This window comes from Aegilops tauschii, chromosome 2 (genome assembly GCF_002575655.3).
Source record: "Aegilops tauschii subsp. strangulata cultivar AL8/78 chromosome 2, Aet v6.0, whole genome shotgun sequence".
Lineage (NCBI taxonomy): Eukaryota > Viridiplantae > Streptophyta > Magnoliopsida > Poales > Poaceae > Aegilops > Aegilops tauschii.
Window position 1 is genome coordinate 189649819 of NC_053036.3, and position 72089 is coordinate 189721907.

General features: G+C 45.3%; 1 long non-coding RNA gene and 1 pseudogene across 1 annotated transcript; one reads left to right on the forward strand and one right to left on the reverse strand.

Moving 5' to 3' along the window:
• Window positions 1-17546: 17546 nt before the first annotated feature.
• Window positions 17547-22270, forward strand: LOC109770315 (uncharacterized). Its single transcript, XR_002234555.4, has 4 exons — window positions 17547-18003; window positions 21274-21387; window positions 21506-21594; window positions 21930-22270. It is a non-coding gene; the product is annotated as an uncharacterized lncRNA (long non-coding RNA).
• Window positions 22271-71965: 49695 nt separating this feature from the next.
• LOC109770317 (uncharacterized) overlaps window positions 71966-72089 on the reverse strand; it is a 1016-nt pseudogene continuing 892 nt past the window's right edge.

Consider the following 72089-nt stretch of genomic DNA (forward strand, 5'->3'; position numbering starts at 1 on the left):
CCATCAGGCCCTCCGACTGGACCATCACCTGCAGGCGGGCGATGGCGGCGTTTCCTCCCTGCGACAGCGTCACGGCCCGGAAGGACCACTGGGGCAGCCTGCCCGCCGGTGGGCCGGCCACGTAGGCCGGCAGGTTGAGGTAGTCGCCCCGGGGAGCGATGCTCCGCACGTAGAAGTATGACTTCTGCCACTTCTTCACCGATTGGATCAGGGTGATGATGGGGAAGGGGTTGTCGGCGCCTGATCTCCGCGACGCGATGAAGGCGCCGGTCTGAGCCGGCACGCCCCGCACGCGCGTGCCTAGCTTCGACTGGAAGAACTCCCCCCAGAGCTCGAGGGTGGGGAGGACGCCAAGATAGCCCTCGCACAGGGTGACGAAGGCCGACAGCAGCACCACCGCGTTGGGGGTGAGGTGGTGCGGCTGGAGCTGATAGAATTCCAGCCAGGAGCGGAAGAAGGCGCTCACTGGCAGGCCGAAGCCGCGCAGGAAGTGCGAGCGGAAGACCACCCGCTCGCCCTCCCGCGGCGCCGGCCTGACTTCCTTCTCCGGCGCGAGGCGGACCTCCACTTTGTCCGCGCTGGGCAGACACCGGGTGTCGCGGAGGAAGTCGATGTGGTCGTTGTGGACGATGGAGCCATCCCAATCCCCACCGAGCTGCTCTACGTGGGGAGGCATAGCGGAAGCTAGCACGGCGGCGGAGGCGCGTGCGGAGGAAGAGCGCGGCGGCAAGGCGCTGTCGCGAGAACGAGCAAGGCAAGAAGACGGTGGAAGTAGGAGGGGCGTGCGAGGACCTGCCGCCCTCCACCTCCACCTACTTATAGCCTCACGCGGCCGAAGAGGCCGGACGTGGGGGGAGACGTGGGATTAACTGCGCCCACTCCCCCCACGTCTCGCGTTTATTACGCATAAGTGCGAGCCGAAACTGCCGCACGGAACGTGCGGGCGGTCGGGATACAAAGGATCCGCGCCTGGGCCGGGGCGCGGACGTGGCGGGCCCCCTCCCTGCGGCGACGTCCCGTCACGCGTGCGGGCTGGCAGGCTTTCCGGCCACGTGGCACGCCAACGGCCCGAGGCCGGCCCGCGGCCCGGTGCACGTACCTGCGGGTTCCCCCCCCCCGACTCCAGAAGAATTCGACTAAGGCGGCGCGCCTGACCAAGGCCGGCTCCCAGCTGCTGGCTCGTCACGATAGGAAGCTGATCGAGCTTCTTGAGCCCCACTCCACCTCGAAGCCCAATCAGCTTCGGGGACTACTGTCGGAGGAAATGGCCACGGGTAGCCAAACCGACTACCCCTGGCTCTTCAGAAAATTATCAGGCCTTTGGGCCTTCAAGCACTCCAAGCACTTGGGCCGCCTTCCCTGGCCGGCTACCACTAAAGCCGACTCCCGGAAGGTGACCCAGCCTCACCGACTCCTCCCTAGGACGACTGCGGGGTGGCCGACTCCAAGAAGCCGGCCAAGAAGGACGCCGACTCCTAGAAGCCGGCCAAGACCACAACCACTCCTACATAACGGCGACGTGACGGGGTGTGGCCACAGTGCGGCCCACGACCCCCGAAGCCCGAGGCGAGCATGGCTACAGGAGGCCGTACGGAAGGGACGTCTCCCGTGCGGCTCGGCACTGTAGCCACGCTAGCCTCGATGTCGTCCACGACCCACTCCTATACGGCCCAAGGACTGCGGGCCCCTTCAGCCAGAGAGAGGCGTGAAGGCGGCCCGGCTTTTCCTAGTCGGCCAAGAGTATAGCCGGCCTCCAGAAGCCGGCTACTCCCTTCCTCGAAGCAGGAGCCCCATTAAGGAGACAAGACGAGGTGAGGCTACAGTGATAGCCCCCGAGGCGGCCCACTGTAGCCACGCTCACCTCGACAAAGCCCTCATCATCAGAGGCGCGGCTACAGTAAGCAGCCGCCGACAAGACCCTAGGCGGTGGGACCGGCCTGTCGATCAAGTAGCCGGCAGCCGGCGGGACCCACCAGCCGGCGAAGAAGCCGGCGAGCGTAGACACTGACGGCTGGGACCAGTTCCCAGTCGGATTACCATTGTACCCCCCGGGGGGGTAGGCCTATATAAACCCCCCGGAGCACCCATGCAAAGGGTTCGCTTCTAGTTTGGCCACTGAGCATAGTTGGCTTCTAGGTTAACACCCACGCATAGCACGCACACCATAGATAGAGAGAAGCAAGAGCTAGCCTTGTTCTTCTTCTCCCTTGATCTCAACAGCTCTAGGAGCGATTGTAGCTACCCCTTATCGATCTAGTGATCATGCGGAGACCCCGCAGAGCAGGACTAGGGGTGTTATCTCCTCGGAGAGCCCCGAACCTGGGTAAGATTCGCTGGCGTGCATGTCTTCGCCTCATCCCGTTTCCGGGCACCGGCGACGTTTTATTGGCTCCCACAATGATAAGCCATCCCTTGGCATATGTCGCACCAACCACCCGACAAATATATCTTAATGCTATGGTTGGGTTTTACCTTAATGAACATTAGAAGTTGCGAATGCTTGCTAATAGTTCCAATCATAAGTGCATAGAATTCCAAGTCGGGGATGACATGCTAGCAGTGGCCTCTCTGAAGGAAATATGCCCTAGAGGCAATAATAAAGTTATTATTTATTTCCTCATATCATGATAAATGTTTATTATTCATGCTAGAATTGTTTTAACCGAAAACTTCGTACATGTATGAATACATAGACAAAACAGAGTGTCCCTAGTATGCCTCTACTTGACTAGCTCGTTATTCAAAGATGGTTAAGTTTCCTGACCATAGACATGTGTTGTCATTTGATGAACGGGATCACATCATTAGGAGAATGATGTTACGGACAAGACCCATCCATTAGCTTAGCATAATGATCGTTTAGGTTTTATTGCTATTGCTTTCTTCATGACTTATACATGTTTCTCTGACTATGAGATTATGCAACTCCTAAATACCGGAGGAACACCTTGTGTGCTATCAAACGTCACAACGTAACTGGGTGATTATGAAGATGCTCTACAGGTTTCTCCGAAGGTGTTTGTTGAGTTGGCATAGATCGAGATTAGGATTTGTCACTCCGATTGTCGGAGAGGTATCTCTGGGCCCTCTCGGTAATGCACATCACTATAAGCCTTGCAAGCAATGTGACTAATGAGTTGGTTACAGGACGATGCATTACAGAACGAATAAAGAGACTTACCGGTGACGAGATTGAACTAGGTATGGTGATACCGACGATCGAATCTCGGGCAAGTAACATACCGATGACAAAGGGAACAACGTATGTTGTTATGCGGTTTGGCCGATAAAGATCTTCGTAGAATATGTAGGAGCCAATATGAGCATCTAGGTTTCGCTATTGGTTATTGACCGGAGATGTGTCTCGGTCATGTCTACATAGTTCTCGAACCCGTAGGGTCCGCACGCTTAACATTCGATGACGATTTGTATTATGAGTTATGTGATTTGACGACCGAAGTCTTTTCGAAGTCCCGGATGAGATCACGGACATGACGAGGAGTCTTGAAATGGTCGAGACGTAAATATCGATATATTGGAAGGCTATATTCGGACATCAGAAAGGTTCTGAGTAGTTCGGGTATTTTTCGGAGTACCGGAGAGTTACGGGAATTCGTCAGGGGAAGTATTGGGCCTTAATGGGCCTTAGTGGAAAGGAGAGAAAGGCCACAAGGGGAGGCAGCGCGCCCCTCATGGGCTGGTCCGAATTGGACTAGGAGGGGGCGGCGCCCCCCTCTTTCCTTCTCCCCTCTTCCTCCTTCCCTCCTCTCCTAGTTGGAATAGGAAAGAGGAGGGGAATCCTACTTGGACTAGGGAGTCCTAGTAGGATTCCCCACACCTGGCGCGCCCCCTTGGGCCGGCCACCTCTTCCCTCCCCTCCTTTATATACGTGGCCAGGGGGCACCCCAATAGCACATCAATTGTTCCTAGCCGTGTGCGGTGCCCCCCTCCACAGTTACACACCTCGGTCATATCGTTGTAGTGCTTAGGCGAAGCCCTGCGCTGGTAACTTCATCATCACCATCGCCACGCCGTCGTGCTCACGGAACTCTCCCTCGGCCTCAACTTGATCAAGAGTACGAGGGACGTCATCGAGCTGAACGTGTGCTGAACACGGAGGTGCCGTACGTTCGGTGCTAGGATCGGTCGGATTGTGAAGACGTACGACTACATCAACCGCGTTGATAAACGCTTCCGCTTTCGGTCTACGAGGGTACATGGACACACTCTCCCGTCTCGTTGCTATGCATCTCCTAGATAGATCTTGCGTGATCGTAGGAATTTTTTTGAAATACTGTGTTCCCCAACACTCTCATTGTAGGTCTATGCGTAGATGTTATATGCATGAGTAGAACACAAAGAGTTGTGGGCGATAATAGTCATACTGCTTACCAGCATGTCATACTTTGATACGGCGGTATTGTTGGATGAAGCGGCCCAGACCGGCATTACATGACCGCGTTCACGAGACTGGTTCTACCGCCGTGCTTTGCACACAGGTGGCTAGTGGGTGTCTGTTTCTCCAACTTTAGTTGAATCGAGTGTGACTACGCCCGGTCCTTATTGAAGGTTAAAACAGCACACTTGACGAAAAATCGTTGTGGTTTTGATGCATAGGAACGGTTCTTGCTAGAAGCCCGTAGCAGCCACGTAAAACTTGCAACAACAAAGTAGAGGACGTCTAACTTGTTTTTGCAGGGCTTGCTGTGATGTGATATGATCAAGACGTGATGATATATAAATTGTTATATGAGATGATCATGTTTTGTAACAGTTATCGGCAACTGGCAGGAGTCATATGGTTGTCGCTTTATTGTATGAAATGCAATCGCCATGTAATTGCTTTACTTTATCACTAAGCGGTAGCGATAGTCGTAGTAGCAATAGTTGGTGAGGCGACAACGATGCTTCAATGGAGATCAAGGTGTCAAGCCGACGACGATGGTGATCATGACAGTGCTTTGGAGATGGAGATCAAAGGCACAAGATAATGATGACCATATCATATCACTTATATTTATTGCATGTGGTGTTTATCCTTTATGCATCTTATTTTGCTTATTACGGCGGTAGCATTATAAGATGATCTCTCACTAAATTTCAAGGGACAAGTGTTCTCCCTGAGTATGGACCGTTGCGACAGTTCTTTGTGCTGAGACACCACGTGATGATCGGGTGTGATAAGCTCTACGTTCACATACAACGGGTGCAAGCCAGTTTTGCACACGCAGAATACTCGGGTTAAACTTGACGAGCCTAGCATATGCAGATATGGCCTCGGAACACTGAGACCGAAAGGTCGAGCGTGAATCATATAGTAGATATGATCAACATAGTGATGTTCATTGAAAACTACTCCATCTCACGTGATGCTCGGACATGGTTTAGTTGATATGGATCATGTGATCATTTAGATGACTAGAGGGATGTCTATCTAAGTGGGAGTTCTTAAGTAATATGATTAATTGAACTTTAATTTATCATGAACTTAGTCATGATAGTTTTTTTCATATCTATGTTGTAGAACAATAGCTCGCGTATAGCTCCCCTGTTTTATTTTTGATATGTTCTTAGAGAAAAATAAGTTGAAAGATGATAGTAACAATGATGCGGACTGGGTCCATGATCTGAGGATTATCCTCATTGCTGCACAGAAGAATTATGTTCTTGATGCACCGCTAGGTGACGGACCTATTGCAGGAGCACATGCAGACGTTATGAACGTTTGACAAGCTCGGTATGATAACTACTTGATAGTTTAGTGCACCATGCTTTACGGCTTAGAACCGAGACTTCAAAAACGTCATTACACCACAACGCATGATTCAGGACAATTAACTGCCAGAAGAAATACTGGAATAATGGCACACCTTCTGCCGGGAACCATGTTACTGCCGGGAGAAGCACTTAAGGGCAGTGTAACTACCGGCAGAAGTTGATTAAAGAGGGCAAACAAACTGCCGGAAATGACGCACACATGTCAGGTCAGAGTAACTGCCGGGAGAACCAAGGCACGGCCCATTAACTGCCGGCGACTGTATGGCGCGAGACATTGGGACCAAACACACGGGAGATATCGAAAATTTTGGCTCCAAAGAAAATACTCCGGCCCAAGCAGTTCTTCCCCAAATCGACAATCCCTCCGGCCTTACCAAAGCCCCTTCCAAACCCTAGCTCTGGGTCGTCCGTGCTTCCCCTTCCCCTTCCCCGTGCGCCTCCGCCCCTAATATGAGTGTCTGCATTTTATGAAGAGAAACAGGTCAAAAAATAATAGCTTTTGTGCTCTTAAGCTTGATATGATGAAAGCATATGACAGGTTGGAGTGGCCATATTTGAAAGCTATTATGCAAAAATAGGGGTTTGCACAGGTATGGATTGACACAGTCATGAACATGGTCTCATCAGTTTCATTCTCAGTCTTGTTCAATGGAGAAAGGCTTGAAGCATTTAAACCGACCAGAGGAATTCGGCAGGGAGATCCAATCTCCCCTTATCTCTTCTTGATTGCAGCAGAGGGCCTCTCGTGCCTCCTGAAAACTAGTTCTCAGTCATCACTTCTTGCAGGTGTTAAGGTGGCTCCCACGGCTCCGGCTGTTAACCATCTTTTATTTGCAGATGATAGCCTGTTGCTTTTCAAGTCGAGTGTGGAGGGAGCAGAACTTGTATCAAACCTACTGAACATGTATTGTAATGCTTCGGGCCAGAGAGTAAATCATGCAAAATCATCCATCTTCTTCAGTAGAGGATGCCCACAAGCAACCAGAGAGGGGGTAAAAAACAGCCTTCAAGTCGAGAATGAAACTTTGAGCGAATGCTATTTGGGCATGCCCACTGATGTTGGACACTCCAAGAACGAAACATTCAAATATCTACGGGATAGAGTGTGGGAGAAAATAAGGGGATGGATGGAAAAATTGCTGTCATCTGCGGGCAAGGAGGTCTTGATAAAGTCAATTGCTCAAGCAATACCAGTTTATTCTATGTCATGCTTCAGGTTGCCAAGGGGTGTGTGCCAGGATATCACATCCCTTATTCGTCAATTTTGGTGGGGCAGCAAAAGAGGAAAGAGGAAACCATCATGGGTTGCGTGGGATGTGATGATCAGACCCAAGTATATGGTGTTGGGGATCGTAGCAGAATTTTAAAATTTCCTACGCATCACCAAGATCCATCTATGGAGTATACTAGCAACGAGGGGAAAGGAGTGCATCTACATACCCTTGTAGATCGCGAGCGGAAGCGTTCTAATGAACGGGGTTGATGGAGTCGTACTCGCCGTGATCCAAATCACCGATGACCGAGTGCCGAACGGACGGCACCTCCGCGTTCAACACACGTACGGAGCAGCGACGTCTCCTCCTTCTTGATCCAGCAAGGGGGAAGGAGAGGTTGATGGAGATCCAGCAGCACGACGGCGTGGTGGTGGAAGTAGCGGGATCCCGGCAGGGCTTTGCCAAGCGCAAGCGGGAGGGAGAGGTGTTGCAGGGGGAGAGGGAGGCGCCAGGGGCTGTGGTGTTCCTGCCCTCCCTCCCCCCCACTATATATAGGCCCCCTGGGGGGGCGCCGGCCCTGGGGATCCCATCTATGGGGGGCGGCGGCCAAGGGGGAAGGGGGGGCGGCTTCCCCCCCCCCCCAAGCCAAGTGGGGCGCCCCCCACCCCTAGGGTTTCCAACCCTAGGCGCAGGGGGAGGCCCAAGGGGGGCGCCCCAGCCCACTAAGGGCTGGTTCCCTTCCCACTTTAGCCCATGGGGCCCTCCGGGATAGGTGGCCCCACCCGGTGGACCCCCGGGACCCTTCCGGTGGTCCCGGTACAATACCGATAACCCCCGAAACTTTCCCGGTGGCCGAAACTGGACTTCCTATATATAATTCTTCACCTCCGGACCATTCCGGAACTCCTCGTGACGTCCGGGATCTCATCCGGGACTCCGAACAACTTTCGGGTTTCCGCATACTAATATCTCTACAACCCTAGCGTCACCGAACCTTAAGTGTGTAGACCCTACGGGTTCGGGAGACATGCAGACATGACCGAGACGCCTCTCCGGTCAATAACCAACAACGGGATCTGGATACCCATGTTGGCTCCCACATGTTCTACGATGATCTCATCGGATGAACCACGATGTCGAGGATTCAATCAATCCCGTATAGAATTCCCTTTGTCAATCGATATGTTACTTGCCCGAGATTCGATCGTCGGTATCCCAATACCTTGTTCAATCTCGTTACCGGCAAGTCTCTTTACTCGTACCATAATGCATGATCCCGTGGCTAACTCCTTAGTCACATTGAGCTCATTATGATGATGCATTACCGAGTGGGCCCAGAGATACCTCTCCGTCATACGGAGTGACAAATCCCAGTCTCGATCTGTGCCAACCCAACAGACACTTTCGGAGATACCCGTAGTGCACCTTTATAGTCACCCAGTTACGTTGTGATGTTTGGCACACCCAAAGCACTCCTACGGCATCCGGGAGTTGCACGATCTCATGGTCTAAGGAAAAGATACTTGACATTGGAAAAGCTCTAGCAAACGAACTACACGATCTTTTGTGCTATGCTTAGGATTGGGTCTTGTCCATCACATCATTCTCCTAATGATGTGATCCCGTTATCAATGACATCCAATGTCCATAGTCAGGAAACCATGACTATCTGTTGATCAACGAGCTAGTCAACTAGAGGCTTACTAGGGACACGTTGTGGTCTATGTATTCACACATGTATTACGATTTCCGGATAACACAATTATAGCATGAACAATAGACAATTATCATGAACAAAGAAATATAATAATAACCATTTATTATTGCCTCTAGGGCATATTTCCAACAGTCTCCCACTTGCACTAGAGTCAATAATCTAGTTACATTGTGATGAATCGAACACCCATAGCGTTCTGGTGTTGATCATGTTTTGCTCTAGGGAGAGGTTTAGTCAACGGATCTGCTACATTCAGGTCCGTATGTACTTTACAAATATCTATGTCTCCATTTTGAACACTTTCACGAATGGAGTTGAAGCGACGCTTGATATGCCTGGTCTTCCTGTGAAACCTGGGCTCCTTGGCAAGGGCAATAGCTCCAGTGTTGTCACAGAAGAGAATCATCGGGCCCGACGCATTGGGAATCACCCCTAGGTCGGCAATGAACTCCTTCATCCAGACTGCTTCTTGCGCTGCCTCAGGCTGCCATGTACTCCGCTTCACATGTAGATCCCGCCACGACGCTTTGTTTGCAACTGCACCAGCTTATTGCCCCTCCATTCAAAATATACATGTATCCGGTTTGTGACTTCGAGTCATCCAGATCTGTGTCGAAGCTAGCGTCGACGTAACCCTTTACGACGAGCTCTTCATCACCTCCATAAACGAGAAACATATCCTTAGTCCTCTTCAGGTACTTCAGGATATTCTTGACCGCTGTCCAGTGTTCCATGCCGGGATTACTTTGGTACCTTCCTACCAAACTTACGACAAGGTTTACATCAGGTCTGGTACACAGCATGGCATACATAATAGACCCTATGGCTGAGGCATAGGGGATGACACTCATCTTTTTTCTATCTTCTGCCGTGGTCGGGCATTGAGCCGTGCTCAATTGCACACCTTGCAATACAGGCAAGAACCCCTTCTTGGACTGATCCATATTGAACTTCTTCAATATCTTGTCAAGGTACGTACTCTGCGAAAGACCAATGAGGCGTCTTGATCTATCTCTATAGATCTTGATGCCCAATATATTAGCAGCTTCTCCAAGGTCCTTCATTGAAAAACACTTATTCAAATAGGCCTTTATACTTTCCAAGAATTCTATATCATTTCCCATCAATAGTATGTCATCCACATATAATAAGAGAAATGCTACAGAGCTCCCACTCACTTTCTTGTAAACACAGGCTTCTCCATAAGTCTGTGTAAACCCAAACGCTTTGATCATCTCATCAAAGCGAATGTTCCAACTCCGAGATGCTTGCACCAGTCCATAGATGGAGCGCTGGAGCTTGCATACCTTGTTAGCATTCTTAGGATCGACAAAACCTTCCGGCTGCATCATATACAATTCTTCCTTAAGGAAGCCGTTAAGGAATGCCGTTTTGACGTCCATCTGCCATATCTCATAATCATAGTATGCGACAATTGCTAACATGATTCGGACGGACTTCAGCTTCACTACGGGTGAGAAAGTCTCATCGTAGTCAACCCCTTGAACTTGTCGATAACCCTTAGCGACAAGTCGAGCCTTATAGATGGTCACATTACCATCCGCGTCTGTCTTCTTCTTAAAGATCCATTTGTTTTCTATGGCTCGCCGATCATCGGGCAAGTCAGTCAAAGTCCATACTTCGTTTTCATACATGGATCCTATCTCGGATTTCATGGCTTCTAGCCATTTCTCGGAATCCGTGCCCGCCATCGCTTCTTCATAGTTCGAAGGTTCACCGTTGTCTAACAACATGATTTCCAGGATAGGGTTGCCGTACCACTCTGGTGCGGAACGTGTCCTTGTGGACCTACGAAGTTCAGCAGTAACTTGATCCGAAGCTTCATGATCATCATCATTAACTTCCTCCCCAGTCGGTGTAGGCACCACAGGAACATCTTCCCGCGCTGCGCTACTTTCCGGTTCGGAAGGGGCGACTATCACCTCATCAAGTTCCACTTTCCTCCCACTTACTTCCTTCGAGAGAAACTCTTTCTCCAGAAAGGACCCGTTCTTGGCAACAAAGATCTTGCCTTCGGATCTGAGGTAGAAGGTATACCCAATGGTTTCCTTAGGGTATCCTATGAAGACGCATTTTTCCGACTTGGGTTCGAGCTTTTCAGGTTGAAGTTTCTTGACATAAGCATCGCATCCCCAAACTTTTAGAAACGACAGCTTAGGTTTCTTCCCAAACCATAATTCATACGGTGTCGTCTCAACGGATTTCGACGGAGCCCTATTTAAAGTGAATGCGGCAGTCTCTAAAGCATAGCCCCAAAATGAGAGCGGTAGATCGGTAAGAGACATCATAGATCGCACCATATCCAATAGAGTGCGATTACGACGTTCGGACACACCGTTTCGTTGAGGTGTTCCAGGCGGCGTGAGTTGTGAAACGATTCCACATTTCTTTAAGTGTGTACCAAATTCGTGACTTAAATATTCTCCACCACGATCTGATCGTAAGAACTTTATTTTCCTGTCACGTTGATTCTCAACCTCACTCTGAAATTCCTTGAACTTTTCAAAGGTTTCAGACTTGTGTTTCATTAGGTAGACATACCCATATCTACTTAAGTCATCAGTGAGAGTGAGAACATAACGATATCCTCCGCGAGCCTCAACACTCATTGGACCGCACACATCGGTATGTATGATTTCCAATAAGTTGGTTGCTCGCTCCATTGTTCTGGAGAACGGAGTCTTGGTCATCTTACCCATGAGGCATGGTTCGCACGTGTCAAATGATTCGTAATCAAGAGAATCCAAAAGTCCATCTGCATGGAGCTTCTTCATGCGCTTGACACCAATGTGACCAAGGCGGCAGTGCCACAAGTATGTGGGACTATCGTTATCAACTTTACATCTTTTGGTATTCACACTATGAATATGTGTAACATCACGTTCGAGATTCATCAAGAATAAACCATTGACCAGCGGGGCATGACCATAAAACATATCTCTCATATAAATTGAACAACCATTATTCTCGGATTTAAATGAGTAGCCATCTCGAATTAAACGAGATCCAGATACAATGTTCATGCTCAAAGCTGGCACTAAATAACAATTATTGAGGTTTAAAACTAATCCCGTAGGTAAATGCAGAGGCAGCGTGCCGACGGCGATCACATCGACCTTGGAACCATTCTCGACGCGCATCGTCACCTCGTCCTTCGCCAGTCTCCGCTTATTCCGCAGCTCCTGTTTTGAGTTACAAATATGAGCAACCGCACCGGTATCAAATACCCAGGAGCTACTACGAGTACTGGTAAGGTACACATCAATTACATGTATATCACATATACCTTTGGTGTTGCCGGCCTTCTTGTCCGCTAAGTATTTGGGGCAGTTCCGCTTCCAGTGACCACTTCCCTTGCAATAAAAGCACTCAGTCTCAGGCTTGGGTCCATTCTTTGACTTATTCCCGGCAACTGGCTTACCGGGCGCGGCAACTCCCTTGCCGTCCTTCTTGAAGTTCTTCTTACCCTTGCCCTTATTGAACTTAGTGGTTTTATTCACCATCAACACTTGATGTTCCTTTCTGATCTCCACCTCCGCTGATTTCAGCATTGAATATACCTCAGGAATGGTCTTTTCCATCCCTTGCATATTGAAGTTCATCACAAAGCTCTTGTAGCTCGGTGGAAGCGACTGAAGGATTCTGTCAATGACCGCGTCATCCGGGAGATTAACTCCCAGCTGAGACAAGCGGTTGTGTAACCCAGACATTCTGAGTATGTGCTCACTAACAGAACTATTTTCCTCCATTTTACAGCTGAAGAACTTGTCGGAGACTTCATATCTCTCGACCCGGGCATGAGCTTGGAAAACCATTTTCAGCTCTTCGAACATCTCATATGCTCCATGCTTCTCAAAACGCTTTTGGAGCCCCGGTTCTAAGCTGTAAAGCATGCCGCACTGAACGAGGGAGTAATCATCAGCACGTGATTGCCAAGCGTTCATAACGTCTTGGTTCTCTGGGATGGGTGCTTCACCTAGCGGTGCTTCTAGGACATAATCTTTCTTGGCAGCTATGAGGATGATCCTCAGGTTCCGGACCCAGTCCGTATAGTTGCTGCCATCATCTTTCAGCTTGGTTTTCTCTAGGAACGCGTTGAAGTTGAGGGCAACGTGGGCCATTTGATCTACAAGACATATTGTAAAGATTTTAGACTAAGTTCATGATAATTAAGTTCATCTAATCAAATTATTCAATGAACTCCCACTCAGATAGACATCCCTCTAGTCATCTAAGTGAAACATGATCCGAGTTAACTAGGCCGTGTCCGATCATCACGTGAGACGGACTAGTCAAGATCGGTGAACATCTCCATGTTGATCGTATCTTCTATACGACTCATGCTCGACCTTTCGGTCCTCCGTGTTCCGAGGCCATGTCTGTACATGCTAGGCTCGTCAAGTCAACCTAAGTATTGCGTGTGTTCCGAGGCCATGTCTGTACATGCTAGGCTCGTCAACACCCGTTGTATGCGAACGTTAGAATCTATCACACCCGATCATCACGTGGTGCTTCGAAACAACGAACCTTCGCAACGGTGCACAGTTAGGGGGAACACTTTCTTGAAATTATTATAAGGGATCATCTTACTTACTACCGTCGTTCTAAGCAAATAAGATGCAAAACATGATAAACATCACATGCAATCAAATAGTGACATGATATGGACATTATCATTTTGCTCCTTTGATCTCCATCTTCGGGGCGCCATGATCATCTTCGTCACCGGCATGACACCATGATCTCCATCATCATGATCTCCATCATTGTGTCTTCATGAAGTTGTCACGCCAACGATTACTACTACTTCTATGGCTAACGCGTTTAGCAATAAAGTAAAGTAATTTACATGGCATTATTCAATGACACGCAGGTCATACAAAAAATAAAGACAACTCCTATGGCTCCTGCCGGTTGTCATACTCATCGACATGCAAGTTGTGATTCCTATTACAAGAATATGATCAATCTCATACATCACATATATCATTCATCACATCTTCTGGCCATATCACATCACATAGCACATGCTGCAAAAACAAGTTAGACGTCCTCTAATTGTTGTTGCAAGTTTTTACGTGGCTTGTATAGGTTTCTAGCAAGAACGTTTCTTACCTACATAAAACCACAACGTGATATGCCAATTTCTATTTACCCTTCATAAGGACCCTTTTCATCGAATCCGTTTCGACTAAAGTGGGAGAGACAGACACCCGCTAGCCACCTTATGCAACTAGTGCATGTCAGTCGGTGGAACCTGTCTCACGTAAGCGTACGTGTAAGGTCGGTCCGGGCCGCTTCATCCCACAATACCGCCGAAACAAGATAAGACTAGTAGTGGCAAGAAAAATTGACAACATCTACGCCCACAACTGCTTTGTGTTCTACTCGTGCATAGTAACTACGCATAGGCCTGGCTCATGATGCCACTGTTGGGGATCGTAGCAGAATTTTAAAATTTCCTACGCATCACCAAGATCCATCTATGGAGTATACTAGCAACGAGGGAAAAGGAGTGCATCTACATACCCTTGTAGATCGCGAGCGGAAGCGTTCTAATGAACGGGGTTGATGGAGTCGTACTCGCCGTGATCCAAATCACCGATGACCGAGTGCCGAACGGACGACACCTCCGCGTTCAACACACGTACGGAGCAGCGACGTCTCCTCCTTCTTGATCCAGCAAGGGGGAAGGAGAGGTTGATGGAGATCCAGCAGCACGACGGCGTGGTGGTGGAAGTAGCGGGATCCCGGCAGGGCTTTGCCAAGCGCAAGCGGGAGGGAGAGGTGTTGCAGGGGGAGAGGGAGGCGCCAGGGGCTGTGGTGTTCCTGCCCTCCCTCCCCCCACTATATATAGGCCCCCTGGGGGGCGCCGGCCCAAGGGATCCCATCTATGGGGGGGGGGGGGCGGCGGCCAAGGGGGAAGGGGGGTGGCTTCCCCCCCAAGCCAAGTGGGGCGCCCCCCACCCCTAGGGTTTCCAACCCTAGGCGCAGGGGGAGGCCCAAGGGGGGCGCCCCAGCCCACTAAGGGCTGGTTCCCTTCCCACGTCAGCTCATGGGGCCCTCCGGGATAGGTGGCCCCACCCGGTGGACCCCCGGGACCCTTCCGGTGGTCCCGGTACAATACCGATAACCCCCGAAACTTTCCCGGTGGTCGAAACTGGACTTCCTATATATAATTCTTCACCTCCGGACCATTCCGGAACTCCTCGTGACGTCCGGGATCTCATCCGGGACTCCGAACAACTTTCGGGTTTCCGCATACTAATATCTCTACAACCCTAGCGTCACCAAACCTTAAGTGTGTAGACCCTACGGGTTCGGGAGATATGCAGACATGACCGAGACGCCTCTCCGGTCAATAACCAACAGCGGGATCTGGATACCCATGTTGGCTCCCACATGTTCCACGATGATCTCATCGGATGAACCACGATGTCGAGGATTCAATCAATCCCGTATACAATTCCCTTTGTCAATCGGTATGTTACTTGCCCGAGATTCGATCGTCGGTATCCCAATACCTTGTTCAATCTCGTTACTGGCAAGTCTCTTTACTCGTACCATAATGCATGATCCCGTGGCTAACTCCTTAGTCACATTGAGCTCATTATGATGATGCATTACCGAGTGGGCCCAGAGATACCTCTCCATCATACGGAGTGACAAATCCCAGTCTCGATCCGTGCCAACCCAACAGACACTTTCGGAGATACCCGTAGTGCACCTTTATAGTCACCCAGTTACGTTGTGACGTTTGGCACACCCAAAGCACTCCTACGACATCCGGGAGTTGCACGATCTCATGGTCTAAGGAAAAGATACTTGACATTGGAAAAGCTCTAGCAAACGAACTACACGATCTTTTGTGCTATGCTTAGGATTGGGTCTTGTCCATCACATCATTCTCCTAATGATGTGATCCCGTTATCAATGACATCCAATGTCCATAGTCAGGAAACCATGACTATCTGTTAATCAACGAGCTAGTCAACTAGAGGCTTACTAGGGACACGTTGTGGTCTATGTATTCACACATGTATTACGATTTCCGGATAACACAATTATAGCATGAACAATAGACAATTATCACAAACAAAGAAATATAATAATAACCATTTATTATTGCCTCTAGGGCATATTTCCAACATATGAGGGGTATGGGATTCAGAGATCTCGAGTTGTTCAACCTGGCGTTATTAGCAAGACAGGCATGGAGAGTTTTGATTGATGATGAGTCTTTGAGTGCTCAACTACTCAAAGCAGCTTATTATCCTAATTGCTCTTTACTAGATGCAACCCTTGGGCCGCATCCTTCCCAGATTTGGAGGGCCATACTTGATGGCAGAGATGTGCTTGCTCAGGGAGTCATACGTCGGATTGGAGACGGAGAGACTACTAGCATTTGGGACCACAACTGGATACCGAGACCAAGCTTCAAGCGACCAATTACCTCGCTGGTACCGGCTCCACCGGAGAGAGTAGCGGAGCTCATTGATGAAACCACAGCTTCATGGAAAGAGGGACCGGTGAGAGCAGTATTCACCCCCTTTGATGCCGAAGAAATTTTGAAAATCCCACTGTGCACCAGACGGATAGATGATTTTTGGGCTTGGAGCGAGACCCCGAGGGGCATTTTTACAGTTGCGTCGGCATATCGCATGCTTGTGACAACAAAAATCAGCAGAGAAAGTTGGTTGGAAGGAAGAGAGGAGTCATCGCTTATAAACAGGGAGAGTGGGGAATGGAACAAGTTGTGGAAATTGCATGTACCTTCTAAGATCAAAGTGTTCGCATGGCGGCTGGCGAGGCACTCAATCCCTTCCGGTGAGGTGCTACAACACCGCCATATGGCAACGACTACGGCGTGCCCTCTATGCGGAGCTCAGGATACATGGAAGCACGCGTTACTCGAGTGTCCGATGTCTTGCTGCACTTGGGCATTGTCTTCGGAAGTAGTGTTGGATCATCTCTGCATCGTTCAACACGACAGTGCGAAAAGATGGTTATTTGCCCTTCAAGAGAGCCTCAATGCTGATGATTTTATCAGGCTGGTGGTCACTCTTTGGGCAATCTGGGGAGCTAGAAGAAAAGCAATACATGAAGGAGTATTCCGTAGCCCTCAGTCCATCGATGACTCCATAAGATCCTACTTGTCGGAGATCAATATGATCTATCCCCAGAAAGTCGCAGTGGCCAATGCAACTACAACAAGGCCACGACGGTGGTTGCCGCCTGTGGAGAACCATGCCAAGATAAACACGGATGCAGCAGTCGGAGGCCGTGGACGTTTTGGTGCAGTTGCAGCAATCTGCCGAGATGGAGAGGGAACATTTGAAGGTGCGTCGGCAGTCGTATACTGGACAATTGGAGACCCAGCTACGCTTGAAGCCTTAGCCATCAGAGAGGCCCTCTCCCTTACTGATGATCTATACCTCCAGAGAATTCACATGGCTTCGGATTGCAGGGAAGCAGTGGAGGAGATTTTCAGCGATGGTGCATCGATCTATGGTGCAGTTATACAAAAGATTAAGTTGCATGCATTGTCTTTTATTTCTTGTAAGATACTTCATGAGTTTAGGAGCTCAAACTTTGATGCTCACAACCTTGCGAAATATGCGTTGGGTCTTGGGTCTCAGGCCTGGCCGCCATGTTTAGTTAGGCCAGCCCGAGGGTATTCCCTTCGTCCATGTAAACATTGTGATGAATGAATAAAAGTTTCGCTGCCTAAAAAATAAAATCTATTCCTCTCCCTCTCCCTCTCCCTCTCCGATCCACACACTCCCTGCTACGGCCCCACCTCGCTAATCTGCCTTTGGATGGAACCGTCCCGGCCTAGTCATTGCCGGATCTGGCCGCACCGGTCGTCGGTGCTGCTGGATCTGGCCGCTCCGGGCCTCATCACCACCACCTCGAGTGTGCACCTCTCCACCGCCACTTTCCCATCGTCTTCACATCCGCCTCGCCCATATCCAGAGTATTCGTGTGTCTCCCGAGGAGCCCGACCCGGGCGGCCTCTCCGTGGACTCCCTCCACCATAGCTAGGGCAGCGCCACTGCGTCCAGAACATGGTTCAACCTCCAGAGCGCTTGTGGCAAGCACCAGATTGTGAGTTCGAGTAGGTCGACCGCGAGCTGCATCGACATCGACCGATTCTCTTCTTCTTTGGCGGTCTGCACCTTCCGTGCGGGCTGTGGAGGACGGATGACGCGGTGCTGTTAGGGCGCTGACAGGCAGCGGTTCTACGTCCCCTCTCCGAGCAGCTCTTTCATGGTACTAGTTCCTGGGAGCCATCACTATACATCTTGTATATCTTAATTACTTCCTATTTACAAGTAGGTATTTGGCTAATTGGCTTGCAGAAGGCGCTGTATACTCATACTTGTTGGGTAAAGCAGTGGAAGCATATCGATACTCACTGACAAACTTAATTAGCAAAGTGATTTTTTTTTCAAAATTCTGAACTGATACAATTTATCGTACATGCTTTTACATGTCCTGGAACTGAGCATTTGCAGACCTTGTGACTTGTGTATTCTGAAGCTTAGTCTTTTGTTATTGGGCTGTTCATGAAACAGAGTTGTTGGCCTGTCTGCCATAGAACCATTTATGAAGAGCATAGGTGCTGCCTTCTTTTGTTTCCTATGCATGGTCCAGTACCTATTTTTCAGTTGTAAAAAGTGGTTGACCTGGCATTACAGTGTTTAGTATTTTGTACAAAATAGGAATCTTGCCATTTATACACACTGAAAGTCGAAAATGATGCTAGTAGAAATAGGTGTTCTGTTAGTTTTGGGGGGAAAAGGAAGCATATCATGTTTACAAATTGTTTGACCTTGCATTTTATTGCTTACTATTTACTATACATCAGAATTGTACTTGGAAGTGTCAAAATCTGTCATTATAATCAGCCGTAGTAATATGGCTATAGATATATACACACTGAAAGTCTGAAAGATTTCTAGTAGAAGTACATGTCAGCTGCCATATCCTTTCCTGTGTCCTGTTCATTTTTTTATCTTCTCTTGGTTTGATGTTATTAATTTTATTACATAGTAAATAGATGTTGCTGGTTTGTACTTGGAAAATATTTAAAGTTATTTTTTCTCTCTGGTTCAAAAAGTTTTATATCAAGCTTGTAAGTTTTGTCACAAGGATGAGATTATTGAATGCTACAAAACTTCATACCCTCGCTGTCATAATTCCGTAAACTAAACCATTCTAAACTAAACCAACCAGGTCATATCCTTAATTAACGGGTTTGTAGGTTAAAATCCACTCGGAACTATTTGGGTTATCTAACTTCTCGACATGTTAATTGGTTCTAGAGTCTCCCTTTTCCTTTCTTTTACAATTGTCATGATTTTAAATTGCCTTAGACAATCTGTTTTGCTGGTCTGATTTATTAGATAACTACAATGTGTGTTGAGTTCTTCAATTGATTAGGAAGGCTAGATGTGTAAAACTTTGTTTATGGAGCTTGCACATGAGCGTATCCATTTCACTAATTGAAGAATAAAAGACTCATGTTCTTGATGTTTGAACTGGGGATCCCATGGAATTCTTTTCTGTAACATGCATGGTTCTCATCTCTGAACATCCACCCATGTTGTTTTCATGTTAAGATATTTTTAAAATAAAATACAGTAATTGACATCTGTTTCATTAGCTTTTTATACTAATGTTTTACTTCTCCGATCTAAATTCTTGCAAATCACATTGATCTCTTTTAACTAATTCAGTAGTTTAGGAACTGTATTAAGTTGATTGCTCTAGTGATAAATTTTTGCAATAAATAAAAGCACAGATGTGAACAAAATATGCATGATTTACCACAGATCTTATAATCCCATTCCATTGTGGTATAGTTTCGGGGTCTACTTTTGCAGTCTGGGTCTTTGAATAGAGCAGAAGTGCTTGATCTAAACAATCTTATATTAGTTTACAGAGTGAGTACATGTTAATGGGATACTAGAGTAATTTTTGTTATTAGAACTGGTTTGCAAATTAGCGGTGTGTCATTTTTCATTTCTGTTGGGCAGGGAACTTCCATGTAAGGATTTATTTACACTAGCCTATAGCTAGCCTGGCTAAACTGTGGATATCTATAGAGTTACTAAGCTCCCTTGAAATAAGCTCTTCCGGTGAATCGAGGTGTGTGAAGAGTGCATGGGCCGGTGATAGTGGGTGTGGACAGCTTGATTCTATGCATGTCTATTTTTCTTGTATACATGGGCAGCTGGGTTTGTCCGGTTAAGAAAAAAAGAGTCTATTACCACATCTACCCAATTAAAGACTCTCAGTGACCATTTTAAAATATCATGAATCTTATTTTTAAATGTGAACATTTTTTAGTAGATACATGAGTACTTTTAAAACTTTATGCATTTATTAAATGTGTGAACACGTTTGAAGCAATACATGAACACGGTTTCTAACTGTATGAACATTTTTCAAATGTGTAGACATTTTTAAAGCATGGAGACTTTTTAAAATTTATGATCATTTTTTAGAAAGTGCGAACATATCATGTGAACACTTTATAAAACATGAATATATTTTAAAATGTACGAACATATTTAAACAATATATGAACATTTTCTAAAATACCTTCTGAATTTACTTACACATTTAGTTGTTTTTAGAACTTAAGTAAAAAGGCAACATAAATACTCCCCCCTTTCTGAATTACTAGCTGCGGACTATCCATTTCTGCGACAAGTAATTCGGAACAGGGGAGTAAAAAATAAAAGAAACTAAAGCTGGCCAACCTATATTAATTGGTCGTCCCAATATATAAATCGAGACGGGGTAGTGCTACTGGACTCTATAAGAACACATAAGCAACCCGATGTTGGTGCCGTGGGGTGGGGAATGGATGGGGTGGATGGGATGGCATGGTCAATTGTTTTTGTGGTCGGCGCTTAACTAACGTTCTCTTTCCTCTTGCGTCTAAATTGTGCCTCCGACAAAGCGCGCGGCAGCTTCTAGTATAGACATATGTGGGACGCCATGGAATCCTGGACCCAGCCGATAGGTCTTTCTTGGTTTCCAAGTCTAGTTGGGTTGATTCAGAATCTGTTTAGATCTTTCCTAGTTTGAGTTGGTTCATATCTTCCCTAAACTGCCGCCAAACTGTGCCATAAAGCTAGGCAGGGTGTAATCAGCTGTGAAAGAATAAATAGAGAAAAGGAGGAGGGTTACCTTGAGAACAGATCTATCACCCAAGGGATCATGGCGCCCAAGCCTAAACGCTTTCGTCCTTGCCTTCCTGACACCCAAGATCATCCCCTCCATAACCTAGGGTCGTGACAACATGTTACAATTGTAAGATGCAAGAATGTCCACATTTCTCCTTGTTTTTATTTACATAGTTTATATCTACAGTACCCTTCCCATTGGAGATCCCTGTATAGGAAAATGTATAGGACAAGGAATTGAGATAATTTTGGTCTCTGCAATGTAATTTTGATTTATATTTTGCTAGTACCTTTGAACATTTGATATTGTTGGTACTTTGAGTAATCTTTAACATGCATCCAGGGACAGGCAATTGAAGGTATGGACTACAACAGTACAGACTGTTATATATCTGGAAGGCGAAATTTTGGGGCGGTACCTGGTTATTGAATGACAGACAGTTATATAAGAGAGAAGGTTTGTGTTCTAATGCAGTCCGCAACACAAGTGCTTCAATTATCTTTTCACTTTCATTCCTATGAGTTTAAAAATTTCAGCCCTCAAAGCTGTTCTTATGACTAATATTTAGTTTTAGATTCCTAGGTTTGCCATGACAGACAAGATGGTGGCAAGGCCTTGCTCGTTTTAGAGGACATGGGATACATACAGGAAGCAGCTGAAATTGTAAGCAATTTACTTCAGTAGTTTGATGCGCAGTAGTAACTTATCACTGGTGTGAATGTTGCAATGATTACATGATGGGGTTGTCTCCCTTACTCGTTCCATAAAAAAAACAATTGATATTACTGCATTGTGCCTCAGTTTTAGATTCGTCGCAATCACATGATGTGCAAACTAAGATTGAAGTAGGAATAGTGAATAGTTCTTTTTGACATGATGTTAAACACATGGTTGCTATCGGCAAGTGATATACTTCCACAATCATGTGGGGTGTGGTTGAGCTGCGATCTTCAAAGCATTGCAAGTTTGGTGACTCTTTGAATGATGTTGTTTCACAGGATGTTGGCAAGTCTGGTATTTAGAAGAAATCTCATGAAGTCATTCAACAAACGTTTGCGAACAAGCAATTTGTCTTCCTGGACATGGCTTCAGCTGTGCATCAAAGCTCAAACCATTTGTTTAGCTTAGTTTGAAGAAAATAAAGTCTTATTGTCTTGGGTAAATTCTGTTTATTGATGTGGCCAGATGCTACTGAACGCATGTATGTCTTTTGTCACTTCTGATGTTACTGAACGCATGTATGTCTTGTGTAAATTCTGTTTATCGATGCAGCTGGATGCTACTGAACGCATGTATGATTGTTGAAGTACTGATATATACGAAGTCATTATGTGTTTGAGATCTGCTATTGAATCTTGACTGAATTCTTGTATGAATAGAAATTAGAAGTATATATGCTACCCGGATCAGAAAAACTGCCGGGGTAAGTAAAAGTCAAGGGCAGACCGTCTGCCTGGGATTAGTTTTAACTGCCGGCAATTGGATTACTGGCATACACATGTATCTGCCGGGAGAACAGGGCTACACGGCAGTGGAACTGCCGGGAGATCTGTATCTGCCGGAAATATGATCCCCGGCAGCCATTCTTGTGGCAGTTCTATCTGTCGGGAGAAACTCCATCCTGGCAGTTTTTCTGCCCTCGTAAGGGTCTTCTCCCGGCAGATTACATGCCATTGCATCCGTATTGTGGTGTAGTGTGTTTTGAACGCCACAGAGTATATAAGATGTTTCAAGAGCTGAAATTGGTATTTCAGACTCATGCCCGAGTCGAGAGATATGAGACCTCTGACAAGTACTTTGCCTACAAGATGAAGGAGAATAGCTCAACCAGTGAGCATGTGCTCAGAATGTCTGAGTACTACAATCGCTTGAATCAAGTGGGTGTTAATCTCCCAGATAAGATAGTGATTGACAGAGTTCTCTAGTCACTATCATCAAGTTACTGGAACTTCGTGATGAACTATAATATGCAAGGGGTGACGAAAACGATTCCCGATCTCTTCGTGATGCTGAAATTGACGAAGGTAGATATAAAAAAAAGCATCAAAAGTTGATGCTTGACAAGACCACTAGTTTCAAGTAAAAGGCAAGGGAAAGAAAGGGAACTTCAAGAAGAATGGCAAGCAAGTTGCCACTCCCATGAAGAACCCCAAAGCTAGACCGAAGCCTAAAACTGAGTGCTTCTACTCCAAAGAAAATGGTCACTGGAAGCGGAACTGCCCCAAATACTTGGCGGATAAGAAGGATGGCAAAGTGAACAAAAGTATATATGATATACATTTTATGTATGTATACTTTACTAGTGTTCATAGTAGCCCCTGGGTATTTGATACTGGTTCAGTTGCTATGATTAGTAACTGAAGGAGTTACAAAATGAACGAAAGACTAGTTGAGGGCGAGGTGACGATGTGTGTTGGAAATGATTTCAAAGGTTGATAAGATCACCATCGCACACTCCCTTTACCTTCGGGATTAGTGTTGAACCTAAAATAAATGTTATTTGGTGTTTGCGTTGAGCATAATATGATTGGATCATGTTTATTGCAATACGGTTATTCATTTAAGTCAAAGAATAATTGTTATTCTGTTTACATGAATAAAACCTTCTGTGATCATACACCCAAGGTGAATGGTTTATTGAATCTCGATCGTAGTGATACACATATTCATGATATTGATGCCAAAAAATGCAAAAAAGTTTAAAGAATTTCATAGTGAAGTAGAGAATCATCGTAACAAGAAAATAAAGTTCTATGATCTGATCGTGGAGGTGAATATTTGAGTTACGAGTTTGGCCTTCAATTAAAACAATGTGGAATAGTTTCACAAACTCATGCCACCTGGAACACCACAGCATAATGGTGTGTCCGAACGTCATAACCGTACTTTATTGGATATAGTGCAATCTATGATGTCTCTTACCGATTTACCAATATTGTTTTGGGGTTATGCATTAGAGACAACTACATTCACGTTAAATAGGGCACCGTCTAAATCCGTTGAGACGACACCGTATGAACTGTGGTTTGGCAAGAAACCTAAACTGTCGTTTCTTAAAGTTTGGGGCTGTGATGCTTATGTGAAGAAGTTTCCACCTGATAAGCTCGAACCCAAATTGGAGAAATGCGTCTTCATAGGATACCCAAAGAAAACTGTTGGGTTCGATCACAGATCCGAAGGCAAGATATTTGTAGCGACCCTACCTCAGACGGTCAAGTCTCTGTGCTTAAGTGTCATCCCTGGATCGGTATGCTGACACACACAGTACTCGAGGATTTATGACAGAGGTAAATCACATGTATAAAGTATTATTACCTCAATCCAAATAACGGAAGTAACAACAAGGTTGTGGATTCCTATCAACACCAACGACAAAGTTGAGTGTAGAAATCGTAACCCTAACGTATCACTTACTTGTTGTAAGAATCCTGCAACACGAGACGTTACAGCCACAAAGGGTCAGTACATTGAATGTACTGGCAAATTCACACCATAGAGCAATGATGAATAATAGCTATCACTACATGCATATTTGGCTCGTGGAGGCTCTATGATTATAATGTTTTTGCGAAAAGCCAATTTTTCCGTACATCAAAGGAATATATTTTATTTAACTACAAAGTTGATTGATAAAAATTGAGAAGGTTCCTCCAACTCAATCCCCAAAATAATAATCATTAACCCAATCAAATTAATTAAATAAAGTGTTGAGATCCATATGATAATCCAAATACCAGAGACTCAAGATGTCCATAACCGGGGACACGGCTAATCATGATTAGTTTGTACACTCTGCAGAGGTTTGCGCACTTTTCCCCACAAGACTCGATCTCCTCCGTTGGATTTCTCGCACTACATGATGTTTGAGAAACGGATGACCGAGACACAGTCTTTTAGAAGCATTAACCCTTTACTCTGGGTAGACAGTTACACCTACTTTCCCTCTACATCTGCTAGCCTACCACTGAAAGAGGTCATGCAACATACTCAACTATGCCAGAGCCCATAATGGCTTGTGGCTGCACACGGAAGTTTCTAGCATGAATAATCTTATGATCCCTTTGAGCCTGGGTGGCATTCTATAGGGTGATCACACGGGTCCTCCGGGATCCCCTTGGGCAAGCACTGGGTTCTCCAGGTGCCCGGGCAAACCACTGGGTGCTCCAGGGTGCCCCAACCAATCCACCCAGATGTGTATTAAAGTAGCCACCTTAAGTTAACCATTAATGATAACTCTCACATCTGTCATGAATACACTCAACCAATCCACGTCTACGAGCATAACAGAGCAGTATGAGCATAACGAAGAAGTAACTCCCAAGGTTTGAATGCAGGACAATAGGTTCCTACCTCATCAACTACTTCCCAATACCCACATGTTATCAAACCTACTCATGCAATGTTTGAGGGTTGAAACTAATGCATAAAAAAACTGGGTATGAAAGGGATATGATCAAAGTGTGAACTTGCCTCGTACTGATGATGAAGATGATTCGCACTCATAACTCCTGATAGTTCTACTCGTCACACTCCAGTCAATCTATCATGAGCAAGCAATAGTAACCACACATAAGCAATCATGCAAAAGAATCGAAAAGAATGAAGAAGACAATTCGGAAAACATCAAAACCAAGCGAATAAATCTTGCAACATAAAACAATCTCTAACAGTACCAAAATTATGTGAATTTGGCCTTATCAGAAAGTTTAGGTCAAGAGCTTTGATTTGCAAAAAGAATCAATTAAATCGGAGTTATAAAACTCGAGTTACGAGCAAAAAAAGTTCAAACACAAATCTGTTTGAATATCAAATTTTAAATTTTCAAAAACATGTTTAAGTTGATTACCTGGATAGATGAGATCATAACGAGGAAGTAGGCATTGGTTTCGTTGGATTTGGATAAGCGAGTAAAAAGTAGCGAACGTTTGAAAATCAGGGACTAATCTGTAAATAAAATATTCACGAATGGGTCCCTGGCTGAAAATAAAAAGAAAAAGGGAAAACTATCGAGCGAACGCTCGCTAACAGAACCTAACGAATGAAAACTGTTCGCTAATAGATCTAAACGGGTGAACGCTCACTTTTTAACAAAACCTAAAATATAAAACCGATCTAAAAGAAAAACCGAACTATATAAAAAAGCCAGCGGGTTTTTTTCTCGGTTTATACCGGGTCGGGTGAATGAACTGGTGGCGGTGGCGGCTTTCTCCGGCGAGGCGGGGCAGGAGCGATGACGGCGTCGGCAGCGGCTTCGCGGCGCGGGGAAGGCGGCGGGGCAGCGTGGGGTGGTGCGGCGGAGCAGCGCGGACGGCGCGGCAGCAGACCGGGCGACGTGGGGCAGCAGCGCGAGGCAGGCGGCGGCGAGGAGATGTGGCGGCGGCGGATCGGCAGAGGACGGCGGCGGCGAGATGCAGGAGAGAGAGAGAGAGAGGGGCGGCGGACGCGGCTTTATAGGAGGGAGGAGGCGGCGGTGGCGTGGAGGAGGGGCAAAGCAAGGCGGCGGCGGAGTCCTGGTGTGGGACGGCGGCGGCGGCGTACTGGAGGCGAAGTCCAGCGGGAGGTCGGGGACGCGCGGTTGGGCTGGGCCGCGGCCTGTTGGGCCGGCCCAGTTCGGCGGCGGAGATTTTTTTTTTCCAAACAAACAAACAAAATAAATAAAAAAATTATATACATATAATATATCAAAATTTTCAAAAAATATTGTCTACAACGTGAACATTATTCTAGCATAAAATAAAATCCTCAAAAATTTAAATAAATCAAAGAGTGCTACTGTTGCAATAAAATCTCATAAAAGTCATTTTAAAAATACCAAAATGATTTCAAATTTATTTCTCCCCAATTTTCTAATGTAGGGAATCATTTTACCCTAGTTTCCATATATTTTATTTTTGGAGAAAAAAAGAATTTGAATAAGACTCAAATAACTCCAAATTTGAAAATAATTTTAAAGGGACGTTAAATTTGATTCTTTGAAACTCCCAACTCATATTTCATATGGTTTGAAGAAGTCATTTTATCTTCTCTCATGAAAATCATTGAGTTGCTTAAAGTTTCTGAATTTGAAAATAGTTCCAAATGAGATTCAAATATTTTCAAATACCCTTTTCATTTAATTAAATGGAAGAAGTCATTTCATCTTCTCTCCAGGGTTTTGTGATGAAAAGAATTTGAATTCACGGAGATCATAGATGCAAAATGAAAGTTTGGGAAAGTCCTTTTATTCCCTCTCATTTAACTTTCAAAAAGTTTCGAATTTTACTAAATTTCACACAAGCAACCACACCACATTCAAACAATCAATCAAATCTATTTATTTAATATAACATTCCAAAATTTAGAATTTTGGGATGTTACAATATTGGGCATCAAAATCTATAGAGATAGATCAAGACGCTTGATAAGATTTTTCAATGAGTACATACCTTGACAAGATTTTTGAAGTAGTTCAAAATGGAACAGTCAAAGAAGAAGTTCTTGCCCGTATTGCAAGGTGTAAAGTTGAGTAAGACTCAAAACACGACCACGGCAGAAAATAGGAAGAGAATGAAAGTCATTCCCTATGCCTCAGCCATGGGTTCTATAAAGTATGCCATGCTGTATACCAGACCTATTGTATACCCTGCCCTGAGTTTAGCAAGGGAGTACAATAGTGATCTAGGAGTTGATCACTGGACAACGGTCAAAATTATCCTTTGAAGACTAAGGAGATATTTGTCGGTTATGGAGATGATAAAGAGTTCGTCGTAAAGAGTTGCGTCGATGCAAGCTTTGACACTGATCCGAATGACTCTAAGTCTCAATCTAGATACATATTGAAAGTGGAAGCGATTAGCTAGAGTAGCTCCGTGCAGAGCATTGTAGACATAGAAAATTTGCAAAATACATACGGCTCTGAATGTGGTAGACCCGTTGACTAAACTTCTCTCACAAGCAAAACATGATCACTCTTTGGGTGTTAATCACATAGCGATGTGAACTAGATTATTGAATCTAGTAAAACCTTTGGGTATTAGTCACATGAAGATGTGAACTAATCACATAAAGATGTGAACTATTGGTGTTAAATCACATGGCGATGTGAACTAGATTATTGACTCTAGTGCAAGTGGGAGACTGAAGGAAATATGCCCTAGAGGCAATAATAAAGTTATTATTTATTTCCTCATATCATGATAAATGTTTATTATTCATGCTAGAATTGTATTAACCAAAAACTTAGTACATGTGTGAATACATAGACAAAACGGAGTGTCCCTAGTATGCCTCTACTTGACTAGCTCGTTAATCAAAGATGGTTAAGTTTCCTAACCATAGACATGTGTTGTCATTTGATGAATGGGATCACATCATTAGGAGAATGATGTGATGGACAAGACCCATCCGTTAGCTTAGCATAATGATCGTTTCAATTTTATTGCTATTGCTTTCTTCATGACTTATACATGTTCCTCTGACTATGAGATTATGCAACTCCCGAATACCGGAGGAACACCTTGTGTGCTATCAAACGTCATAACGTAACTGGGTGATTATAAATATACTCTACAAGTGTCTCCAAAGGTGTTTGTTGAGTTGGCATAGATCGAGATTAGGATTTGTCACTCCGATCGTCGAAGAGGTATCTCTGGGCCCTCTCGATAATGCACATCACTATAAGCCTTGCAAGCAATGTGACTAATGAGTTAGTTACGGGATGATGCATTACGGAACGAGTAAAGAGACTTGCCGGCGATGAGATTGAACTAGGTATGGTGATACCGACGATCGAATCTCGGGCAAGTAACATACCGATGACAAAGGGAACAACGTATGTTGTTATGCGGTTTGACCGATAAAGATCTTCGTAGAATATGTAGGATCCAATATGAGCATTCCGCTATTGGTTATTGATCGGAGATGTGTCTCGGTCATGTCTACATAGTTCTCAAACCCGTAGGGTCCGCACGCTTAACATTCGATGACGATTTGTATTATGAGTTATGTGATTTGATGACCGAAGTTTGTTTGGAGTCCCGGATGAGATCACGGACATGACGAGAAGTCTTGAAATGGTCGAGATGTAAATATCGATATATTGGAAGGCTATATTCAGACATCGGAAAGGTTCTGAGTAGTTCGGGTATTTTTCGGAGTACCGGAGAGTTACGGGAATTCGCCGGGGGAAGTATTGGGCCTTAATGGGCCTTAGTGGAAAGGAGAGAAGGGCCGCAAGGGGAGGCAGCGCCCCCCCCATGGGCTGGTCCGAATTGGACTAGGAGGGGGCGGCGCCCCCCTCTTTCCTTCTCCCCTCTTCCTCCTTCCCTCCTTCTCCTAGTTGGAATAGGAAAGAGGAGGGGAATCCTACTTGGACTAGGGAGTCCTAGTAGGATTCCCCACACCTGGCGCGCCCCCTTGGGTCGGCCACCTCTTCCCTCCCCTCCTTTATATACGTGGCCAGGGGGGCACCCAATAGCACATCAATTGTTCCTAACCGTGTGCGGTGCCCCCCTCCACAGTTACACACCTCGGTCATATAGTCGTAGTGCTTAGGCGAAGCCCTGCGCCGGTAAGTTCATCATCACCGTCGCCATGCCGTCGTGCTGACGGAACTCTCCCTCGGCCTCAACTGGATCAAGAGTACGAGGGACGTCATCGAGCTGAACGTGTGCTGAACATGGAGGTGCCGTACGTTCGTTGCTAGGATTGGTCGGATCGTGAAGACGTACGACTACATCAACTGCGTTGATAAACGCTTCCGCTTTTGGTCTACGAGGGTACGTGGACACACTCTCCCGTCTCGTTGCTATGCATCTCCTAGATAGATCTTGCGTGATCGTAGGAATTTTTTTGAAATACTGCGTTCCCCAACACTCTCCCACATAAAACTTGCTATCGGTCTAGTAAAGTAGTCAATTGCTTAGGGACATTTTTGCAACTCCTACCACCACTTTTTCACACTCGCTATACTAACTTTATTGCTTCTTTACCTAAAACAGCCCCTAGTTTTTATTTACGTGCTCTTTATATTCTTGCAAACCTATCCAACAACACCTACAAAGTACTTCTAGTTTCATACTTGTTGTAGGTAAAGCGAACGTTAAGCGTGCGTAGAGTTGTATCGGTGGTCGATAGAACTTAAGGGAATATTTGTTCTACCTTTAGCTCCTCGTTGGGTTCGACACTCTTACTTATCGAAAGAGGCTACAATTGATCCCCTATACTTGTGGGTTATCAAGAACTTTTTCTGGCGCCGTTGCCGGGGAGTTATAGCGTGGGGTGAATATTCTCGTGTGTGCTTGTTTGCTTTATCACTAAGTAGTTTTTATTTTGTGCTCTTGTTTTCTATCTTTAGTTATGGGTAGGAAACGCAAAATACCAAAAAAATTAGTGGTACCTACTGAACCAATGGTTGAAGAACCACTCAAAATCTATCACACTACTGAAGCTTTTTACTTGGATCATCTTCAATCCCTATGTACTCGGGCTGAAACCCCAACTAGCTTAGTTGAGAGCAAATCTTTAGATGAGCATGCTTGTTATGTGCGACACCGCATATCTGAAGGAAAACTTTTACTGGATCAAATTCATTGTTTGCAGTGCTATGCTTGGAATTTATGTGAAATATATGATTGTACTTGTTGTTCTAAAGACCCTAAGAAACACCTTCCTTACCAATGTGAGTTTAGTGATAATGGAATCGTATCTTCGTATACTAAGGGTGTTTATAATTACTATGATGTTCAACAAATTGAAGAATTTGTTGCTTTTAGGCGTACTTGTGAAATTGCTTCTTTTATTGAAGAGTGTGATACTACTCTCTACAAATCTGAAAATTTGGCCATACTTAAATATTGCTATGATAATTATGCTTCTAATCCTTATATTAAACCATATATTGAGGACTCCTCCGCTGTCCAAGAAGAGACTAATATTTTGCAGGAGTCTATGGAAGAAGAAATTAATGACATTGTGAGCTCATTGGATGAGAAAGATGAGGAGGAGAGCGAAGAACAAAAGGAGGAAGAGCGGATTGATCACCGGTTCCCACCATCTAATGAGAGTAACTCTTTATCCCATACATTGTTTAATTTCCCTTCGAATTTACCGAAGGATGAATGCTATGATGATTGTTATGATCCTGTTGATTCTTTTGAAATATCCCTTTTTGATAATGCTTGCTATGTTTGTGGCCAAGATGCCAATATGAATTATGCTTATGGAGATGAACTTGCTATAGTTCCTTATGTTAAACATGAAATTGTTGCTATTGCACCCACGCATGATAGTCCTATTATCTTTTTGAATTCTCCCGACTACACTATATCGGAGAAGTTTGCCCTTATTAAGGATTATATTGACGGGTTGTGTTTTACTACTACACATGATGATTTTGATAGACATAATATGCATGTGCTCGCTGCTCCTACTTGCAATTATATGAGAGAGGAACTACATCTCCGCCTCTCTATGTTTCCAACACGATAAAATTGCAAGAAACTGTTTATACTATGCATTGGCCTTTACTATGTGTGCATGAATTGTTCTTTTATGACATGCCGATGCATAGGAAGAGAGTTAGACTTCATTGTTGCATGATATATGTTACTTTGTGCTCACTACTAAATCACAAATCATTGTTAATTAAAATTGACTTTGATATACCTTGGGATCCGGGTGGATCCATTACTTGAGCACTATATGCCTAGCTTAATGGCTTCAAAGAAAGCGCTGCCAGGGAGACAACTCGGAAGTTTTAAAGAGTCATTTATTTCTGTTGAGTGCTTTTATAAAGTTTTTTAAAAAAGAGGGGAACCCAAAACTTTTCAAAAAGGAAAGTGAAAGTGAGAAAGACGAGCATTGTTAAAATGGGAGTTAGCCTTGAACTTTGTTCATGCTCATGGAAACTTTGTGACCCTTGATTACACAAACTTTTCAACAAAAATAATTACCCCCTTGTACAATTCCGTTGTATTATAAAAATAATGTGCCAAGATTTGCCTTTAGGATATTTACATTGCTTGTTGGTTTGTGCGGCGCAAAACAGAAACTTTGGCTGTAGTGCGCGATTTTACATTTTTACTGGAACGTCAAACGGTTCTGAAACTTTTTGCACTGTATTTCTATACAAATGTTTTATTTTTACTATTTTTTCAGAATTTTTTGTAGTACCAGAATTATGGTGAATGTTCATATTACTACACACTGTCCTGTTTAAGACAGATTCTGTTTGTGATGCATTGTTTGCTTGTTTTGATGAAACTATCGATTTCTATCAGTGGATTAAGCCATGGAAAAGTAATATTACAGTATATAAAATGCAAAAACAAAATATGAATTGGTTTGCAACAGTACTTAGAGTAGTGATTTGCTTTATTATACTAACGGATCTGACCAAGCTTTCTGTTGAGTTTTGTGTAGATGAAGTGATCAAAGATCGAGGAGGTCTCGATATGAGGAGAAGGAGGAGAGGAAAGAGCTCAAGCTTGGGGATGCCCAAGGCACCCCAAGTAAATATTCAAGGAGACTCAAGCGTCTAAGCTTGGGGATGCCCCGGAAGGCATCCCATCTTTCTTCAACAAGTATCGGTATGTTTTCGGTTTTGTTTCATTCATGTGATATGTGAAAATCTTGGAGCGTCTTTTGCATTTAGTTTTCACTTTTATTTGATGCACCATGCTGGTATGAGATAGTCCATGGTTGATTTATAGAATTCTCATTGCACTTCACTTATATCTTTTGAGTATGGCTTTATAGAATGCCTCATGTGCTTCACTTATATCATTTGAAGTATGGATTGCGTGTTTCCCTACAAATAGAAAACCGCCATTTGTAGTATGCTCTTTTGCTTCAATTATATTTGTTAGAGCATGGACATATCTTTTGTAGAAAGAATTAAAACTCTCTTGCTTCACTTATGTCTATTTAGAGAGTTGACAGGAACTGGTCATTCACATGGTTAGTCATAAAATCCTACATAAAACTTGTAGATCACTGAATATGATATGTTTGATTCCTTGCAATAGTTTTGCGATATAAAGATGGTGATATTAGAGTCATGCTAGTGGGTATTTGTGGATTGTAGAAATACTTGTGTTGAAGTTTGTGATTCCCGTAGCATGCACGTATGGTGAACCGTTATGTAACGAAGTTGGAGCATGAGGTATTTATTGATTGTCTTCCTTATGAGTGGCGGTCGGGGATGAGCGATGGTCTTTTCCTACCAATCTATCCCCCTAGGAGCATGCGTGTAGTAATTTGTTTCGATGACTAATAGATTTTTGCAATAAGTATGTGAGTTCTTTATGACTAATGTTGAGTCCATGGATTATGCGCACTCTCACCCTTTCATCATTGCTAGCCTCTTCGGTACCGTGCATTGCCCTTTCTCACCTCAAGAGTTGATGCAAACTTCGCCGGTGCATCCAAACCTCGTGATACGATACGTTCTATCACACATAAGCCTCCTTATATCTTCCTCAAAACAACCACCATACCTACGTATCATGGCATTTCCATAGCCATTCCGATATATATTGCCATGCAACTTCCATCATCATCATATACATGACTTGAGCATTTATTGTCATATTGCTTTGCATGATCGTAAGATAGCTAGCATGATGTTTTCATGGCTTGTCCGTTTTTTGATTTCATTGCTACGCTAGATCATTGCACATCCCGGTACACCGTCGGAGGCATTCATATAGAGTCATATTTTTGTTCTAGTATCGAGTTGTAAGTAAATAAAAGTGTGATAATCATCATTATTAGAGCATTGTCCCGTGTGAGGAAAGGATGATGGGAGCTATGATTCCCTCACAAGTTGGGATGAGTCTCCGGACTTTACAAAATAATAATAATAAAAGAGGCCAAAGAAGCCCACAAAAAAATAAAAGAGGCCAAAGAAGCCCACCAAAAAAACAAAAAAATGAGAGAAAAAGAGAGAAGGGGAAATGCTACTATCCTTTTACCACACTTGTGCTTCAAAGTAGCACCATGTTCTTCATATAGAAAGTCTCTTGAGTTATCACTTTCATATACTAGTGGGAATTTTAATTATAGAACTTGGCTTTTATATTCTGATGATGGGCTTCCTCAAATGCCCGAGGTCTTCATGAGAAAGCAAGTTGGATGCACACCCACTTAGTTTCCAGTTTGAGCTTTCATACACTTATTGCTCTTAGTGCATCCGTTGCATGACAATCCCTACTCCTCGCATTGACATCAATTGATGGGCGTCTCCATAGCCCGTTGATTAGCCGCGTAGATGTGAGACTTTCTCCCTTTTTGTCTTCTCCACACAACCTCCATCATCATATTCTATTCCACCTATAGTGCTATATCCATGGCTCACGCTCATGTATTGCGTGAAAGTTGAAAAGGTTTGAGAACATCAAAAGTATGAAACAATTGCTTGACTTGTCATCGGGGTTGTGCATGATTTGAATATTTTGTGTGATGAAGATGGAGCATAGCCAGACCATATGATTTTGTAGGGATAACTTTCTTTGGCCATGTTATTTGAAAAGACATGATTGCTTTATTAGTATGGTTGAAGTATTATTGTCTTAATGTCAAAGGATAGACTATTGCTTTGAAGCACTCGTGTCTTAATATTCATCCCATGATTAGATTATGTGATCAAGATTATGCTAGGTAGCATTCCACATCAAAAATTATCTTTTTTTTATCATTTACCTACTCGAGGACGAGCAGGAATTAAGCTTGGGATGCTGATACGTCTCCGTCGTATCTATAATTTTTTATTGTTCCATGCCAATATTCTACAACTTTTACATACTTTTGGCAACTTTTTATACTATTTTTGGGACTAACATATTGATTCAGTGCCTAGTGCCAGTTCCTGTTTGTTGCATGTTTTTTGTTTCGCAGAAAATCCATATCAAACGGAGTCCAAACGGGATAAAAACTTACGGAGATTATTTTTGGAATATATGTGATTTTTGGGAAAAAGAATCAACGCGATACGATGCCCGAGGGGGCCACGAGGCAGGGGCACGCCCCAGGGGGTGGGCGCGCCCCTGACCCTCGTGGCCACCCCGTAAGGTGGCTGGTGCCCTTCTTTTGCCGCAAGAAAGCCAATATCCGGATAAAAATCGTGTCCAAATTTCATCCCAATCGGAGTTATGGATCTCCAGGAATTTAAGAAACGGTGAAAGGGCAGAATCAGGGTGCGCAGAAACAGAAGGAAACAGAGAGAGAGAGAGAGATCCAATCTCGGAGGGGCTCTCACCCCTCCGCCGCCATGTAAGCCAAGGACCAGAGGGGAAACCCTTCTCCCATCTAGGGGAAGGTCAAGGAAGAAGAAGAAGGGGGGCTCTCTCCCCCTCTCTCCCGGTGGCGTCAGAACGCCACCGGGGCCATCATCGTCACCGTAATGTACACCAACACCTTCGTCATCTTCACCAACATCTTCATCACCTCCCCCCATCTATCTACAGCGGTCCACTCTCCCGCAACCCGTTGTACCCTCTTGATAACCCACAAGTATAGGGGATCACAACAGTTTTCGAGGGTAGAGTATTCAACCCAAATTTATTGATTCGACACAAGGGGAGCCAAAGAATATTCTCAAGTATTAGCAGTTGAGTTGTCAATTCAACCACACCTGGAAAACTTAATATCTGCAGCAAAGTATTTAGTAGCAAAGTAGTATGGAAGTAACGGTAACGGTGGCAAAAGTAACAGTAGCAGTTTTGTAGTAATTGTAACAGTGGCAACGGTAAAGTAACTAAGCAAAGATCAATATGTGAAAAGCTCGTAGGCATTGGATCAGTGATGGATAATTATGTCGGATGCGATTCCTCATGCAACAGTTATAACATAGGGTGACACAGAACTAGCTCCAGTTCATCAATGTAATGTAGGCATGTATACCGAATATAGTCATACGTGCTCATGGAAAAGAACTTGCATGACATCTTTTGTCCTACCCTCCCATGGCAGCGGGGTCCTATTGGAAACTAAGGGATATTAAGGCCTCCTTTTAATAGAGTACTAGACCAAAGCATTAACACTTAGTGAATACATGAACTCCTCAAACTAGGTCATCATCGGGAGTGGTCCCGATTATTATCACTTCGGGGTTACCGGATCATAACACATAGTAGGTGACTATTGACTTGCAAGATAGGATCAAGAACTCACATATATTCATGAAAACATAATGGGTTCAGATCTGAAATCATGGCACTCGGGCCCTAGTGACAAGCATTAAGCATAGCAAAGTCATAGCAACATCAATCTCAGAACATAATGGATACTAGGGATCAAACCCTAACAAAACTAACTCGATTACATGGTAAATCTCATCCAACCCATCACCGTCCAGCAAGCCTACGATGGAATTACTCACGCACGACGGTGAGCATCATGAAATTGGTGATGGTGGAAGGTTGATGATGACGATGGCGACGGATTCCCCTCTTCGGAGCCCCGAACGGACTCCAGATCAGCCCTCCCGAGAGAGATTAGGCGGCGGCTCCGTATCATAAAACGCGATGAATCCTTCTCTCTGTTTTTTTCTCCCCGAACGTGAATATATAGAGTTGGAGTTGAGGTCGGTGGAGCCTCAGGGGGCCCACGAGGCAGGGGGCGCGCCCTCCACCCTCGTGGACAGGGTGTGGGCCCCCTGGTGTTGATTCTTTCGCCAGTATTTTTTATTAATTCCAAAAATATTCTCCGAGAAGTTTCAGGTCATTCCGAGAACTTTTATTTCTGCACAAAAATAACACCATGGCAATTCTGCTGAAAACAACGTCAGTCCGGGTTAGTTCCATTCAAATCATGCAAGTTAGAGTCCAAAACAAGGGAAAAAGTGTTTGGAAAAGTAGATACGATGGAGATGTATCAACTCCCCCTAGCTTAAACCTTTGCTTGTCCTCAAGAAATTCAGTTGACAAACTGAAAGTGATAAAGAAAAACTTTTACAAACTCTGTTTGCTCTTGTTGTTGTAAATATGTAAAGCCAACATTCAAGTTTTCAGCAAGGATTATGAACCAACCATATTCACAATAATACTCAGGTCTCATGTTTACTCATATCAATAGCATAATCAACTAGCGAGCAATAATAATAAATCTCGGATGACAACACCTTTCTCAAAACAATCATAATATGATATAACAAGATGGTATCTCGCTAGCCCTTTCTGAGACCGCAAAACATAAATGTAGAGCACCTTTGAAGATCAAGGACTGACTAAACATTGTAATTCAATGTAAAAGAGATCCAGTCATAGTCATACTCAATGTAAGCTAATAGTAATGCATGCAAATGACAACAATGCTCTCCAACTGGTGCTTTTTAATAAGAGGATGATGACTCAACATAAAAGTAAATAGATAGGCCCTTCGTAGAGGGAAGTAGGGATTTGTAGAGGTGCCAGAGATCGATTTTTAAAATAGAGATAAATAATATTTTGAGTGGCATACTTTCATTGTCAACATAACAACCGAGAGATATCGATATCTTCCATGGTACACACATTATAGGCGGTTCCCAAACAGAATGGTAAAATTTATACTCCCCCACCACCAACAAGCATCAATCCATGGCTTGCCCGAAACAACGGGTGCCTGCAACTAACAACTGTCCTGGGGGAGTTTTGTTTACAATTATTTTGATTTGAGCATGGGACTGGGCATCCTGGTTACCGGCCATTTTCTCGTGAGTGAGGAGCGGAGTCCACTCCTCATGAGAATAACCCACCTAGCATGGAAGATACAGACATCCCTAGTTGATACATGAGCTATTCGAGCATACAAAACATAATTTCATTGAAGGTTTAGAGTTTGGCACATACAAATTTACTTGGAACGATAGGTAGATACCGCATATAGGAAGGTATGGTGGACTCATATGGAATAACTTTGGGGTTTATGGAAGTGGATGCACAAGCAGTATTCCCGCTATGTACAAGTGAAGGCTAGAAAGAGACTGGGAAGCGACCAACTAGAGAGCGACAACAGTCATGAACATGCATTAAAATTAATCAACACTAAGTGCAAGCATGAGTAGGATATAATTCACCATGAACATAAATATCATGGAGGCTACGTTGATTTTGTTTCAACTACATGCGTGAACATGTGCCAAGTCAAGCCACTCGAATCGTTCAAAGGAGGATACCACCCTATCATACCACATTACAACCATTTTAATAGCATGTTGGCATGCAAGGTAAACCATTATAAACTCCTAGCTAATTAATCATGGTATGAGCAACTATAATCTCTAATTGTCATTGCAAACATGTTTCATTCTTAATAGGCTGAATCAGGAACAATGAACTACTCATATTTACAAAAACAAGATAGGTCGAGCTCATACCAACTTCTCTCATCTCAATCAGTCCATCAAATATCGTCATTATTGCCTTTCACTTGCATGACCGAATAGTGTGGATAATAATAATAGTGCACGTGCATTGGACTAAGCTGGAATCTGCAAGCATTTAATACAAGGGAGAAGGCAAGGTAACATGGGCTCTTTGTTAAATCAATAATGATGCATATAGGAGCCACTCAACATTTTCATCATGGTCTTCTCTTCTCGTCCCCCAAAGAAAAGAAATAAAACTATTTACACGGGAAAGCTCCCAACAAGCAAAAGGAGAACAAGAAATCTTTTGGGTTTTCTTTTAATTATTACTACTACAGGCATGGAAAGTAAACTAGCTAAAAGCTACAACTAATTTTTTTTGGTTTTTCTTAAGGTTTTTCAAACACACAAGAAGCTTAGAAAAGAAAATAAACTAGCATGGATATTACAATGAAAAAGTATGAGCACCGACAACTACCATGCGTGTGTGAACATGAATGTAATGTCTGTGAGAAATACGTACTCCCCCAAGCTTAGGCTTTTGGCCTAAGTTGGTCTATGGCCACGGCTGGCCTGTCGGATATCGGAAGTTGTAACTAGGGTCGTACTGAGATGCAGCGGCTATTGCCTGACGAGCTGCAGCTTGGAGGCGAGCTGCCTCCGTCCTCCTCTCATACTCGTACGCCTCCTCCCTGGTTATAACATATCTCCCTTTTGCCTGAAAGTCAAAGAAAGTAGGAGCAGGGAGAGCAACATGGACAGTGCAACGTCTGTCAAAGATTAGTCGGTATTGGAGGAACTGTTCATTCCTCTCAACAAACTGATGACGAACCATAGCATTATAATCTAGATAAGCAGGAAGCAATTCCATATCATTTTCATGTATGGGTACATCAAGATAATTAGCTACACGGGCTGCATAAATTCCACCAAACAAGTCTCCACTTAAACTATTAAGATGCAACCTTCGTGCAACGATGGCCCCCAAGTTATATTGTTTATCACCTAATACTGCACTCTTGAGGACACAAAGATCTGGAACGCACATGTGACAAGCCTCATCTTTACCATTAATGCATCTACCCACGAAGAGAGCAAAATAATGTATGGCAGGAAAATGAATGCTCTCTATGGTAGCTTGTGTGATTTCTCTAGATTCCCCCACAGTGATACTAACAAGAAAATCTTTATATTCAGATTTACGCGGTTCACTAACATTGCCCCACTGCGGGAGTTTACAAGCAGCATTAAAATCTTCTAGGTCCATAGTATACGATTTATCATAAAGATCAAATAGAACAGTGTGAGAATTGCGCGAGGATGTAGGGTCCGCACGCTTAATGTTCGATGACGATCGGTATTATGAGTTTATGTGTTTTGATGTACCGAAGGTAGTTCGAAGTCCCGGATGTGATCACGGACATGACGAGGAGTCTCAAAATTATCGAGACATGACGATTGATATATTGAAAGGTTATGTTTGGACACCGGAAAGGTTTAGGATAGGTTCAGGCATTTTCCGGAGTACCGGGGGGTTACCGGAACCCCCCCGGGGGGTTAATGGGCCTTCATGGGCGATAGTGGAAGAGAGGAGGAGGCGGCGAAGTGGAGGGGCGCACCCCAAGCCCAATCTGAATTGGGGAGGGGGCCCGCCCCCCTTTCCTTCTCTCCCTCTTCCCCTTCCTTTCCCCTCCTAGTTGGACTAGGAAAGGGGGGAACCTACTCCTAGTAGGAGTAGGATTCCCCCCTTGGGCGCGCCCCATGAGGCCGGCCGGCCCCCTCCTCCACTCCTTTATATACGGGGGAGGGGGGCACCCCATAGAAACACAAGTTGATTGTTTAGCCATGTGCGGTGCCCCCCTCCACATATTTCCACCTCGGTCATATCGTCGTAGTGCTTAGGCGAAGCCCTACGCTGGTAACTTCATCATCACCGTCACCACGCCGTTGTGCTGACGGAACTCTCGCTCGGCCTCAGCTGGATCAAGAGTTCGAGGGACGTCATCTAGCTGAACGTGTGCACATTGCGGAGGTGCCGTGCGTTTGGTACTTGATCGGCTGGATCGCGAAGACGTTCGACTACATCAATCGCGTTACTTAACGCTTCCGCTTTCGGTCTACGAGGGTACGTGGACACACTCTCCCCACTCGTTGCTATGCATCACCTAGATAGATCTTGCGTGTTCGTAGGATTTTTTCGAAATCACTGCGTTCCCCAACATTCAGACTGCGGGTCCGCTTGGATGGTGGTGCCATCCCAAACTCCCCTCCTCCTCCCCCTCCTCCTCCGGCTGAGAAATGCGGGGGAGGTGGGTATGATGCTGGCAACCTGAGCGGGGGCTCTCATCCTCACTTCATGGTATAGGAATGGGATGGCATGGGCTCGGAATCCAAGGAGCTTTTCAAAGATAATGCCCCGATGAGCAAGGGCGTGGGGAATGATGACACTTTGGAGAAGACGTCTGACCTGGCTGCCCATGCTACCCCCATGGCCGGCACACCTGTCTCTAGGGTCTGTTCCAACCTGCGGGTCCGTCCGGGCTCGCCGTCCCTGTCTGGTATTGAAGACCTTCCTGCCTCCCCTCTGCGTGCGCTGGCTGGCTCCCTCCCCAAGCGCAAATCTTCTGTCCAGAAGTTCTTGGCCCGCAGCCGTGCCTCCTCGGGCACCAAGCTTTCCACGGCGGGGCTTTGTCGCCACCTGGATGCTAACATGGGCGACGCAGCGGGCCAGGCTTCTCCGGTGGCGCCGCAGTCTACTCCGATTCGCTCCCCGTCCTCTACGGCTCGCAAGAGTGGTCGGATTCATGACAGCGGGGTGCGGGTGGCGGATAAGGCTGCTCGTCGTGCGGCGGCCCATGACCTCCCAGCTTCAGGTATTCCCCCAACCCCTTCTCCGTCGCCCGCTTTAAATCCTCCCCCTCCCCTATTAGGCTTGTTCTCCCCTCCTACTCGGATGATCATTTGACTAAGGTTCTTACGGATGTTGGTATTTCGCTCGATCATAACTTTGGTTCCCCCTCCTCTCTGCTTGCTCTAATTAGGGCCAATGAGGTGGCCCAGGCTGCTATCGCCAAATCTAAAGAAATTGTGGCGGCCCCTCCCGCTCCTTCGGTAGTGGCTGAAGTGGGCTCGGGGTTGGGGGAGACAGCCGGCGGTGCTGATCCCAGGATCTCTGTGAAGAAGGGTGCCCCGAAACGCGTGAAAACCTGCCTGGCACCCTGCAGGTCTAGCTTACGTATTAGAAACATTTCCTTCAAATGAGAGCCCTATTTTGGAATGTGAGGGGTTTCGGGGCTCGGGGGCGCCGGGACCAACTCAAAGACGTTGTTAGGGGTGATAACATTGACCTGGTTGGCTTGGTTGAAACTTTTAAGACATCCTTCTCCCCCCATGAGCTTTCCATAGTTGCGGGAGCTGATCATTTTGATTGGAATTTCTCCCCTCCTCGGGACACTCGGGTGGCATTCTGATTGAGTCTAAGCGTGATATGTTTGACTTTGTAGCCTTCGATCATGGGATTTTTTGGGCGAGCTCCGTTGTGTTCCACCGCCAACTTAATACTCTTTGGGAATTCATGGTCGTTTACGGCTCGGCGGATCATTCCCTCTCTCCCTTATTATTAGACGAAATTTCTAATAAGGTGGAATCCTGCACCCTTCCCTCCTTGTTGGTGGCGATTTTAATCTGTTACGCTATCCGACTGACAAGAACACCAACAATTTTTCCTGGCCGCTGGCAGATGCTTTTAATGATTTCATTAGCACTTGTGCCCTTCGTGAAATTCCTAGGGTGGGCTCGAGGTTCACATGGACTAATCATCAGGTCGCCCCCATTCGCTCTGTTCTCGATCGGGTCTTTATCTGTCAGAGTTAGGACTCCCTCTTTCCGTTAGCTTTTCTCAAAGCAAAGGCCATTGTTGGCTCGGACCACGCCCCGCTAATTCTTGACGCTGGGCTACATTGCCCTCACTCGCCAACTCGGTTCCAGTTTGATGCTTCTTGGCTTCTGATTGATGGCTTTGGCGCTCTTCTTGCTTCTAAAATCTCGGACACGCTTGCGTCTGCTCGTCGCTCCTTTGGTCCTATGGAGGACTGGCACCAATGTTCTTACTCCCTGCGCAAGTTCCTGCGAGGTTGGTCTCGCAACCACGCTGCGCAGGAGCACAGAGAGAAGGCCCTCCTCTCGGCTCAGATTGATGCTCTTGACCTTTGGGCTGACTCCTCCGGTCTCTCCGATTCTGAATGGGCTCTTTGTTTTTCTCTTGAGAAGTCGTTGGTGCATCTACATCGCCTGGCTGAAATATACTGGCGCCAAAGGGGCACGATCAATTGGATGCTTAAGGGCGACTCCCACACTGCTTAATTCTTTGCCATTGCTAATGGGAGGCGACGTAGATGCATGATTGACAGCTTTATGATTCATGGGGCTAAAATTTCAGACCAAGGCATTATCATGGAACATGTTGTTGACTTCTCCTCCCTTCTTTCGGCAAAACCTGATCAGGGGTTCAGAATTTCCTCTGCTTTCTGGAATCACGATCAGAGGGTGTCTCCGGATGAAAACTCTGCTCTTTTGGTCCCTTTTTCTGAAGAAGAGATTTTCTCGACTATTAATAAGGCCAATTCTAATTCTGCATCTGGCCCTGACGGCTTCTCTATTCCTTTCTTTAAAACATTCTGGCCTCAACTTAAGGCGCTTATTTGTGTGATCATTCAAGGGTTTTGTTTGGGGACGGTGGACATTTCTAGACTCAACTATGCGATTATCTCTCTCATTCCTAAAATCAAGGGCGCAGAGCTCATCTCCCAGTTTAGGCCTATTGCCCTTATTAATAACTTTGCCAAGTTTCCGGCCAAATGTCTGGCCACCCGCCTTACCCCTGTGGCTCACCGCACTCTCTCTCCTACTCAATCTGCCTTTGTCAAAGATCACTTTATCCTTGATGGAGTCCTCTGCCTTCATGAGATCATTCATGATATCCACAAATCAGGCAGCAAGGCTGTTATTCTTAAATTGGACTTTGAAAAAGCCTATGACTCTGTGAGCTGGGGCTTCTTAAGGCAAGTGCTTCTGTCCAAAGGCTTTGATGGTGGCGTGGTTCATAGAATTATGCAGTTGGTCATGGGGGGCCATACAGCTATTTCTTTTAATGGGAAAGTTAGCAACTTCTTCAAAAACTCTAGAGGTCTCATGCAAGGTGACCCGGCCTCCCCTATCCTTTTCAACTTTGTGGCAGACACCCTTTCTAATATTTTGTCTAGAGCCACGGTGGCTGGACACATCACTCCTGTTAGCTCCCATCTTATTCCTCAAGGGATTACTCATTTACAGTACGCTGACAATTCGATTATTATGGTGGAACTTAATGATCGGTGCCTTTCTCACCTCAAATTTCTGCTTCTTTGCTTCGAGGTACTTTCTGGTCTTAAAATCAACTTTTCTAAAAGTGAAGTCATTGTTACTGGAGTCTCGGATACCGACGCCTTGCGTGTTGCCTACCTCCTGAATTATTCTCTTGGCTCCTTCCCTCTTAAATATCTTGGTCTGCCTATTACGTCTGACAAACTTCTGGCCAAGGACTTCGCGCCTACGGTGGCCAAAGTTGGCAATCGTGTCATGCCTTGGAGGGGCAGATACAATACCCAAGCTGGGAAAGTTGCCCTAATCAATGCTTGCCTCTCCTCCCTCCCTATGTTTGTGATGGGATTTTATTTGCTTTCTAATGGTACCCACGCTGGGTTTGACAAACATAGAGGTGCCTTCTACTGGAACGCGGCCGATAACACGCGCAAGTATCGTTTGGTTAAATGGGACCTTATTTGCAGACCAAAGAGCCTGGGGGCTGGGCATTATTAACACTCTAGTCATGAACAAATGCTTGATCATCAAATGGTGGTGGAAGATTATGACCACCACCTCGGATAAACCTCTGTGGTACAACATTCTCAAAGCTAAGTATTTCCCTCTCTCTAGCCCCATGTTCGCTCGCCCCACGGGTGCTTCTCAATTCTGGAAAGACCTTGTTAAGCTTAGGCCTATCTTTCAAGGCCTTGTTAAATTTGTTGTTCGTAATGGCAGATCCACTAGGTTTTGGCTCGACTGGTGGTGCGGTTCGACTACGCCGGCGGTTTCTTTTCCTGTTCTCTTCTCTTATTGCCCCGATCCTGAGATCTCTATCTCTGAGCTCTCTGACAATAATTGGGACCTTCAGCTGCGTCGTGCTCTTTCTCCTAAAGAGTTGGTTGACTGGCAGCGCCTTGTTACCCTCTTCCCTTTGCTCTCGGAGGAGGAGCAGTGGTGTGGCCCCATTCCTCTTCGGGTCATTTTTCCGTGAAATCTCTTTATAGCAAGTTAATTTCTGGCTCCAACACTTCCAAATTCAAGTGGATCTGGAGGGCCCACATCCCTCCGAAGATCAAGATTTTTCTTTGGCAAGCCTCTCGCGGGCGGCTGCCAGCTGGTGACCAAATCCGCAACTGCAATGGCCCTGGCTCTGATTGTTGTGCGCTCTGTGGGCAAAGAGAAGATACGAAGCATATTTTCTTTAACTGTGTCCTGGCTAAGCTTTTCTGGTGCTGTATCAGATCGTGGTTGCATGTTTCTTGGCGAACTTCCTCCTTCTCAGACCTTCGACTCTTGGCTTCCAACCTGGTCAGGGCCCAGAGAAGAATGCTTTGGGTGGGAGTGGCAGCGATGTGTTGGACTCTTTGGACGAGAAGAAACAAGTTTACGATTGAACTTATTTTTTCTGCTAAACTTGCTGATTGCTTATTTAAAACTTGCATATTCTTGCAGCAGTAGAGATTATTGACTAAGGAGGAGGACCGTGATGCATTCGATGTGATGATATCCAAGATTCGGGCCTCTGCCAATTCCCTCTCTTCAGTTCAAGCCGGCAGTTAGGTGTTGTGGGCCCTGATTTTGCTGTCTTTCGTTTCGCCGGCCTGCGCACCGTGTACTGGCCTGGGAGCCATGTACGTTATACTTTAGCCATCTGGTTTTGGTTGATACTCTACTCTTGCTGTGCGGTTGTTCCTTGTGGTTGGTTGTGACTCTGCCTGGTGGCTTTATTGATAAAGTTGGGCTTTGGCCTTTTCTCTAAAAAAACATATGTGTGTTGCTTTGATTTCACATATGGGCTATCATGATCGACAAGATCAGCTAACTCTCCCACTGTCCCCAACCTTTTGAGGTAAGAACAGATGCTTACAGAGATGCCCTTTTGGACAATCCTAGCCTAATGAATGGAGCAACTGTACTGGATGTTGGTTGTGGTACAGGAATTCTAAGGTATGTAATGTAGGATGCGAAATGCTTTTGCAATTGTGGGTTACTTTGTCTTACCGTGAGGTCTGATGCCTTGCTGGCAGTCTCGGGTTCAGCACCGACACATAAACTATCACCGCTGTGAAGGAAAAAACACTGTTAATAATTATGATTTGAACGAGTAAAAATAAAATAATCGCTTGACCAGGTCCAATATGCGCAATAGCTTGTCACTGAGAGTTTTGACTTGGTTTAAATATCTAAATGTGATATTTGATTGGAACTGATTGCATGTGGTCTAGTGGTCATATCCTATCATCAAAGTGCAAGGCTGGTCTTTAATAAAAACAATATTCTTAATAGTGAATTGTCATTCTGTCGGTGCCTTTTGGGATTTTTCTGACAGATGCTTCTCATAGTCTTTTTGCAGCGAAGGCTGGTGCATCTAGAGTTGTTGCGGTTGATGGGAGTGCAAAGATGTCTTCTGTGGCTACACAAGTATTGTATTTCCCATCATAATACCAAACTACCGGTCTCTTTGTACCATGATTTCTATCTCACAGTTACAGAACAAATGCAGGTGGCAAAAAAATGGTTTATTATATGATGAGAATGGGAAAACGGAACAAAAAGGTAGCCCTCAAGTGATAAGTGTTGTGCATACCAAGGCTGAAGAGCTAAACCATAAAGTTGTAGCTCCGCCGAATGGCTTTGACGTGTTAGTGAGTGAGTGGATGGGATATTGCCTATTGTATGAATCCATGCTCAGTTCAGTTATATATGCACGTGCCCATTTCCTAAAACCTGGTGGTGCTATTCTACCGGATACTGCAACAATTGTAAGTTTGTAGCAATGCTTGCCTATATTGTTTGTCTCTGGTTTCTACAGTTAATAACTTGTTTCTTCTGTTCCATAGCTTGGTGCTGGTTTTGGGAGGGGTGGAACTAGCTTGCCATTTTGGGGAAATGTGTATGGCTTTGATATGTCATGTATTGGCAAAGAAGTAACAGGGAGTTCGGCTCGATTTCCTGTAATTGATGTACTTGATTCTAAGGATATTGTGACAGATACTGCTGTACTCCATGTAAGTCCTAGGAACTCTGAATACTTATTTCACTTCTCAATCTTCCTCATTTTTGCTGAAGATGATTGCTATATGGAGCTAAAGAAGTTAGTTTTTGATAGACTTATGGATATAAATTCTATATTTCACTACTCAGTGTAATTCACAGAGTCAATGTACTCAAAGGCTCCTGATAAAAAATAAATGTACCAAAGAATCAATAATTACAATATTTGATCCATTGTGCTCAGATGTCCTAACAATGCAGGTATTTGTGATCTAACATCTTGGTTTCCTTATTCTATATGCAGTATTTTGATCTGGCAACTATGAAGGAAAGTGAAATGGATTTCACCGCGAGCTTGGAGCTAAGGCTTCCTGAAAGTGGTGCAGCTGCTATACCAGGAGTAACCTGGTGCCATGGCATTGTCTTGTGGTTTGACACTGGCTTCACCGACAGATTCTGCAAGGACAAGCCTGTGGACCTGTCCACCTCTCCTTTCTCCACACCAACTCACTGGTCGCAAACAATCTTCACCTTTGAAGAGCCCATAGCGATTACAAATGGGAAATCAGTCGTTGGCTCATCTGCATCAGTTGGCTCAGCGGAGTGCCCAGCTGCCTCGATCAGATCGCGCATCAGCACCGTGAGGGCCTCTGAGCACCGCAGCATAGACATATGTCAATCGTAACCACGGGAATCAGCTCCGATGGCCGGAAGCGCAGCTGGCCAGCTCAGATCTTCAACCTTTGAGCCAAGTGCTGCCCTTGTGATGAAATTTTTCCCTTGCCCTTTTCCACTGTTGGAGCTGTTCGGTCACCCACAACGATTCTTCGTATCTTTAGGTTGAGTTGAAAACTTCTGTATGATGAAAGGGAGCACTTGGTCCAACTGAAGTTCAGGTGAAGATGAAAGCGGGCTGAAGGTAGACTTTTTAGTGGCCAGTGTGAGTTTGTGTCCTGTGAGATGTGTGTACCTGTGAAATGAACCCGGGCAAATTTGAATAATGATCCACCAATGTAAGATGTTCACATGATACAAGTGGAAATGTTCCACTTTCGTAGTGGGAGTACATCACCATTGCTGTTCCTTAGCTGCATAATAAACTGCAAAATGTAGGGTTTAATAGCGTTATGTGCAACTTCTTTTGTGACGAGCTTTTAAAATGAATATTCTTCTGGAACAAAAGTTTTTTAGATAATTTTTTACACAAATGAAAGACTATTGCGAGACTGAAATAAGGGTTGATGGGTATGTTCCGTCGACGCAGTCCTCTAGTAGTGTACTAGTGTGCTAAGGTCTTGTACAATGCAAGGTGCTCGGAGAAATAAATCAGGCTTTCCTTAAACACCGGTGATTACTTGTACCGGACAGACGCTTAATTAGGCGTCTCTCTTGTAGAAATAGGCACGGTGCTTTAAAAAAATTCGGTTTATTTTTCTAAACACCTCCCTAAGCATCTAGTATTATACAAGGCCGAAGTAAGAAGCCCCCGTAAAAAAAGGCCTAAGGAAGAAGTGGTTTGAAGCAGTTGTAGCCCTCAATGAGGAGGACCCAAGTCTGAAGGGGGCACTACCGTATGAAGATACGATCGATGTTTTGGTCACAACGTGGGCGAGGCGGAAAGCCATGCACAATAGTAGCATGAAAAGAAGGGGTACCACCAGAGATGGATTTCTACCGGAAGGAATGTATGGCCAAGCCAAGCGGACATGGTGGCCTAGAACGAAAGTAAAAAGGGAAACAAAAATATTTTACTTTCGTTCTAGGAAAAAAAATAGCATGAAGGATTAGCGTGACAAGTGAATAAAAATAATTGTTTTACGAAGATTGATTTATTCGCTTAAGTCAACAGACTAGGTCTAGGAGTCATATTCGCTCCTAGGTTTGGATGAAGTGCAGGTGAGAAAAAATATAGAACACAAATGTGCAACCTCCTACATGCTTATTTAAAAAGAGAGACTCTCACTTAAGATGAGAAACTTGATACTAAGCAACTTTTATTTGAACGAAGTTCATATTGGAAAAAATTACAGTGTACTTGTCAGTGGAGTGTGTCAAGTTGAAGCAACCAAGCGGTTCATGGGGATCTTTTATACGGTTGGCACCATCTCATACATATAACCACATAAAGTCCAAGCTCGTGTGAAAACAACAACAAACATAAAAACATCGGTTCTGATTTTCATATACCCAACCATTAAAAAGAAATAAAAGAGAACATAATTGCTATAGAGAATTACAGGTTACAGAGTTTCAGAGGTAATTAATGTTAATTAGAAAGCAAACGAACGGTTAGAAAATATCTCAACGACCTTAGACAGAAAAAATGAATCAAATGGAGGTATTTTTGCTCTGGTACGAGCGGCGGTACGGACTGGGAGCGGTCGTACCAGGACCGCTTGAAGTAAAATAGTATAACCATAAATAGTTCATTTGTATCCTCGAGAACAAGTATAACTACTCAAACATGTAAACAGGAAACATATAGGAGAGGGTCAAGTTACAAGCCGGCATCGAGCCGGAGAAGGCAGAAGGCGTGGTGGTGATGGAGGCGTGGCGGCGCTGAGGGTAATGGCGATGATGATGGAACCGACCATGGTGGTGATGGAGGCGGCGCCGGTGGAGATGGCACCGGCCGAAAGGTCGGTGCGCACGGTGATGGAGCCTACTCTTTTTCCCTTGGACTTGTCTCTTCTTCTATGGTGGCGGAGATGGAGCAGTGGAGATTGATCTTGGATGGTGACGGCTTGTGGAAGATGATAGAGATGAGCTGGCGGCGGCTAGGGTTGAAGGTGCATATATAGGACGCTTCCTCGGTCTCCTCCGTTGATGTGATGCATCTAAGGGCTCAAGGTGAGCCAAATCCTCCCCCAAACCCTCCTCATTGGCAAAGGATCGCGTGGGAACAAACAGAGACGAAATCGATGAAGAATTCTGTCTGAAAGAGCAACTTTCAGGCTGGATTTCACCTGGTTTGACTGCCGACACGCCCGCGCGGGGGCTTACTGTACGCCGATTTGTGCTCTGGACTCATCGGTAAAATAGGCGTAATTTCCTCATCCGAACTTCGTTTTTGAAATTCTTGGGCTTGTTGGAATCGTGAGAGTGACGCCGACGCGCGTGTGGTATTATATCTTGATTTGGAGCGTTCTGAAAAAATGGCTATTCCCACTCTTTGAAACGCCTAGTATAGTGCTGGAAATCCTCCATATTGAACCCATCTTTTGTCCTTTTGTCGTGCTTAGTCCTAGGTTGCTCCAAAACACCCTTAGACATAAGAAAACAAAGAAAATTAATAAAAAACAAATAAAAACACTAATATGCAATTCTCATGATGAAAAGTGTAAAAAAGTGTAATCATGCATAATGGACACATATTTAGTTCAATGAGGCATAATATATGCAAAGGAAATGCAACAAATAAGCTCTAAAAATGCGCAGAATATAGATTTATCAGTGCTTGACCTTCACAGTCTTCGGCTCCTCCGAGAAGCAGGAGATCATCATCTTCACCGACGATGAGGAGGAGTGGCCATCGCAGCAGTTGCGCCTCCTCGTGGAGACATCGACGACAGACAAGGGGTACCATCGGCAGATTAATCGCATGATTGAGTGGTTGTTGTGCTACCGTGGTTCGCCACTGCCCTAGCCGCCACCAGCCTGCATCAAGGAGGAGATGGCGTCGCCGCTGCCCTAGCCGCCACCAGCCTGCATCAAGGAGGAGATGGTGTCGCCCCCGCGCTATTGCATCAAGGAGGAGTCTGCGTCGCTGCCTCTCCACTGTGTGAGGGCGGAGCTGCTGTCCCCCCCGTGAAACCATGGCGTCCAAATCTGATGACGCGTGACGAATGAGCCGACGTCATCGGTGCATAGACGGTATGGGTGCTTCTACCAACTGACAACGCCGTTGCGGCGCGACTGGCGTGGCAAGGCCGTGAAAGATCAGGTGTCACCGGCGATCACAAAGGCGTGTGGGTGCCTCCTCCACTAGCTGGTTGTCATGGTGATGGCGGCCCCACCTCATCGTGCAGCATCATCATGCTTGAGGAGAGGGCGACTAGGCAGGCGGCGCAGCGGGAGTGGCGCAACGCGGCACACCGCTCCGTGTTCATGAAATCCGACGCAGCATCGACATGGGTCCTCGCAGACCCTGACCTCACGGATGCCTGGGCCCGTGGCCGGTCGGTGACCACCACGGAGACGTCTACATGTCGGCTACGCCACCTCGATGGGGAGCTCGCCATGATCGGTGAGGAGTAGTTGCTCAACGACACCTTCGCCCACGCTGGCAGGGGCAATGCCAGGGCTCCCCGCTCAGGGTCGGCGTTGGCTGAGGGCCCTCCGCACGACGCAGGAGGAAGCGGAGCGACTCCTTCATGAGCGCTAGGCGATGGTCGGGCAAGGCTGCCGTGCCCCGCACCCTTCACTGTTGGAGGGACCACTCTAACAACGACACAAATGATGACGGAGGTGCCGCTGGCCGGCTACTTGTATGAGGTTAACTTCCGCTAGAAGCTAGTTTTAGTTTTTTTCAAGGTTTTTGTTAAACGGACAAAATATCGTCCATTTTATGTAAATTGTGTCCGGACTTAAATTCATGAATTTCCTCCAAATGTGTTTGTTGCAGATGGTCGTTTATGGCGTTGGATGACCGACTCATATATCATTGTCCGCAAACACATCTAGGAATAAACACGTGTCCGTTTTAGAGCATCTCCAGCCCTTGTGCCCCCAGGGACGTTTTTTCGTCCGGCTGGGGCTGGGCCATGATACGTCCATTTTGCATCATGTTTTCTTACTATTATTTACAATTTTTTATCCATAATAATGCTTTTTTGGAGTAATTCTAATGCCGTTTCTCTCATAATTTGCAAGGTACACACCAAGAGGGAGAATTCCGGCAGCTGAAAATCTGGACCTGAAAAAGCTACGTCAGGCCACCTATTCTGCACAACTCCAAATGAGCTGAAATTTTACGGAGATTTTTTATGGATTATTTAAGAAATATTGGAGCCAATAATCACCAGAGGGGGGCCACTGTCGGCGTCAAAACTGGTGGATCTCGGGTAGGGGGTCCCGAACTGTGCGTCTAAGGTTGATGGTAACAGGAGACGGGGGACACGATGTTTACCCAGGTTCGGGCCCTCTTGATGGAGGTAATACCCTACTTCCTGCTTGATTGCTCTTGATGAAATATGAAGATTACAAGAGTTGATCTACCACGAGATTGTAATGGCTAAACCCTAGATGTCTAGCCTGTATGATTATGATTGCCTCTACGGACTAAGCCCTCTAGTTTATATAGACACTAGAGGGGCCTAGGGTTGTACAGAGTCGGTTTATAAAGGAAGGAATCTACTTATCCGAACGCCAAGCTTGCCATCCACGCGAAGGAGAGTTCCATCCGGACACGGGAAGAAGTCTTATGTTTTGTATCTTCGTAGCCTATTAGTCCGGCCCATGTTACATAGTCAGACGCCCGAGGACCCCTTAATATAGGACTCCCTCAGTAGCCCCTGAACCAGGCTTCAATGACGATGTGTCCGGCGTGCAGATTGTCTTCGGCATTGCAAGGCGGGTTCCTCCTCTGAATACTCCAAAACAACTTTCAAACACAGAAAAAGTGTCCGGCTCTGCAAAACAAGTACCACACACACACGCAGAGAGTATAATATTTCACGAGTCCAATCTACTGACAACTTTTGTAGCATAACATCACGACCCTGCCCGGTCATTATTTCAAACCGTTTTTAGCCTCCCGCTCCACGTTTCAAGATGCGGTTTTATTGGCACGTTTTGTCGAAGCAGAGATCATGTCCCCTTATTGCGGGATTCTCATCAATACGGGCGTGGGTAATCCAACTGCTCCGTTGGCACGATTCCTTGGGAATAGGCAAGTTTAAAGGCCCATGAGGAGGCGTTTGATATTCATCACCTTTATAAAGGGGTACAAACCCGTCTTTCTCCTCTACGGCCACCTCTTCCTCAACCTTTCCAACCTCGAGCTCCAGCACCCTGGTTTTAACTTAATCGTTCCAAGCCTCCCAGTCATGTCCGGACCTAGCCCTCAAGGCCGTTGGGTGGCCTCCTCTGTCACAGAGGAGGATATCGCAAAGCTCCGGGCGGGAAGATACCTGACCGCGGAAATCCTCCACAGGCTCACTGCTAAGGGGCAGGTTATTCCTATACCCAGATCCGGCGAGAGGGTCGTATTCATCTCCCACTTCCTCCGGGGGCTAGGGTTCGCTCTCCACCCCTTCGTTCGTGGCCTCATGTTCTATTACGGGCTAGTTTCACAATCTAGCTCCGGACTCCTTTCTTCACATCTCGGCGTTCATTGTCATGTGCGAGGCCTTTCTCCGCATTCCCCCACACTTCGGCTTATGGCTCAAGACCTTTAATGTGAAGCCGAAGGTAGTCGACAGGGAGCAAGCGGAGTGTGGCGGTGCTATGGTGAGCAAGCTCACCAATACTCTTTGGCCAAAAGGCTCCTTCACGGAAACTTCCAACCTATGGCAGCGGGAGTGGTTTTACATCACTGAACCCCGTGGCACCAAGTGGGCAGCTACGCCTGCGTTCCGATCTGGCCCTCCATTACGACTCGCATCATGGATTAATAAGGGGCTGGACTGGAGATCAATTGATGAAGTGCAGACGCTACAAAGTCGTATTCGGAGCCTCCTTGAAAAGGACAATGGTCTCATCAACGTGATCCAGGTAATGCTAGTCCGCCGGATCCTGCCGTGCCAGCGACGGCCTCTGCGCATGTGGGAGTTCAATCCGGAAGGACCACGTACCCTTCAGCACTTCTTCGGCACAACGCATAGAGGGATGTGGAAGCTATTCTTTGGGACCCGAAAGCAGTGGCCGGATACAACCGAGGACATTGGCCTCGACTGCAACCATCCGGATACCTCAGTAAGCACTCGACTCCTGAACACAGCTTAGTTGATTATCCCCTAACAATATACTGAGAAACCTGTCTTCGACCAGGGCTGGATAAAGAAGGCAGAATGAATTAGGTGTTCGGCTCCACTTCCCGAAGACTCTGCTGATCCTATGTTGACAAGGATGCTGGCTCCGGCGCCGTATCAAGTGCCGGTGAAGGAGATCAAGGAGGAGAGAAAAAAGGCCAAAGGTGGCCTCCACTCTAAAGGTAAACCGGACGCTATGTCCGGGGAGACTGGAACTCCCATTTCTGAAGATGAAAGGGAAGAAGAAGCTGTTATCGCTTCTCCCCATGGGAAGAAAAGGACCGCCTCCGAAGATTTGGAGGTGGAGGCTCCCAAGAGAGGGAAGGTGTTCCTGTCAGACGGTTCGGGTTCAGAAGACGATGTTGCCGCACAGTTCCTCCGTAAGGACAAGCCTTTCGCTGAATTGTAAGTGAACAAGGGTATTCTAGACATATCCCGTTCTTTCAGGTTACAAAGGTAACATCAGAAATATATGTTTGCAGTCTGGCCCGCAGTCTTCCTCAACAGTCCTCCTCCTCGAGTGATCTGCTTCCGGAGATGATGGAAAGTGAGACGCCTCCACAGGCTTCCTCGCCCCTTAGGGCGGGCGACTTCGAGGTGTCGTCATGGAGGGTCTCCCCCGATCATCAAGAGGTGCCGGGGGCAATGAAGACAACGCCCGAAGGTGATACTTCGGTCGTCAAGGGTTCGGGTTGTGCAGCCCCTACGGGGACCCACAATAAAGGCCCCGTACTATCCGGTTTACAGCCGAAGATGACTCCAGGGTCGAGTAAACATATCCCTTCAAAGGGATTTCATACTCCCGCAACCGCTTCCAGTAATCCGGAGGCGCCGGATACATTAATGGGCATGTTGCAAAATGCGTCCATCTCAGAGGAACATCATACCTTAATGGGTATGGTAGTTGAGAGGATTCTTTTCGCAAGAAGCGGATTGAATGAAGCCTTCACGGGCCTACTAAGAGACTTTGAGGTATGCAATGTAATATCTTAACCACTCTTTACATGTAGAATGCGCCTGTGTATAGATAGTAGCCCCTGAGACTCTGGTCGGCTTCCACAGGGAGGCGTTCAGAGGATCAAAAAGATATGCTCAAGAAATGACATGATTAATCTGGAAACAGGTTGTTATGTCAATGATGACTGCCCATGCTGCGGAAGTTGCAGATTTAAAGCAGAAACTTGAGTCGGCGGACGAGGACATTACTCTTGTTAACAGGCGGCTCGACGAGGCACAAGGTATGTTTTGGGGCAGTCAAGTTATGCATGTATAATAATATGAGCATGAAGCTGAGAATTATATACTGGGATATGCATAACTGCATATGGTGCTGCCGCGGTTGTGACCCTTCGGGCTGAACTTGCCCGGGCCAAGGAGCAAGCCAGAGTGAGCAATGTGGCTGTCAAGAAGGCAGCTGCTGAGTTAGAGGCCGAACAAGCCGCTCGGCGCCAGTGCGAGGAGAGAATATCTACCATGGCGCGAGAGCTAAAGTATGCCACTGGCCAATGCCGATCACTCGAGAAGGAGAAGAAAGCCAAGGCAGCCGAACTCGACAAGGCCTTACAAGAGGCGCGAGAGGCACGGTTCGAGTCAAGAGCGGCTCGGGAGGAGATCAGGCAAGTTGGGAGATAGCGGCTGGTAAGCCCTTTCTATTACAGACTAAATTTAGTGACCCGAAGTATGCCCTGCTTAATCAATTGTGGAGTTCTCTAGATGCATTCTCGGACCTGCCGAAGAGTGTCGCCAATGCGACACAGTTTTACCAAGCGCAAGAAGGACGTGCAGTGGAGAAGCTTTTCTGGTCACGGTTCAACGTGCCAAGGCATCCGTCGTTGCTGAACAAACAAATGGCCCAGTGGGCCGAGCTCCACAAGGTGTCCGGAGCTGCCATGAAGGAAGTCGTGCTCCGGCTGTGGCCGACTGAGCCAATTTCGAACAGTTATTTCGGTTTGGTGCAACGACTTGTTGATGTGGTACCGCGTATCAACGCCGTTAAGCGGTCGGCATGCATTGAGGGTGCATGGATGGCCTTTGCCCGCGTCAAGACGTACTTGGCAAAAATGAAGGAACCGATGTTGCAGCAAAGAGTCCACCCGGGGGCAAGGACCATCGTACGCTGGAGCATTATTTTGAGGATGTCCTAGAGGGTGCCCGCTTGATAGAGGGTCAGTGCTCGAAGGATATTATGTTCGAGTGAATGTATCAGAATTGTGATAACAATATTATGATATATGAAGGCTGTGTTATATTTATGCTTTTTGCCTGAAAGGCATTTCCTCCTGTGCGGTCATTTTATTTATAATCTGAAGGTTTGCCAGTCGTCGGCTTCAGCCCCCTCATATAATGCTGGGGTGTTCGGAATAGCAACTGACTACACTTGACCCAACGTCTTGGTCCATGAAGGAGGTGTCAGTGCGGCGAACTAGGCAATCGGACTATAGGGCTTTAACACCTTCACTTAGCCATAGGAGCTTGACAGTGGGTCTACGATATAGCCCCTTGTGTGTACGCAGTTATCCGAATACGGCTGCGCTACATAGGTGACCGGAAAATGGTCCTTCGTGTTATACGGAAGAAATCGCAAAAGATTTTAATAAGTCGCCGAGTGGTTGACCAGCTCTCGCCGCATCATGACAGTCAGTTTTCGGCTTTCTCTACTGAGGTGTTTAACCAGGTGAACCGGAAACACAATCGCAGTAGTTCTCCCTTTACTACCCTAGCCGATAGAACGGAATGTAAGGTAATAAGCACAGGAGCCGCGCAACCCAACTATTGACCAAAGACATGATTCGGAGTTGATGCATATAATGCCAAACTCGTGACGCCGAAGTATGTTGTAGAATTGTTCGGACTTGTTGGCAGCTAATATGTTGCCGTATCGAGCCCCTGGCGATTAGTGCCGAGGTGTGTATGTGAAACCACCGAAGAGGTAAAATACAATTCTGTGAGGAAAAGTAAGTACTGAAGACGGATTATGTTCACTAGAATCTGATTGATACGTCGAACGCAATCTTACAGATTATAACACCCCTTCCCAGGTCATTTTACATGCCAGGGGTCGAGGGCTGAGGAAAAAGGCTATATCCAGGTGTTAAATAGAGTGTTTGGTCTACAAAAAATCTTTTGGACCTCCAATCGCACGTCTGCGCTGCCTTTGCCTTAGCGAAGAGGATTCCTTAAAAGGAGCAATCTTTGGTTGCCTAGACGAAACTGGGCTCCGAAAGAGTCCTTGCAGGTCCATAGGATGAACGGGTTTTGATTCATCTGTAACAAAAGATAAGAAATAGTTAAAAGGAAGGAAGAAAAGCTGTAAGAGGACGAACCATGCTGTAGGCCTGTCCGCATTGTGCCTCCGCCGACGACCAAGGTACTTTCATAATTTTGCATGCGCGATGTGAACTTCACGGGCATATGCGGCGAACGACGGAGGCAGAACTGCTAATGCAGCTCCAAAATTGACCGGTCTTGTGTAGTAGAGGCCGGTGGCTTAATGGCCGATGAGGTATGCGGTTTAACGAGGCCGCTTTGTACTTCGGCTGTGATGGCCGTGGTGTATTCTTCGGAACAGAGGGTGTGTTCCGTGTTTGAGTGAATAGCATAAAACTACCACTTTTCGTGTTAGGGTTCCAAAAAATTACTAGAAATTTGTTTGTGACTAATAACTACCAAAACCGGCGTCAGCTGTCTCAAAAAACCCAAACTGCCTGTTGCTAAGGAAATAAACCGGCTTATGACAGGTCGGGCCCGCATCTAATTGAACCATCTATTTGACCGTTTGTTTGACTGTTAACTGACATGGGGGCCCACATGTCAGTTACCCTCTTCCCCTCTTCCTCTTCTCTTTCTTCTCCTCCTCCTCTCCTCCCGTTTCTCTCTCTCTCTCTCTCTCTCTCACACTCTCTCTCTCCCCGCACGAGCCATGGCAGCTCGAGCACACCGGATATGCACCGGCCTCCTCCTCCCCCGTCCCATCTTCCCTTCCCCCGGTCGTGCCTCCTACTGCCCCCTACCAGAGCCGCCATCCACCATGGCTCTCGGCCTAATTCCGCACGGACCTCGGCCTCCAGGCGCGGACCCCTGCATGGCGCGCGGCGGTGCCCTCTTCCCGGAGCACGGCCTCCCGATCGGCGATGGTGCCACTCTGGTCGGAGCGGGTGAGGAGGAAGCAGTGCGCGGCGGCGCCGCTCTGCGCGGAGCATGGCCTCCTGAATGGCGGCGGTGCCCCTCTGGTCGGAGCACGACCTCCCGCAAGGTGGTGGAGGGCCGGAGTGGGTGAGGAGGGAGCAGCGCGCGGCGGCGCTGCCTGTGCCGGATCTCGCCGGCCATGTGGGAGAGGAAGAGGTTGGAGGCAACCCATGGCTCGCGGCAGCGTTTCCAGGCGGCGCCATGGCGCGCGGCGGTGACCTGTTACGGGGATGGCCGACGGAATCGAGGCGGGGATGGCCGACGGGATTTACTGGTCGAATTGAGGGACTGGATTGCTTTTTCTCAAAAGATTACAGAGACCCGATTGCTTTTATATGAGGAAGAGACACTGACGTGTGGGCCCACATGTCAGGTAACGGTCAAGGAAATGGTCAAACTAACGGTTCGTTTAGGTGCGGGCCCGACCTGTCATAAACCGGTTTAATTTCTTAGCAATGGGCGTTTTGGGTTTTTTGAAACAGCCGACGCCAAAAGTGGTAGTTATCAGTCACAAACAAATTTTCGGTAGTTTTTTTGGAACCATAACGCGAAAAGTGGTAGTTTTATGCTATTCACTCACCGTGTTTCCATTGATCGTTATGACGCCGCGTGGATCGGGCATCTTAAGCTTTAGATAGGCGTAGTGTGGGACCGCATTGAAACAAGCAAAAGCGGTCCGCCCAAGCAGTGCATGGTATCCACTGCAGAACGAAACAATATCGAAGAGCAAGGCTTTGCTTCGGAAGTTGTCCGGCGAAGCGAAGACGACTTCCAGTGTGATTGAGCCCGTACAGTGAGCTTCTTCGTCGGGTATTACCCCTTTGAAGGTAGTTTTGGTGGGCTTGATCCTTGAGGGATCAATGCCCATTTTGCGAACAGTGTCTTGATAGTGCAAATTAAGGCTACTACCGCCGTCCAGAAGGACTCGTGTGAGATGGAATCCATCAATGATTGGGTCGAGGACCAGAGCTGCCAAACCTTTGTGATGGATACCTATTGGGTGGTCATTGCGATCAAAAGTGATCAAACAAGCTGCCCCTGGGTGAAATTTTGGCACGACCGGCTTTATGGCGTAGTCGTCTCGTGGTACGCGCTTGCACTCCCTTGTAGGGATATGCGTCACAGATATCATGTTTACTGTTTTTACTTTGGGGGAAATTGCTTTTGTCCCCCTATGTTTGGTTGGCGAGTCTCCTCGTCTTCGATGTCACTAGGCGGCTCCTTCCCTTTGTGTTCGGTGTTGAGCTTCCCTGCTTGTTTGAAAACCCAACAATTTATGTTGGTATGGTTGGCGGGTTTGTCAGGGCTGCCATGAAGTTGATAGGGCTGATCCAGTATCCTATCTAAACTGGATGGGCCATCTTTGTTTGCCTTGAATGGCTTCTTCCGTTGCCTGGATTTGGAACCACTGAATCCGGCGTTGACCGCCGTGTCTTGGGTTCCTACATTATTGTTTCGACGCTTGTTTTTATCGCGTCGAGGCTTGCCATTGCCGTCCCTGACCTCAGAGGTTCCAGGATCGCCGGTGCTATTGTTTCGTTGAGCCAACCAGCTATCTTCTCCCGCGCAGAAGCAGGTCATCAATGCGGTAAGAGCTGTCATAGACTTTGGTTTTTCTTGGCCGAGGTGATGGGCCAGCCACTCATCTCGGACGCTATGTTTAAAGGCCGCTAGGGCTTCGGCGTCCGGACAGTCGACGATTTGGTTCTTTTTAATTAAGAACCTAGTCCAAAGCTTCCTGGCTGAATCTCCGGGCTACTGGACGATGTGACTGAGGTCATCGGCGTTCGAAGGCCGAACATATGTACCTTGGAAGTTGTCGCGAAAAGCGTCTTCCAAGTCCTCCCAGCTGCCAATGGACTTTTCAGGCAGGCTGTTCAACCAGTCCCGAGCTGGTCCCTTGAGTTTTAGCGGGAGGTATTTGATGGCATGAAGATCATCACCACAGGCCATATCAATATGGAGAAGAAAATCCTCAATCCATACCGCGAGATATGTTGTTCCATCATATGATTCGATATTCACGGGTTTAAACCCTTCTGGGAATTCGTGCTCCATTACTTCATCAGTGAAGCATAGGGGGTGTGCGGCGCCTCTATATCGGGCCAAGTCGCGTCGTAGCTCAGATGGAGTCCGTCTGCAGTTTTTGGCCTGGCCGTGGTTATGCTTGTCACGCTCGGCTAGATAGCCGTCGTCAAGCGTCAGTGCACGCCCCCGCGATCCCTAGATCGATCTGGTCTGACCTTTTCTATTTTCCAGGTCCTGCCGTCATATGTATATCCCCGAGCTGTTGTGTCTCTATTTTTAGGGCGAGGTGGTATGGGCTGGTGTTCGGCCTAAACTACCGTTTTGTCCCAGCCACACGGTGGTCGGTCAGCTGCGTTACGTGCTGACGGTACGGGGTCCAGTGCCTCGTCGTCGTATTGAGGTAGAAGTTTATGCTTCGGGTAACTTTTGGTTGGGCGCTCGAGGCCGTATTCCTCGGCTGCCAGGACGTTAGTCCACCTGTCGTTGAGTAAATCTTGATCAGCTTGAAGCTGCTGTTGCTTCTTTTTCAGGCTCCTTGCAGTGGCTATTAGCCGGCGCTTAAAGCGCTCCTGCTCGAGAGGTTCCTCCGGCACGATAAAGTCTTCGTTGCCGAGGCTCACCTCATCCTCGGAGAGTGGAAGATAATTGCTGTCCTCCGAGTCTTCATTTACGACCTGTTCATCAGGGCTAACTTGCCCATCTTCCCGATCATCCTGTTCGGAGGTTGGCTCGACGGGTTCTTCTTCGTCTTCGGCATCGTCTGGAGTGTTGTTGTCTCTCGTGCCGGTATTGCTGTCTTTTCCACGGCATGATTTAGAGCGGCGCCGCTGACGTCGACGCTTTGGTTGTATCTCAGGAGGTTTATCCTCGACTGGATTCTTCTCGTTCTCGTTGTTGCCCTCTTTGGGTGTATCCACCATGTACACGTCATGCGAAGCGGTGGCCGTCTAGCGTCCGGTAAACGGCGGGTTTTCGGCCTGCTCCTCTCCGGCATCGTCGTCCATACCGTCGATGTCTTCGGAGCCGTAGTCGAGCATGTCTGTTAAGTCCTCGACAGTGGCTATGAAGTGGGCGGTGGGTGGGACGTAAAATTCCTCGCTCTCAGCCCCTAGTCTGGGTTGGGCGTAGTTCGGACATTGCTCCTCTATAATGACGAGGGATCGCATCAAGTTCAGAGCCTCGCTTAAAGGCGAGGTTTGTCCAGGGAGGAGAGAATCCGTGGAGTACGGCGGGAAGGGAACTCATTGGCCGAACCAACACAATGCTGACTCCGAGGGTTCGGAGCCAGTGTCCAGAGAAGAGTCCGGCTTCATGATGGTTGCCAGCGACACTACTTCCTCCGGCTCTCCTGTACTGGGCTTAGTGGCCGTAGATAGTCCGGCGGGCTCAGGAATCCCGTCTTTGGACATGGCGACGCGCCCCGGATCTAAAGCTAGAGCGGAGGTTGGAGTCGTGAACCCTTGGAAGATCAAGTCTCCTCGGATATCAGCGACATAGTCCAGATTTCCAAAACTAATCTGGTGACCTGGGGCGTAGCGGTCGATCTGCTCTAGATGGTCAAGCGAGTTGGCCCGCAGTGCGAAGCCGCCGAACACAAAGATCTGGCTGGGGAGGAAAACCTTCCCCAGGGCAGCATTGTTGTAGATGACTGATGGAGCCATTGAACCTTCTGATGATGACATAGCGGAACTCTCAATGAAAGCACCAATGTCGGTGTCAAAACCGGCGGATCTCGGGTAGGGGGTCCCGAACTGTGCGTCTAAGGTTCGGGCCCTCTTGATGGAGGTAATACCCTACTTCCTGCTTGATTGATCTTGATGAAACTTGAAGATTACAAGAGTTGATCTACCATGAGATCGTAATGGCTAAACCCTAGATGTCTAGCCTGTATGATTATGATTGCCTCTACGGACTAAACCCTCTGGTTTATATAGACACCAGAGTGGCCTAGGGTTGTACAGAGTCGGATTACAAAGGAAGGAATCTACATATCCGAACGCCAAGCTTGCCATCCACGCAAAGGAGAGTCCCATCCGGACACGGGAAGAAGTCTTCTGTCTTGTATCTTCATAGCCCATTAGTCCGGCCCATGTTACATAGTCCGGACGCCCGAGGACCCCTTAATCCAGGACTCACTTAGCCACCGCGCCCTGGTGGGTTGTGGCCTCCTCGGCCCACCTCCGGTGCCCATCTTCTGGTATATAAGTGATTTTGACCTAGAAAAACTAAAGGGAAGACTTTCGGGACAGAGCGCCGCCATCTCGAGGCGGAACTCGGGCAGGAGCACTTTTGCCCTCCGGAGGAGCGATTCTGCCGGGGGAACTTCCCTCCCAGAGGGGGAAATCATCGTCATCATCATCACCAACAACTCTCCCATCTTGGGGAGGGCAATCTCCATCAACATCTTCACCAGAACCATCTCATCTTAAACCCTATTTCAACTCTTGTATTCAATCTTGTTACCGGAACTATAAATTGGTGCTAGGGGGTGACTAGTAGTGTTGATTGCATCTTGTAGTTGATACTTTATGGTTTATTTGGTGGAAGATTATATGTTCAGATCCATTATGCATATTAATACCCCTCTGATCATGAGCATGTTGATTATTTGTGAGTAGTTACTTTTGTTCTTGAGGTCACGGGATAAATCATGTTGCAAGTAATCATGTGAATTTGATATGAGTTCGATATTTTGATGGTATGTATGTTGTGATTCCCTTAGTGGTGTCATGTGAATGTAGACTACATGACACTTCACCATATTTGTGCCTAAGGGAATGCATTGTGGAGTAGTAAATAGATGGTGGGTTGCGAGAGTGACAGAAACTTAAACCCCAGTTTATGCACTATTCCGTACGGGACCGATTGGATCCTAGAGTTTTTAATGCTATGGTTAGAATTTATTCTTAATACTTTTCTCATAGTTGCGGATGCTTGCGGGAGGGTTAATCATAACTAGGAGGTTTGTTCAAGTAAGAACAACACCTAAGCACCGGTCCACCCACATATCAAATTATCAAAGTAGCGAACACAAATCAAACCAACATGATGAAAGTGACTAGATGAAATTCCCGTGTACCCTCAAGAACACTTTGCCTATCATAAGAGACCGTTTTGGCCTGTCCTATGCCTCAAAAGGATTGGGCTACCTTGCTGCATACTTATTGTTATCATGTTTACTTGCTCGTTACAAATTATCTTGCTATCAAATTATCCGCTACTTACAATTTCAGCACTTGCAGACATTACCTTACTGAAAACTACTTGTCATTTCCTTCTGCCCCTCGTTGGGTTCGACACTCTTACTTATCGAAAAGAGCTACAATTGATCCCCTATACTTGTGGGTCATCAAGGCTATTTTCTGGCGTCGTTGCCGGGGAGTAGGGGTGGACTAACGAGCTGCTCGGCTCGTTAAGCTCGTGCTCGTTAGGCTCGTGCTCGTTAATGCTCAACTCGTTAAGCTCGTTAATATTAACAAGCAGAAAATCCTGCTCGGCTCGGTTAGTTTGAAGCTCGTTAAGCTCGTGAGCGCTCGCGAGCACTCATTAACAGATTTTGATGTCTTATGGTCTATAGAATGAGTCTTTATATTTGTTTTTTAAGAAGGAAGATGGTGACTACAAAATAAAATGCACTAGTTTGTTGCCTCCTATATAGATTAGATTTTATAAATGGCCTGAGGTGCTATGAAACGGTTGTCATCTAAGATGAAAATATGTGTTGTGTTGTTGCTAACGAGCTTAACGAGCTTCTCGTGAAACTCGTTAGTTAAGCTCGTTATGCTTAACGAGCTGAAATCAATGCTTGGCTCTGTTCATTAAGAAGCAAACCACGAGCTTAACGAGCTGAACTATCGAGCGCTCGTTATGCTCGCGAGCTACGAGCTTTTGGTCCAGCCCTATCGGGGAGTGAAGCGCCTTTGGTAAGTGGAATTCGGTAAGGAAACATTTATATAGTGTGCTGAAATTTATTGTCACTTGTTACTATGGAAAACAATCCTTTGAGGGGTTTGTTCGGGGTATCTTCACCTCGTCCGGAACCACAATTAATTGCCCCTCAACCTACTACACCTACTGTAAATATTGAATATGAAATTCCTTTGGGTATGATAGAACAACTGCTAGCTAATCCTGATGCAGGAGATGGAACAAAACATCCTGATATGCAATTGATATATGTAGAACAAATTTGTGGATTGTTCAAGCTTGCAAGTTTTCCCGGAGATGAGGTGATGAAAAAGGTTTTCCCTTTATCTTTCAAGGGAAAAGCATTGGCATGGTATGGGCTATGCGATGATATTGGATCATGGAATTGGAATCGTTTAAAATTGGAGTTTCACCAAAAAAAATTATCCTATGCATCTAGTTCATCGTGATCGGAATTATATATAATTTTTGGCCTCGTGAAGGAGAAAGTATCGCTCTAGCTTGGGGGAGGCTTAAGTCAATGTTGTATTCATGCCCCAATCATGAGCTCTCAAGAGAAATTATTATTCAGAACTTTTATGCTCGGCTTCTCGTAATGATCAAACCATGTTGGATACTTCTTGTGCTGGTTCTTTTATGAAGAAAACTATTGAATTACGGTGGGATCTTTTGGAAAGAATTAAACACAACTCTGAAGATTGGGAACTCGACGAAGGTAAAGAGTCAGGTATAAAGCTTAAGTATGATTGTGTCAAATCTTTTATGGATACCGATGCTTTTCAAAAGTTTAGCACTAAATATGGACTTGACTCTGAGATAGTAGCCTCCTTTTGTGAATCATTTGATACTCATGTTGAACTCCCTACAGAGAAGTGGTTTAAATATCACCCACCAATTATAGATGAAATTAAAGAACTAGTACCAGTTAAAGAAGAAACTTTACTTTATAATGTTGATCTAGTTGTTCCTGCTTATATTGAGAAACCCCCTTTTCCTGTAAGGATAAAGGAACATGCTAGAGTTTCAACTGTGGTTAACAAAAGCTATGTTAGAACACCTAAACCTGATGAACAAATTAGAGTTGAACCTAATATTGCTATGATTAAAGATCTCTTAGAAGAAGATATGGATGGGCATGTTATCTACTTCTGTGCAGAAGCTGCTAGGATTGCCAAACCCGAAAAAAGGGATAAAAACAGACTAGTTGTTGGCCTGCCTGTCATTTCAGTTAAAATAGGAGATCACTCTTATCATGGTTTATGTGACATGGGTGCTAGTGTGAGTGCTATTCCTTACAAGTTATATCAAGAAATTAGAGAAGACATAGCACCTACAAAGTTAGAAGACATAGATGTTACTATTAAACTTGCAAATAGAGACACCATGTCACCTTGTGGGATTATTAGAGATGTTGAAGTCTTTTGTGGGAAAGTAAAATACCCTGCCGGTTTTCTTGTTCTTGGTTCCCCACAAGATGACTTCTATCCCATTATCTTTGGTCGACCTTTCTTGCACACAGTTAATGCTAAGATAGATTGCCAGAAACAAATTGTGGGTGTTAGCTTTGGTGATGAGTCTCATGAATTTAATTTTTCCAAATTCAGTAGAAATTATCATGAAAAAGAATTGCCTAGTAAGTATGAATTAATTGGTCTTGCTTCTATTGTTGTGCCACCCACTGATCCTTTAGAACAATACTTCCTAGACCATGAAAATGATTTACATATGCATGAAAGAAATGAAATAGATAATATTTTCTTTGAACAACGTCCTCTACTTAAACACAATTTTCCTATTGAGACTCTAGGAGGTCCTCCTCCACCTAAAGGTGATCCCGTGTTTGAATTAAAACAATTGTCGGACACTCTGAAATATGCTTATCTTGATGAAAAGAAGATATATCCTGTTATTATCAGTGCTAACCTTTCAGAACATGAAGAATAAAGATTGTTAAAAGTTCTAAGGAAGCACCAACCTGCAATTGGATATACTCTTGATGATTTAAAGAGCATTAGTCCCACTCTATGTCAGCAAAAAATTAATATGGAACCTGATGCTAAACCAGTTGTTGATCACCAACGTCGGTTAAATCCGAAGATGAAAGAGGTGGTAAGAACGGAAATATTAAAACTTCTCGAAGCAGGTATAATCTATCCTATAGCTGATAGTAGATGGGTAAGTCCTGTTCATTGTGTCCCTAAGAAAGGAGGTATAACTATTGTTCCTAATGATAAGAATGAACTTATTCCACAAAGAATTGTTACAGGCTATAGAATGGTAATTGATTTCAGAAAATTAAACAAAGCTACTAGAAAAGATCATTACCGTTTGCCTTTTATTAATCAAACGTTTGAAAGATTATCTAAGCACACACACTTTTGCTTCCTTGATGGATACTCTGGCTTTTCACAAATACTTGTTTCTCAGCCAGATCAAGAAAAGACCACTTTATTTGTCTTTTTGGAACATATGCTTATAGACGTATGCCTTTTGGTTTATGTAATGCACCTGCTATCTTTCAAAGATGCATGATGGCTATATTCTCTGATTTTTGTGAAAAGATTGTTGAGGTTTTCATGGATGACTTTTCTGTTTATGGGAAGTCTTTTGATGATTGTTTAAGCAATCTTGATCGAATTCTGCAGAGATGTGAACAAACAAATCTCGTCTTGAACTGGGAGAAGTGCCACTTTATGGTTAATGAAGGCATTGTCTTGGGTCATAAAATTTCTGAAAGAGGTATTGAAGTGGACCAAGCTAAGGTTGATGCAATTGAGAAAATGCCATGTCCCAAGGACATTAAAGGTATTCGTAGTTTCCTAGGTCATGTTGGTTTCTATAGGAGATTTATCAAAGACTTCTCAAAAATTTCTAGGCCTCTTACTAATCTTTTGCAAAAGGGTATTCCTTTTGTTTTTGATGATGATTGCCTGGAAGCCTTTGAAACACTCAAGAAATCTTTAATTACTGCACCTATTGCTCAACCACCTCATTGGAACTTGCCTTTTGAAATTATGTGTGATGCTAGTGATTATGCTGTTGGTGTTGAGGACAAAGGGTTGATAAGAAATTAAATGTTACTCATTATGCTAGTAAAACTCTAGACAGTGCTCAAAGAAATTATGCTACTACTGAAAAATAATTCTTAGCAGTGGTGTTTGCTTGTGATAAGTTTAGACCTTATATTGTTGATTCCAAAGTAACTGTTCACAAAGACCATGCTGCTATTAAATATCTTATGGAGAAGAAAGACGCTAAACCTAGACTTATTCGTTGGGTTCTCTTGTTACAAGAACTTGATTTGCATATTATTGATAGAAAAGGAGCTGAGAACCCCGTAGCTGATAACTTGTCTAGGCTTGAAAATGTGCTTGATGACCCACTCCCTATTGATGATAATTTTCCTGATGAGCAGTTAGCTGCAATAAATGTTGCTAATAGTACTCCTTGGTATGCTGACTATGCTAATTACATTGTTGCTAAATATTTGCCACCTAGGTTTACTTACCAACAAAAGAAAAAATTCTTCTATGATTTAAGACATTACTTTTGGGATGACCCACATCTTTATAAAGAAGGAGTAGATGGTATTATTAGACATTGTGTACCTGAGCATGAATAGGGACAAACCCTACGGAAATGTCACTCCGAACCATATGGAGGGCATCATGCTGGAGATAGAACTGCTCATAAGGTATTGCAATCTGGATTTTATTGGCCTACTCTCTTCAAGGATGCTCGTAAGTATGTCGCATCTTGTGATGAATGCCAAAGAATAGGTAATATCGGTAAGCGTCAAGAAATGCCTATGAATTATTCACTTGTTGTTGAACCATTTGATGTTTGGGGATTTGATACATGGGACCTTTTCCTTCCTCTAATGGGTATACACATATTTTGGTTGCTGTTGATTATGTTACTAAATGGGTAGAAGCTATTCCAACTAGTAGTGCTGATCACAACACCTCTATTAAAATGCTTGAGGAAGTTATTTTCCCAAGATTTGGAGTCCCTAGATATTTAATGACTGATGGTGGTTCACACTTTATTCATGGTGCTTTTCGTAAGATGCTTGCTAAGTATGATGTTAACCATAGAATTGCATCACCTTATCATGCTTAGTCTAGTGGTCAAGTTGAGCTTAGCAATAGAGAAATAAAATTAATTTTGCAAAAGACTGTAATAGGTCCAGGAAGAATTGGTCTAAGAAATTAGATGATGCACTTTTGGGTTATAGAACAACATATAAAAATCCTATGGATATGTCTCCTTATAAAATGGTTTATGGAAAAGCTTGTCATTTACCTCTTGAGTTAGAACATAAAGCTTATTGGGCAGTTAAAGAACTCAACTACGATTTCAAACTTGCTGGTGAAAAGAGGTTATTTGATATAAGCTCATCAGATGAATGGAGAACCCAAGCTTATGAAAATGCTAAGTTATTCAAAGAAAAAGTGAAAAGATGGCATGACAAAAGAATTCAAAAATGTGAGTTTAAAGTTGGAGAATATGTTCTTTTGTACAACTCTCATTTTAGATTCTTTGCAGGCAAACTCCTCTCCAAATGAGAATGCCCCTATGTCATCGCGGATGTTTACCGGTCCGGAGCCATCAAAATAAATAATTTCGAAGGCACTAACCCGAAGGTTGTCAACGGGCAACGAATAAAGCATTATATCTCAGGTACGCCTATTAATGTTGAAAGCAATATTATCCAAACTTTGACACCTGAAGAACACATAAAAGAGTCCTTCCGGAACACGCCAGAATCGTCACAATAAGGAGGTACGTGATACGGTAAGTAAACGGACTCCGAAAAATCTGCAAAAATATTTTTTATCAGTTTTGGAATTTTTTAAAATTTTGGAAATAAGGAAACTTCCAGGAAGCGTCCCCTGGTGGGCACAAGACACCAGGGCGCGCCAGGCCTGCCTGACGCGCCTAGGTGGGTTGTGCCCACCTGGGACACCTCCCGTACTCTGTTTTTCTTCTGTATGCTTGTCCTCCAAGATAAAAAATCTATATATACTCCCTGAACCTGTTAACCACCGTATCGCGGAGAAAATCCTTTGTTCTCTTTTCTTGCTGTTTCTGGTCAGATTTATCAAGCCAGGCATCATGTCTTCCTGCTCCTCCAACAACATGGAAGAAGATGCTTGGCTGATGAAGATCGAGACAGAGAAGGAGGAGCAAGTTCGCTTGATCACCACCATCACCTTCTTCACCACCAAAGGAGAATCGAGTATCGGGTATGGGCACTCCCCTTGGCTTCCGCCAAGCTTGGGGGAGGTGCCCCGGTATCGTATCATCCCTCTATATTTTTGCTTTTACTTATCTTAGTTCAATCTTTTACTTAGCTGAATAAAGTTTAGTTCGATCTTTTCTTCTTTGGGAGTTTGCTTAGTAATCTATCATTGTTATCGTGTGCAAGTCATGTAATAAAGTTAGTTCGAGTTTTTACTTTCATTACTTTCATGTTGCAAATAAAGAAAAGAAAAAGAGAAAGAAAGCAAATAAAAGAAAGGAAAATCAATAGGATCATATACTAATCCTATGGTAGGTGATAGCACCACATAAGGAAAAGTATAAGTAAGAAAATTTTATTAGAGATTGACAAACATAGCATTAGTCAGTGATGCAACTCATGAAAGAATCAATAAGGGAAGGGAAGATTCACGTATAAATATACTATCCTAGAAATCTTTTGTGATTGTGAGCCCTCATCAAAATATTATATGCCAAAATTGTTGACGTTGGACAAGGAAGACAATGTAATGGTTTATTTATGTTCATATTCACATAGAAGTCATATTGTCATAGATCCTTTAACATGTGATGCTTGCCCCCTATCTTTGCTAGCCAAAAATTCTGCACTAAGTAGAGATATTACTTGTGCATCCAAAAACCCTTAAACCCAATTTTTTTAAGTGTCCACCATACCTACCTAGGGACTGAACAAGATCCCTCAAGTAAGTTGTCATCGGTGCAAAAAGGCAATAAAATTTGCTTCTAAATATGTGAGTTCTTTTAGCGTAAGAGAAAATTGAGCCTTGCACGAACTTGGATGACAAAGAATAAAAGCGACAGACTGCATAATAAAGGTTGTCATCTTAAGGGGCAATGTAATGTGACGTTCTTTTGCACTAAGGGGTTGAGGATGCAAACAAATAAGCGCATGGCAACCTCTGCTTCCCTCTGCAAAGGGCCTATGTTTTACTTTTATGTATTTACTTTTATGCAAAGAGTCAAAGTTTTCCTTCTATTCCTTTTATTTTTCTCTTTTGGCAAGCATCATGTGGTGAGGAAAGATCACCCTTCAGGTGAGTATGTTGGGAGGCGAAACTATAAGCCCCTATCTTTCTATGTGTCCGGTTGAAACGTTTTGCTCATATGTACTCGGTGAGTGTTAGGAATCATAGAAGACTATATGATGGTTGAGTATGTGGACTTGCCTAAAGGCTCCGACACGTGACCCTTCCTGAAAAGATGATGAATTGTAGTTGCAAAGTTGACTGAGAACATAGTTTGTTGGTTTCTAATAGAGTTTTTACTTTATACTTCGATTGTGTGATGAACTGTTACTTATTCATGGGAAGTGTATGATAAAAGTTCTATGATAAAAGTTTTATGTTTAAATTTGTTGCTGTCATAATAATCAACATGATGCTTCTATGTCCGTATTTTGTTTTTATCGACACCTCTCTCTCAAAGCATGTGGACATGTTTTTCGATTTTGGTTTTCGCTTGAGGACAGGTGAGGTCTAAGCTTGGGGGAGTTGATACGTCCACTTTGCATCATGTTTTCTTACTGTTATTTGCAATGTTTTTATCCATAATAATGCTTTTTGGAGTAATTCTAATGCCTTTTGTCTCATAATTTGCAAGGTACACACCAAGAGGGAGAATTCCGGCAGCTGGAAATATGAACCTGAAAAAGCTACGTCAGGCCACCTATTCTGCACAACTCCAAATGAGCTGAAACTTTACGGAGATTTTCTATGGATTATTTAAGAAATATTGGAGCCAATAATCACCAGACGGGGGCCACTAGGTGGGCACAACCCACCTGGGCGCGCCAGGGTGGGTTGTGGCCTCCTCGGCCCACCTCCGGTGCCCATATTCTGGTATATAAGTGATTTTGACCTAGAAAAATAAAATAAAGGGAAGACTTTCGGGACAGAGCACCGCCTCTCGAGGCAGAACTTGGGCAGGAGCACTTTTGCCCTCCGACGGAGCGATTCTGCCAGGGGAACTTCCATCCCAGAGGGGGAAATCATCGTCATAATCATCACCAACAACTCTCCAATCTTGGGGAGGGCAATCTCCATCAACATCTTCACCAATACCATCTCATCTCAAACCCTAGTTAATCTCTTGTATTCAATCCTGTTACCGGAACTATAGATTGGTGCTAGGGGGTGACTAGTATTGTTGATTGCATCTTGTAGTTGATACTTTATGGTTTATTTGGTGGAAGATTATATGTTCAGATCCATTATGCATATTAATACCCCTCTGATCATGAGCATGTTGATTATTTGTGAGTAGTTACTTTTGTTCTTGAGGTCACGGGATAAATCATGTTGCAAGTAATCATGTGAATTTAATATGAGTTCGATATTTTGATGGTATGTATGTTGTGATTCCCTTAGCGGTGTCATGTGAACGTATACTACATGACACTTCACCATATTTGGGCCTAAGGGAATGCATTGTGGAGTAGTAAATAGATGGTGGGTTGCGAGATTAACAGAAACTTAAACCCCAGTTTATGCACTATTCCGTAAGGGACCGATTGGATCCTAGAGTTTAATGCTATGGTTAGAATTTATTCTTAATACTTTTCTTGTAGTTGCGGATGCTTGCGGGAGGGTTAATCATAAGTAGGAGGTCTTTTCAAGTAAGAACAGCACCTAAGCACCGGTCCACCCACATATCAAATTATCAAAGTAGCGAACACAAATCAAACCAACATGATGAAAGTGACTAGATGAAATTCCCGTGTACCCTCAAGAACGCTTTTCCTATCATAAGAGATCATTTTGGCCTGTCCTTTGCCTCAAAAGGATTGGGCTACCTTGCTGCGTACTTATTGTTATTATCGTTACTTGCTCGTTACAAATTATTTTGCTATCAAATTATCCGCTACTTACAATTTCAGCACTTGCAGACATTACCTTACTGAAAACTACTTGTCATTTCCTTCTGCTCCTTGTTGGGTTCGACACTCTTACTTATCGAAAAAGCTACAATTGATCCCCTATACTTGTGGGTTATCAGGCCGGCGCAAGTTTTTGGCTTGGGGGCAAATATTTCCAGCCATGTCCACCCCAAGCACCTCTACTCCTCGACGAGGAGGGCGCGTGGCGCGCAGCAAGGAAGCG